The sequence below is a fragment of the Filicampus tigris genome, chromosome 5 (assembly GCF_054856515.1).
Source record: "Filicampus tigris isolate MCC_2025a chromosome 5, RoL_Ftig_1.0, whole genome shotgun sequence".
Taxonomy (NCBI): Eukaryota; Metazoa; Chordata; class Actinopteri; order Syngnathiformes; family Syngnathidae; genus Filicampus; species Filicampus tigris.
In genome coordinates, this window is record NC_141221.1 from 2,268,636 (window position 1) to 2,328,565 (window position 59,930).

The following is a 59,930-nucleotide window of genomic DNA, read 5'->3' on the forward strand; positions in this document are numbered from 1 at the left end:
CACACCTCACTGTCATTACACCGTAACATAAAAACAACAATTAATTAACAATTAATTGGCTTTTGTCAAAAATATATTGACAAATACATCCATACTGAATCTTCACACTTCACTGTAACTTTAAAATACTGTAACCTGTATATATACTGTACAACAAATGTAACTTTCAATCACTATATGTGCGGCACATTAGACACCTTGTTGTGTGTTACGCATTACACACTTAAGTTACAATAACAATGGATGAAAGAGATTTTGCAGTGCAGTTTCTATATGCTACTATGACTAATCTCTCACCCAAACACACACACACATGCACACACACACACACACACACAATGATAGCAAATGGGAGTTGTGGGAATTTGAGAGCAACAAGAATGATGAGTACAATTATAATCATCAAAGAATCTTTCCCTTGAGACTTAAGGTATATAATCCTGATCACCAAGATAGAGCTTTCTCTGTAAACCTACGGTATATAGCTTTGTATTTATTTGGAATTCCTCGCGGATTTATTTTGACGGTTTTTTTTTTTTTTCGTTTTTTTTTTTTTTTTAAGTCTTGTTGCATTTGCTTGTAAAATGACACAGTGACATTCCAGCCTTGTTCTCAGGACCTCACGCTGGCCTTCACTGGGACGAATGCAAAACAGATACTGTACATTTTGGCCCAACCAAATCATACAGCTAGGCGCAGATATACTTGGACTGCGACATGCATGACGCTGTGGGAGAAGGGCGAACGGCAGGGGTTTTATAATTCAAACATTATTTAAAGCTCATTAGCTGGCTAATTTCCTATTCACATCCACTTACTGACTGGGAGTATCTTGTGAGTGGATTGAATTGTTTACAACTGTTTAAGTGTCAACCAAGACAGCGTTTAGCTGCCAACACAACCACCCTCAGTCACCAGACTACGGAGTGGGGACATATTTAAGATTGCATTATAACGCAATACTTTGCAATGTAATGCGTTGTAATGCAATACTATTGCGTTTTATTGCAAAACATTTGCGTTATATACTGCAATACGTTTTCAGTGTTTATTGCTTTGTTTCACAATAATAATAATTATTGCAAAATAACACATTGTTATTTTAGGAGGAGAACGAAAGACCTCTACTTTTGGGTTGTAGTTTTAAGTGTACGGCGGCGCTGGCATGAGCATGAATGACAGTTTGGAGACATTTTCACGCTCTAGAGACGTCCCAGACGAGGACATACTTCACGTGCAAAGGGATAAGACATGTACTAAATGTTAAATTTGTTAACAAAACAAAATTGCTATCCACCTTTTTCTTACGCCCCATACATACTTATCCTGGATTACACGCGCAAGACAGGCTGGACGTGTTTCTGTCAATTGTCAGTAAAATGGGCGTCATGTGGTTTAATCCATGGTGTTACATGATCTGAACCACTAGAGGGCAGACTATTCCTGTGAGTACAATGTTACAGCGGGGAACGCGCATGAAAAGGGGAAAAAAAAGGACTCTACAGTGTTGTTGCAGGCAGTTAAGTAAGTCGGCTCCGGGGTAACGCAGAAGAGAACAATGGTCTTTCTTTTTAAAACGTCCCAACACAACACGTCCGTCGGTACTTGAGTTAGCGACGGACGAAAACCCACTCCCTGCAGTGGACTTTTTCTTCGTTAGCTGTAATAAATGATATATGATATGATCATTTTGCCGCTGCAACATTTCATCTGAAATGTTAATTGAATCTCCAAGATGAAATGAGATAAATAGTCGTTTAAGGTGTGTATTACATGGGTTAATGTAATTCATGAGACACTGTGAGGACCTTTGACCTTATAACCGTAAAACAAGGTTTGAGCAAGCCTCTGGTGAGAGGCTGAGAGAAATGATTGGAGCTTACGTCACATTAATGGATCTGATCTCACCGTGAGGTTGTTATCAGCATGACATACTGGCACACTGCCACTGTGGCACCAAAGAGCTGTATTCTTCTCTCACTGTAATTGGTATGAATACAGGATGGATTATGCAGCCCTGATTACATTGGCAAATAGCAGAATGAGAAAACTGTATAGGTGCTGTTGTGGTAGTGACACACTACCAGACTAATTCACATAGTAAACAACTTAAATGGCCCAATTTGTAGTTCCAGACTGGGAAAAGTACCATTATGGATTGATAAGCGATTGGATTTTCGTGCTGAAGACCAAGAGTCAAGTTCAAGTTGAGTCAAATTCCTAAATTTAATGAAAGCAAAAAAAGCTAGGCATACCCTGTGCAACTCAAGACCATTTTAAGCCTGATTTTGAGTCGGCAACGGATTTTGATTAGCAGCTCCCAAGTGTCCTATGATGAAATGCATCCATTTTTGACATGTCAAAATGTAGTTGTTCTGACAATATAGCTCAGTTACGACTAGATGTCCCAAACTCTGACCTTCTTCTTCTCTCTAAATGCATGAACGTCTTAAAGTGGAAGTCAACCCAAACATATTTTTTTCCAGAATGTGTTCTATGCAGGCCCAATTCTGATTAAGATTGCATTTGTAAAATATGAGAAATCCACCCGTTTTTAGCTAGCTCAGGGGGTGGCCATTTTGTCACTTCTGTCGACTGAAGATGACATCAAAGTTGCTCAAGGCTCAGATAACGAATGGTGTTAAGAATGGTGTTGTATACAGAATTTGTGAGTGTCTCTTTTGAGTAGTAGCCTTTTGATTACCACTTCTAAATGGAGCTGTGTATGTCTCGCTGTAAGAAACACCATGTCATCTAGAAACAGATAGATCTCAAAGTACAAGTTTTGGACAACAACCATTGTTATCATTTTGAGCCTAAAAACGGTTGTTTGAAAGCAGAGGACATGCATGTATGTTAAGTGTTCAGCATATGCAAATGCGGCTAGGTCATAATAACCAAATAATATTGGTGGAACACAGCTCCTTTGTTCCATCCACGCTGCTCCAAAAAGTATTATTTCTTCTCCATCAGTATTACAGCGCCACTACTTTGATGGGTTTCTCAGGAGATGCTGGCTACCTACGATCCAAAAACATGCATGTTATCTTAAGACTAAACTGTCGTCAGGTGTGAGGAGTGTGAATGGTTGTCTGCAGCAGGCTGACGTGATTGACTTGCAACCAGTCCAGGACGTGCCCTGGGAAAGACTCCAGCTCTCCCATGACTCTAAAAAGGACATGCGGTAGAGAATGCATGATTGAATGAAAAACATTTTTCACTGTTGTGGTGGAAATGTACAATGAATTTAAAGCACAATGTTATCTGTCTTTCTGAAGAAAACAGCCAGAAAACCTGCATGGGAACTTGGATGCTGGAGTCAACTTTAGCCCTAGGCTACAAAATACCAACTACATCCACAAAAACATACTTCAGAAAAATAAACCAGTCCACCGTAAAGTAATGAAAAAGGCTTAGCGGTGGACAAATCAAGGATAAATCTGCTGTTAAAATAGTAACTATATAGTGTGATCAGGACTGTGTAAGAGATGAATTCGGGCAGAAGGCAGGCCACCAATCAAACACAGGGAACCATGTCTCATGCCATGCCCGTGTTTGACAAGTGATCGATGGTTAGAATGAATGGCTGGATGCTACAAATTCCGAGCAACAGAAATGTATCATCACTTGGTCATTTGCATTCTTACTGTATTTCATCTTGAAAGACATTTGGAAAATTGATATTTTAGAGGAAGCTCTAGGCCGGGAAACATTGTTGATACCTGTAAGAATAATAATGTTATATAATGATTCATGTGTTATGATGCTTTTGTCTCACGTTTGTATTATGAAGAATAGAGGTTGGTGATTAGCCTTGTTAGCTAATTATGAAGGATAGAGGTTTGATGATTAGCCTTGTTAGCTTTGTTAGCTAATAATGAAGGATAGAGGTTTGATGATTAGCCTTGTTAGCTTTGTAGGTTAGCTTTAGCTTTGCTCCAGCAAAAAGACAATATTGTGTTGAGTGTCTTCTCTCCTCATTGTGAGCATTGTTTACTAATGTCTCACTTGGTATGAACTTGACAATGCCTATAACAAGCTGCCTTAATGTTTGCTTCCATTCACACCATCTACTGTACCTCTTATCACATTTATCTTTTGTTTGTCAACCTGTTCCCTCAGCCACGCAGAAAGGTGTTGACAGAGCCGCTGTTAGACTAACCTCAAAGTGCAGATATAGAGTAAATGTTAGGACAGTAGGCATGTAGTTACATTCAAACTACTTTAGTACAATTACAGTGACATAAAAATGTAATGGACCCAAATGCAATTACCAAAAAACGGTGACAGGTGCAGGCAAGACAAACACACAAAGGCATTATCTATACAAATAACAGGTGCACAAAAACTTGGAAAGAGTGCAACAGGCAGCAAGCATACACTTATGGAAACGACGGGACAGCATATACACAGTACAATCATTCATGAAAAAAAGAATTAATAGAAAGAGGGAGATGAAATCAAGATCTCACCCAAATTTTAAAAAAATGTCTTAAAGGAACTCTTACATGATTCCTTTTTTGAAGATTGATACCTCATTCCTAAGATCGTGCAATTATGAATATGATCAGTTTACACAAGAGGCAGCCCTTTTTGGAGGCTAGACAGTTCTTGCGATTGCATCCTTTGAAATGGTATTATAGTCAGGTTCTCAAAGTGTAAATATCAAGGTCTGAGGAGCACATCTGAAATAAAGAAGAATGGTGATAGTTTCCCTAACTAGCATCATAATCATAATGTAGGTCCGTACTACAAAAAGTGAAGGTATACTTAAAAGGCATTAGTGTCTGAATTCTGAAGTAAAATGCCAGAAATGTCATGTGATAAGATGCAGTGCAAAAGTATACATATGAAAATGCACACTCGTGTTACACGTGACATTCATTTGCTTCAAAAAAAAAAAAAAGATGCCAGCCTTTGGTTTCTACTTGGGGGAAAAAATGTTCATGTTTTTTTTTAACTTCTTGCATTTCTTCATATTCCAAATATACTTACGAAAAGCTTTTTTCCCAACCCAAAAAATGAAATTATTAAAAAAAAAATCTGTGCTATGCCATTATATTGTGTACAAACATTTATCTTTGTTGAACTTGTTCAGGCTGAGCCAATGGCGAATTTTAGCAGGATCAAAATACTGTAGTCCGGTCAGGGTAAATACCTTTTTCTGAGAGTAATTGAAATGAATTCATAGTATTTTTTGATAACATCTCTTCACAATAACATATCCAGACAGAAATGTGATGCTTATAGGATAGGGTTGTGGGAAGAGTTTGGGGACAGCCCTTTTTTGCTCCAGCCTGACTGCGCAGGTGTACAAAGCGAGGTCTGTGATGCTTTGATGAGTTTGGTGCGGGAGAGTTGGAAGCCCTGACATCTGATTGGTTTCACTTTCAGTTTCTTTTCCGCTCTCCAAGAGCAGTGATTAGTGGTTACTTGCCATCGCCCGAGTGCCATCAGATTTTGCAGGCAGGTGAACTATTTGTCACCATGTCAAACCCTCTGATGGTGAACAATGGGTGGTTTAATCCACAAGCTACTTATGCATCATCTGATGCAGGGCAGCTGCCTGTTATATCACACCTGTGAGAGGTGGTACATCCTCACACCACACACGCACATATTTGTTGCTTGAATGTAGCTGGTGAACACACAGGCACAAAAATACTCCGAAGGTCACAAGGAGAGTGCAGATCTCATGTCTCAGGGTCTGTATGATGTTTTGTCTAAATCATCATTGGCTAAATAGGCAGATTGCGTAGATCTGCCAAAAATTCTAATCGGTTCTTACTTGGCCCAGGCCTTCCCCTCTCCCGAAAGTTTCATGAAGACAGGCTTAGCTTTTATTGCTTTTATTATTTTTCATCACCTTAACACTAAGAATTTCAGATTATGTGGTATATTCGGGAAGGGCATCAAGAATGAAATGAAGAGAAAATGTACTTTTGTTGGCAACTGGCAAGCGATGAGGCATTACAAGGAGCTTGCACGTATCACGGTCAAACTTTAGATCCAAATGGGAAATCTGCTCTCAATTTGGTGCACTGCTGTTTGCAATGAGGGCAGAAGGTGCAGGTCGGTCGCAGGGAAGAAAAGGCCCAAAAAGCATTTGAAATATTTTTAGATACCAAACCAACAGGCACTAGGGTTGTTCTCACTACAGTTTGGGCCCACATATAACCAGCATGATGACGGCTTTTATTGTATTTCTTAAATGGAAAGCTAAATGGCTCTGTAAAAGTATCTCCTAAGGGAGGGGTTTGTAGAGGATGCAATACTTTACCAAATAAGGACTGTATCAAAAGGGTGATGAATACGACAAAGAATCTGTTGCCATTAAGTTTTTGCTATTCATCTTCATTTTGTCTCATTGAAACAGGCAAACTGAAAACATAAGACAAGTTCAGTTGTGAATTTCCATTGTAAAATGTCAGTTCTATTTAGAATAACATTAATCATTAAAAGGATTATTTACAAACAAAGAAGGCTGCAGACCAAATGGCATCGCTAAAAGCAAAGTACTAAGTCAAAACTTGACAATTTTATGATGGTGTGAGCAAACAGGAAAAAAGAGAAATGCATTTTCCCATAGGAGGGGTGTTAGAGAAATGTCTATGGGCGCTTAATTTATGTGTGTTGAATACCACACAGACTCACAAATATTATTTAATATCAAAGAACAGTGAGCTTTGGATTGAACTTTGCCGATAACTGAACTGAGACTCCACACGGTTCGTAGAAACTGCAGTGAATTCATAATAATGACTTTTTTAACCCTGCCTGACTTCCCACATCATCTGCTGCCTGTACATGTAAAATTGTATGGATGATTTTCTTCACAGGTACTACAAAAAAATAGAACCATATGTGTTTATCTTTTGTTAAAGGGGGAAATCAACCCCCCAAAAAATCTTTACAAGAATATGTTCTATGCAGGCCCACTAGTCAAAACATGGCATTCTGATTAATATTGTGTTTGTGGACTATAAGCAGCAAAATCCACCCTTTTTGTCAGTCTCAGGAAGCGGCCATTTTGCCACTTGCTGTCCACTGAAAACATCACAGTTGCTCAGGGACGAGATAACGACCAATCATGGCCCAGCTTCAGAAAACAAGTGAGTCGTGATTGGTCGACCTGAGCCCTGAGCAAATGTGATGTCATTTTCAGTCGACAAAAGTGATAAAATGGTCACCCGCGAGATGGTTAAAAACAGGTGGATTTTGCTTCTTAACTCATATTCCACAAACGCAATATTAATGAGAATGCCATGTCTAGACTAGTAAAGGCTCATAGAATATATTATTGCAAAGAATTTTGGCGGGGTGACTTTATCTTTAATGTTTCAACAGAGAGACAGTAACTTGTAGATTACAGTATGGTTGAAAGTATTATATTGATATTTGTCACTACAGCACTAACAGCATTGTAGCTTAATAGCACAATTATTTACGCAAAGGTGTCGCCATGTTAACATTGAGCATGTACATCACTGTGAAGGTATTAGCTGACTATGCCAAAAAAATTGCAAACGAATAATGTTGTGTTTCAAAGCCTCCCAAAACAGAAAGAAATTAGATGAGCCTGCAGAAAGTTATCTCACAATGCTTTTAAATGTGTTGCAGTTACGGTTATAAACATAAAACACTTGTAAATTAAACATATGGATACAACACAATCAGCAAGTCATTCGTTTAATGAAAAGAGGAGGTTACTAATACACTCGTGAAACATCGTGCGTGTAAACAAAAATATTCATTCAAACGACAGCGAATGGATTCATGTATTTATGGCTAATGCTTTTGAAGTTGCCATTAGTCGGTAAACAGGGACCTCTAGAGGAATAACTTTCATATTACACGTAACAATTTAACAGTGAAAGGCAGTTCAGTACGGTACAATGGAGAACGTGCGATGCGCGTGTCAACGTCAATGTAAGCGTTAGAATACCACTGCTTTAGCTTTATTTATCACATAAGAAACTTTATGATCATTTGTTTGTATCCTTCTTGGTTACATACTACAATCAATTTCTCTATAGAACAACCTGATTTGTTGTCTTTTGATCAGACCTGAAATTTTCGGCTCTTCTCCAGGTGTCAATTGTGTTTTATGTTAATTTATTGGCTTGATTTGTTTATATATATTTTTCATTTATATCTTATATAATATTTATATCTATATTTATTTAATACTTGTGTATTACGGCCTTTTATTGTCTTTATTTATTGTCTACTGTTTGTAAATTGCTTTGTTACTGCTCTAGCTGTTATGAAATGCACTATATAAATAAAATTGTATTGTATATGATCAAGGATGATACAATAACTGTGTTAACTGCTAACGACTACAATTTACATACACCCATGCAGATTAACACCGAGACTCACTGCTCAGCCAATGTTCAAACTTATGTCCTTTTGCTCTTTCATCCGAAATATTCCTTCGAGTGCTTGCGCTTTCATCGATTTATATCACACTTGATAATCACCATAATAAAGAGATACATTATATAAATCCAATCCAGTTATACGCCCCCCCCACCACCACCACAAACGCATTTATTCAGCATAACTAGATAGATGGATAGATAGATAGATAGATAGATTTATAATTATATGTTAATATGTATGATAGTGACTGATTGTGACAGACAGTACATTTACACTTAAAACTTTAAAATAAGAACATTTTGTGAATATGATTTAAATACTGTTGCATATAATCTCCCCAAACTGGACAAAGAAAATACTTATATTATTGATTAAAAATCAGTTTGTGGGTGACTTCCAAAATCGAATTGTTTTATTTTGAAAGGGATGGTTTTACTGTTGTTCCGGTCAGGGGCGGGGCTGGGACAAAAGCTGTCTGACATCGTCGCTAACATTGACCAATCACAGTGAGAGAAATGATACCGACTCATCCAGCCAGCTCCTGTTTGTAGCTCCGTTAGCTTTGTTTAATAAGTTATTTGATAAAGCTCGACGGCGTTATATTGAACTGACAGCTCAAGACACGGTATTTGCTTGCGATACAGAAAGGAGGGAAGCGAATTATTTTAGCGTGATGTGATATCCTAGATTTTGAGGTTTATGCGGGCATGTGTGATAATAAGCCGCTTTGGGTAGGGAGCTACCTGGCTGCCGGTCTATGAAACTGTCATCGCACCTAGCTGGTTAGCTTAGCCGCATAGGTGCGCTAGCGACCGCTCCTCCGGACTGGCAGTGCAGTCATCCAGTTGTCGCTTCTCGGTGTTCAGAGTTGATGACCAGTATTTGACTTCTTGACAATAAAACGCTACTTAAGATTTAAGGTCTGGTACTGCTCTCTATTCGGACCATGCGTTAGCCAGGCAACGCTGTCTTGTATTTTTGGGGATACTTTGAAGTCCGGTCCAATTTGTCAGCTAGCTTTCAGCTAGCTGCTGTCATTCAGTCAAAGACAGCTACCTCATTAGCCACCAGCTCTACCAGGAACTGACTGTTCGTAACTAACGACAGACTTTCTTTGGTGCTTTTATACACTTGGGTGTCGAAATTGTCGCTTTGGAAAACACCTGTAGGGAATGAAGAAATTTTTCGACTCACGCCGGGAGCTGGTGAGCTCGGGGCCTGGTCCGGGTGCCAGCGGAGGCGGCGCTGGTTCCAGCGGCGGAGGCAGCTTCATCGGCCGGGTCTTTACCCTTGGACGACATCAAGTAACCATCGAAGAGATCGTGGCTGAAGGTGAATGAAAAAAAATGTGCTTTCGCTTTGGTTCAGTTGCTGGCACTTAAGTCACATAGCCCCCCGAGGTATTTGATTTAATTTCCAAAGTGGCGAAAATCAGGATTAATTTGCTAATCCCTTGTGCCCCACGGCAGTGTATGTTCTTAGTCAAATGTTGAATTCGTGATTCATTCATTCCTTTTTGGAGGTGGGGGTTAGAGCAGCGGTATAAGAACGTGATAATTCACTCGAGGTAATGAGAAATGTAATGTAATCACGGTTCTTAAACTGTTTTTTTGTTCTTAAATATGTGTGATTTATCAACATTTTTTGTGCGAGGTTAATCTGTTTTTATTCCTCTTTGCATATACATAAGTGTCTTTCTAGTCAATATAATGCGCTACTGAATTTCTAGGTTGCACGTTTTACCTCAAGGCTGGGAGTAACTTGGTACAAAAGTATTATACGGGCTGTGACGTGCTGAGTCATTGGTAATTGTAAGCATAAACATTGGGCTCTTCGTTTTCATGCTTGCACAATCATGCTTGTGGTTTTTCTGCATAGCAGTCCATATAGTTAAAATAATATTGTTGACTCTTAGTGATGATTATGACATTCATTTCTGAAGATAATGTCCTGATGTTTGACTAAACAGTTAAACAGGGTTTGTTTGTGTTTTCCATTATCCCAATGAGAGTCAGCTTCATTGTGTTAGCCAAGAGGGCTTGTTACTGAATAATAGATTTAAAAAGACTGATTAATTTATCAGTGTTCTGGCAGGACTCCAGCTGTCTGGCCACTTTATGAATGGTGTGGTCATCTGGCCGCAAACCGTAATACAAAGATAAACCCAAATAATGTCATCAAACCTGCAGCTGCTAGAATTAACTCTGACGCAATTAACGAAAAAATGGAGGATAGTAAAATAACAGTTCTACTTTTTGGTTCTTCACCAGATCACATTTTCTGTTCATGATTTATTGGGAGGAATTTGACACTGACAGCTGTTAAAGGCCTGTTTATACATGCAGTTGTAGTGCGCTGCCTTTAGCTTTATAGACTATTTTAGCAGTATGCATGCAAAGATTATGCAGTGAGACTTGCTTGCTTTACATGTTGAAATAGTAGTATTTTTCCTTTTTCTTTTTTTTTCTTTTTGACAATTTGTCTCTCTTTGGACACACCGTGTGTTGCTTATGTCTTATGATGGTTTGCACAACACAGGGCTCCAATGATTTACTCCCTCATCTGTGAAGCAAAATCATCCACTCAGCTCAAATTCTGTAAAGAAAACACTCGAGGCCCCAAGCTCATCTTTCTTCAGTCGACAGGACAATGCCGCTTGTATCTTGTTTCATCATCACAGTGTAACCTTGCGGTAAAGTAGTTGTAAAGATGTGGAACATACTATAAAGCCATTTCCGTCACGCCGATGACAAATGGGACCAAATATTGCCCTTTTCATGGCTATGCCCAAAGGGTGCATTTGCGTTTTGTGAGCATTTTGTTGTGGACGTATGCATAAGCCAATGGAGAATAATCCTGACAGTTGGTTACGTCATTGGGCAGTGGCTATTTGTAGCTGTACTTAGTTATTCTTTTGGCACTGTCTCCCGTCTGAGAGAGTAGACCACAGTGAAATGGTGCTCAAGAAGCCTGCTAATCCTTCTAATTTCTTACAGCCATCTCAGATTAGACAGCCGGTCTTAAAATGTCTCAACTCTCAGAGAACACACACGCAAGATGTGGATCTTGGTCTCATGCAGATAACAGAATTATCAAAGATTATATCCTTTTTTTTTTTTCTGCAACAAAATAATAGTAGAAAAAGAGATGAAGAGGGATGAAACGGTATGACATTTTAGAGACCAAAATGATCATTTATCGGTACTTTTACAGTATTACAAGATGTTTCTTTGAGTCTTAATACAATAAATGCACTTTACCAAGGCTTGCTGATCCATCGTTCTCATGTTGTGACTTGTAAATAAGTCTGCAAAAATAGCAGTAAATCGCTTGCGATTTAATTAATAGCGCTTGTGAACAGTCATAGAATTACGTTTACCGTTAGATGAATACTTAACAATGAAAAACATTCATTGTTGCTTAATATGGTCCAAATGTGCTGTGATCTACCCATCTGTGGTGAACAGTATTTGATCTCCCATCATTCCATTTCTTTGCAGGAGGTTTTGCCATTGTTTTTTTGGTGCGAACGAATCAGGGTCAACGGTGTGCTCTAAAGCGGATGTATGTTAACAATGAGCATGATTTACAAATCTGCAAACTGGAGATACAGATTATGGTGAGTAAAAAAACAAAAAATAAGCACAAATGTAAGACTGTCTTTTTCTTTGGCTGTCCATAAAGTCGCAGTATAGCTGTGTTCTCACTTATTGTATTTTTAACTTTTTCGTTACAGCATGTGCTCAATAAAAAGACCAGATGTACGTCATGGCAATTTAGAACAAAGCTCAGTGGAGAACAATAAAATGATCTGTATAAACGCACATTGGAGAACAATAAAATGATTTACAGGCAGTAATGGGGAGAGGTGTAGTTAGTGGTCATGTGTTTCGTAAATTCTTGTAAACATGTTATATTGGCAATTTGTCATTCAAGCAGAATTACGGTAATGCCGTTTCCAGGACACACTGCTCAAATGTTAGTAAAAAAATAAACAGTTCTTGCAATCACACAGTTTGTGTTTGACTGGCAGCGTGTGCTATTCATTTTCCAGAATCTTTACAGATAAAGCAAGACATATAAACGTGGATGTATTTCTCTCAATATCTTAACGTTGTAAAGGTAACTGTTTTTTCACTGTTTCCCTGTCTGTGTTTATTGATATAGCGGGACCTCGTAGGCCACAAAAACATAGTTGGCTTCCTGGATTCCAGCATAGCTGCAGTAGGAGCTGGTGATGTGTGGGAGGTCCTAATCTTAATGGACTTCTGTCGAGGTAAATTTGCCTATCGTGTTTGTTCTGTCGCTGTTATATAAAAATATTTAATTTTTTTTTTTTTTTGTCGCTGCCAAGTGATAAAATTTGGGAGGTGAAATTGTGGTTGGAAAATTTCCCAACTTCACAATAAAAGAGGATTTACCCTACTAGGGGCCAATTTAGTAACAAAAACAAATGGAGTCACCATTTCAGTACTGGTTTTAGCCTGAAATAGCATATAAAATAAAGAAATGAACAATTTGGTTTCATAGGAAGATATAACCTCATCTTAAGGCACTGTGTTACCTTGGCACTAGCTGTTGTTTCAGCAAATGACATTTATTTTGTAGGTGGACAGGTGGTCAACCTGATGAACCAGCGCTTACAGACCGGCTTCACGGAGGCAGAGGTGCTGCAGGTCTTTTGTGATACGTGTGAAGCTGTTGCTCGTCTACACCAGTGCAAGACTCCAATCATTCATAGAGACCTCAAGGCAAGCTAAAAGATTCAAAAGTTAACTTGTATGGCGTTTTTGTGTAATAGCATTGGAATGAATTGATTTTTGTCCTCCCTGTGTAGGTGGAAAATATTCTTCTGCACGACCAGGGACATTATGTGCTGTGTGACTTTGGAAGTGCTACAAACCACTTCCAAAACCCACAGGCAGAAGGTGTACCTGTTGTTGAGGAGGAAATCAAAAAGTTGGTTTTCTATGCCCTTTGCCTTTACACTTGCTGTGAATTGTGTAGATCAGGGGTGCCCAACTCTGGTCCTCAAGAGCACCTATCCATCCTATTTTAGATGTCTCCCCCCCCCAACACCTGATTCAAATGATCAACTCATCAGCAAGCTCTGAGAAGCCTGATAATGATCCTCCTATAACAGGCTGGATAGGTGCTCTCGAGGACCCGACTTTGGAGCCCCACGTGTAAATGTATTTAGAAAATGATATGTGTGTGTGTGTGGCACCAGGTACACCACTTTATCATACCGCGCTCCGGAGATGGTCAACCTCTATGGTGGTAAAGTCATCACAACAAAGGCAGATATATGGGTGAGGTGTTTGGATCTCATGATATCAGTTATAAGTGTAAACAGCAGAGCGACATTAATTTGTGCTTTTGCAATTGTGTGCACAGGCTATGGGATGTCTTCTCTATAAACTATGCTACTTCACGCTTCCTTTTGGGGAGAGCCAAGTTGCTATCTGTGATGGCAGTTTCACTATTCCCGACAATTCACGCTACTCCCACGATATGCACTGTCTCATCAGTAAGCAGCATTCGTCTTACTCTACCTCTTACCTCTACTGTCTTACCCTAGTTGTTCTGTATGCCGTATTGAGTTTCAGTATGTATAAATTCTGTCTCTGTCTATTGCCTACAATAACATACCTTATACTTAGTTAATGTATAGTGTATATACATAGTACATGCAATAGCAATAGCCACTGTAATCACTTGCAAAGGCTGAAAAGTCCTTGGTGTATCCAAGCAATACCTATTCAGGTCAAACTGAACGTCCAAAACCTTAAAAATATGTATGTGTGCAGTTGCTGTACAAGTGTGAAGTGGAGTATCTATGTTACTGAAAGCTGAAAATTCCCTGTGTGGATTTTTCAGGATATATACTGGAACCCGACCCCGACAAGAGGCCAGACATCTATCAAGTATCTTACTTTGCCTTTAAACTGAATGGACGAGAGTGCCCTGTTCCAAATTTACATGTAAGTTCAGAGTGACTGAAATAAATGAGATTCTGACTTGGACCACCACTTCCTTTATGTCAGCACATTGTGGTTCCCAGACTAATAAAAACTGCTGACTGTTTTATATTGCTTCACATTTTATGTTGGATACCGAAAGACACTAGAAAAGTTCTTTGGTGTTGTGCAGTTTTGACTTGATCTATTGTACAATATTGTAGCCATCTTTTGTTCTGAGTGCACTGATTAGACACTGATTTCTCCTCCATTTAGAATTCATCCATTCCTGCAAAACTTCCTGAGCCTATCAAAGCCAGTGAAGCAGTGGTCAAAAAAAGTCAAACCAAAGCCAGGTGAGAGACGAGCCAGAGCGTTCTTCATGTTTTCCCCATTAAAAATGAATTTCTACATTACAATGCACTTTTCTCCTTCCCTCGCTTCAGGATCACAGACCCCATTCCAACCACTGAAACCTCAATAGCACCTCGACAAAGGCCTAAGGCTGGCCAGACGCAACCACAGCCTATATCAGGCATTCTTCCCATACAAGCAGGTCTGACCCCACGCAAGCGGCCCAATGTTGCTGCTGCAGCGCCCCAGGCCATAGGTACTAGCTCTTTGATCCCTCTACACATCACAGTAAAAACTCTGGCCTGTTTTTATTTGGGGATAAGTAAACTTCCAACATTAGACTAATCGTAGCGATCTATGGTTGATTCAAAGAATGTGTTGTTTCTTTCTGCAGGTGCCCTCCAGACTCCTCAACAGGCTCCTGCTGCGACGCAGGCTTCCGTGCGGCCAATGCAGACCACCACCATTCAGCCTCAGGTCACGCCGCAACCTCAGCAGCTCCTCGTGAAACAGCAGCAGCCTTCCGCTTTCTCACACCTACAGAATAGCCAGCAGGTAGGCATCCCAGCGAGAGAACCCGAAAGGAACTGCAGTCAGGCTGTATTGTACGATTAAAAGCTTTGGTGTCCATCAAAATAAAAGCACTCGTAATTCTTCACTTTTGAACAATAGTTCACGTTTCCACTGAATTTCAAGCAGTAGTCTACAGTATTAATGACATCATATCTATTAAGACATGAGAACTGAAAACACAATCCCACAGTTTCTTGGGAAGAACAGTTGACCATCTTGGCCTCTGCCCCATGCCTGTTGACATCTGCGGGTAGAAGTATCGAAAGTATTCTATGAGCACATATAAATTGAAGGACAAATACTGTATGTGGTCCGTATTCCTGTGTGGGATCATCTGGACTGGCACAAGAGTTTAGACCACCAAGTCCAGCATACCGTCACTGTGACACCCACTGTGCTGCAGTGCAAAGCTAAGCCTGATTTTCCTGCTCTCACACTGCACCGGCAGCAGCAGCATGAGGTCCAGGAAAGCCCAGCTCTCCGTCTGGTCCCCATCCCCGAGTGCTCCGTCATTGGGCCAGCTGCTGACCCAGATGTGGTAACTTCCTGCTAATAATGCTGTCTGCTGCTGATTTGATTGAACATGGCAGTTAATCGCCCTTTCTTCCTTTATTGCTCTCTCTATCGAAAATCAGCGCACTTACTCTGATTGGCCTCTAAAATGGACAATCTTTGGTCCGTCATGTCTAATTTCAACCATCTCAGTCTTCTTTCAAGGGTTGTCTCAGCGTTCATTATCTGTTGTTTGGCTTTCAGTGGCAGGAGGTGTCAGACGGATGTGATCTTTCATGGTCTTTATTTTTTCTGATTCCTGATTCACTCATCCTTGATTATTCGATTGTGGGAATTCGTTTATTTGTTTACCATTGTGTGGATATTTGTCACGCTCACATCCCTTATTGTGTCCCCCAACCACCCACACACAGGCAAATGGAAAGGGGCACAAAGTCGGCTCCCTCACGCCCCCATCGTCACCGAAGATGGCGGCCAAGAGCGGTCATAGACGCATCCTGAGCGACGTCACTCACAGTGCCATCTTCGGGGTCCCCATCAGCAAGTCCACCCAGCTACTGCAGGCAGCCGCAGCTGAGGCCAGCCTCAACAAGTCCAAGTGAGCAGAATGAGCTCCCCTCAGTCATGTGAGGAGTGACTTATCCTTTCATGGCAGCGCAATAGAAAGTCCTTTCAGTTGACACGACCACGACGGAGTGAAAGCCAACCTTTTACATCCGACAGAGTCTTGCCGAAGAATCGCTGTGTTCTCACATTTTGTTCGCGCACACAAATCAGTCCAAAGTAATAACGAGCGTGGTGAAATCCAACCGCTTTCTTCCCGATCCGTAGATCAGCCAGCACGACTCCTTCTGGCTCCCCATGCTCGTCCCAGCAGACTGTATATCACCCAGCTGATGCGGACACCCACTCTGCCCATCTTAAAACCAACACTCAGCCCAGTTGGAACCCCTTTGGTGACGATAACTTCTCAAAGCTAACTGCTGAGGAGCTGCTTAACAAAGACTTTGCAAAACTAGCTGAAAGTAAGTGCAATATTGTACGTACTCTACGTTAACACACAGACAAGCGCGAGAGAGTTGTTAAGTACAAAAAAATATTTTTGGGTGGAGCACAGCTGCTGCACCAGAGGAGAAGTCCAGGGGTGACTGTCTGATTCACGGGCTCAATTCATTTGGAGGTAAGAGTTTGTTTGACTCTTGTTTTTTCATCCATTTACCTCTTTTTGTCCACTGTTTAAGCTTGAAATGAAAGGTCTTGTAATATTCGGGGCGCAGAATCATTTCTTGTACTTTAAGGAAGTTTGCCAACATCAAAATTGCAACTGCTGGTTTCAGAAGCCAACCTTTGTTGACATATGTTAGCAGCCGCACAGTGGCTCCTTGTCAGTTGCCATGAATAGAGTCTCTGGTCTACAGCTAGAACGAATCTCGTTTGCAGATCCGCGCTTTTACGCTCGCTCAGTACAGCAAAAACAAACACGCCTTTGTTAATTGGATTTCCTTACTGCTGGAGGACTGTGTTCACAAACCAGTGAGCCTAGGAAGTCAATCACTCAGTCTTTTATGTCCACTTTTTCCTTCAGTTCTATTGGAAACAAACGCCTCTATTCTCTTTCGTGTAGTGCTCTCTATTTAAATGTTTTTTTTTTGGTTTTTTTTGTAGTGATATTGACGCTATAGCATAACCAGGGTGCGTTTTTTTATCTCGAGTGAAGCTGTCTGAGAGGCATGTGATGTGTTGGATCAAAGCAATTTGTTTTTTGCTGCGGTCAAACAATTGACACTGAATATAATACATTTACATCTCTCTAACAGTGTCAGTCAAAACAGATGTTTATTATCTTTGCAACGACGTGTAGTGGATCTAATCCGATGTGTGCAATGTACCAAATGTTGGGGCCAAGCTGCGCAGCAATGTTTTTTGTTCGATCAACCCTATTTTATTTCATTGCGTTTCTCACTAACTCTGATGTTAGCTTTAGCTTTTCAACAATGCTCTTTCCTTTAGAGAAGGGGGTAAAGGGCCACATCTGCTGTGCCATTTTCTGAGCCAACACATTCTTTCTCTAAGAATCCCCCCCCCCACCACCACCAATTTTTACCATTGTGGTTTCCCGTAAGTATGGGCTGCTATGAGTGCTGTGAGAGTATTGTTTTATGCATGGGACACATTTAACTATACTATACCTGTAATCAGATCAAGTTGTTTCTATTAAGAGTTGAGGCTACGTGTGCTTTGGGAAGCTGTGGTGTTGTCCGCTCAGCTGACTGGAATGAATTGTCAGGTTCAGCAGGGGCCCTCTCTGCTCGGTGTTGTTTGTTCAGCTGAACGCTTTTACTGATGAACTTTCAGGGTTGGCTTTGCCCGCTTGGTCTCATACCATTGGCAAAAGTCTTGACCGGGAGTGTGTTGCTGCATTCACCGGAATTACGTTACTAACACATTAGACGGGGTCATGAAGCCTTTGATAAATACAGAAGGCATGTATTGGAATGAAATACCACCAACTCTGTTTTTGGTCAGATGGAACACTGCTTCTGCTTGAACCGCTAACATTGCTTGAATGTCTACATTTACTGTTTCGTATTTGACCTATTTGTAAACTCCTACTGTTGCCCTTGTCTGTCCCTTGTCATGTCCCTCAATCGTCTCTCTCCATCACTTGGACCAGTGTTTCCCAACCTTTATTGAACCAGGGCACATATTTCACATGGGGGAAAAAATCTCACGGCACACCGCTTTAATTATTTGTTGTTGTTAATGAATAATTTTTCGTCCAAATAAGCGATATTGGATAAATTCCCACGGCACACTAATGTGCCACGGCACACTGGTTGGGAAATCGCTGACTTGGACAACTTGATTGATCATGGGCAGAAGTCTTGGGAAGCCTTTCTTCTGCACCTTGACCTATTAACCCTGGCTGAGCCTCTGAGCACAAATGCTTGTACCGGCGCCATCCATGTTTTTCTTCCCTGCCTAACTAAAAAATAGTTTCCACGTTGCATCTATTTTTGTTGCCTTTCCGTTATCCGCGAAGATGCCTTAGCAAAGGAAACGCTATTGTTCTCCTGTCCTGCATTCACCTGTTGCGTTTTGTAGCAAAGACAGAGGTTTGTGCGCGCGCGTGCGTGTGTAGATTCACTGATTCCTGGGTTGGTTGCCGCCTCAATCTCAGCAGCACTTGGGCTAGTCAGAGCTCACCCATGCCAGCTTAGCGTTGTGGGTCTCAGTATAGGAGAGTCGTCAGCATAGAATGTTGTTATATTTCACTTCTTTGTTATGGTCACACTTTGATTGTGTTCCTTGGATTGGAAGTACTAATGCAATACAGTATAACCTCTCAGATCAATTTGTTTCAGCAGGCTGCCCATAGGATTTGGAAAATGGAACTTGAATTCACCGCTTTTAGGGTCAAATTGTTGTCATTTTAAAACTTGTATTGACGTGTAGCTAATGTTTATGAAGTGTCATTCCTAAAATTCGTATTAGTCACTTTAACATTACGAAGACATCCACATTTTTTTTCACATCAACTCACGTTCTGACATTAACTGTTAACGTAGGTATTAATAGGAGTTCACCAGTGTTACGTAAAATAGCAAAATGTGAAGTGGAATGCAGTGAAAAGGCGGCCACAACCATTTTTGTCTTAGGAAAGTACTACTTTGAGAACTGTTCAGACAGCTAAACCATTTTCAACACTAACAAATGCATGCTAGATTCGATTGTCACCCTTGTCCAATGCATTCTGCTGCTCAAACTTTTCACCACACTCTTATACTTTGAGCCCTTCTCATTATGAGTTTGCATTCTTGTTGTGACTCAGACTCTTTAACTGGGAAGGACCCTCTGCTGGGCTGCCATCTTCTATCTCATACTCCTCCTCATGGAAACCAGACTGTTTCTGCTCCTTCCTCCTATCGCCCCTCTGCTTCTCTTGGCTCTTCAGCCTGCCTGGAGGAGCTGCAGCCTGCCCAGACAGCAGCTGGTAAGCCCTTCCACATTTGCAGCACTTCTTGGTCAGCTTTTGTATCTGTAAAAACAAAATAATGTTTTATTGTACTCATTCTAACCTAACACACGAGATTGATAACTAAAGCTGATGCATCAAGACACATCCAAACAACAATCTGTATCAATCGTTGCTTCTCCCCCTTTTCATGCGGGAATCAAAAAATGGAAAAGTGACATTTGATTAGTCGCCACAATTAGCCAGGACCATGACCGCGATGCAGCAGAAAAAAAAAACCCTGCTTGAAGCGTTACTGTAATCGGCGTCATCATTACGTATGACACAGAAAATGTGCTTCCACCGCTCTTTGTCTGTCCAACTCTTTATTAATGTAAATTATTAATCATTCCGTAAAGACACCCAATTAAATATTAAAATCAAATTCATTCCTCTGGCCGTTTTTTTCCATTATGTGATTTTGGTAGGACCTTCGAATTGAAATATCAAAAATCTGTTATTGTTTTTTTTGGAGGGAGTGTAGATTGAAAAGCAAATACCATAATAATGAAGTCACTTTTTGATTTGCATTTATTTTTAAATATAAATAGAAAGAACAAATGATAGACCGATTGACACAGTCTCTTTCACATACTGTATGAAAGAACCCAAAGCCACCTTGCAATTCCATATTTATATCCTGCCCAATTTTTTTTAATTTCCCTGCCCTTCCTTTTATTCATCGCCTTGTGCTACGGTGGAATTAACTGCTTTCCCCTCACATCTGCCTTTCCTTCACGTCCTCTACTTTCGCCGCAGACTCTTCTTTCCTCATGTCTCAAGGAGAGAAAGGGAATAATGACGAGTTTGACCCTATTCCCGTGCTCATCTCCAAAACCTCAAACCAAGGTAAGAAGAACAGAATCCTGAGATGAGCACCCGCACCTACTGTCAGCCGGACCGATTCTGAGCCCCTCTCCCCAAACAAGCCCCCTTCCTCTCTGACTTGTGATGTGGAAAATCTTGCCAGTCAAGCTCTCACATTAGAACATGTGATACTCCACCCTGCAGGGGTTGGCTTCTGTCGTTATTATCTTGAAAGTCCCCCCCCCCTCCCCATAGACTGTTAGACTGGTGCTCCCTTACTCACGCCTGTGTTGATGCAGCCATATTAATTTAAGATTATCCCAGCTCACTCTCTGCTTCTTTCTCTTTTCCTGCCCCCGTTCATGCACCCCTCTGCTCTGACCATCCCCCATCCTCATCCACTCTCCATATTTCTTTTCTTCATCCAATCTCGTTTCATATGACCTATTGTTTGGCTCGCCATCTCCCTCGCCTCTCCCATGTACATTTCTGCGTCTCGTCTCTCTCTCTCTTTCTTTCTCTGACATGTTTCAGGTGGTCACTCGCGCAACAACAGTGGCAGTTCAGAATCCAGCCTGCCCAACTTGACTCGCTCCCTTCTACTGGTGGACCAACTCATCGACCTCTAGAGGGTTGGGAGAGGTCAAAGGGGCACTGTGCAACCCTTACGTTGGGCCAGGGGAGGAGGGTTAGAGATGTGGATGACGTAGCATCTTACGAAATGAAAGAGAGGACTCGGCTTAGATCTGTTCACCATAACCCTGATAGGCTGTTTTCATAAAGCTCTGCTAACATTCCCATCAATGCTTAAGCATATCTTCTGCCACTAACATGGCTACACCATGGCCTTCCTCATGCTTTTCCCCCATAATCGCTCATTTAACGTGCAGCCATGGTGGTCTACTTTCATTTCATGAGAAACCGCTCTATGACAGCTGCTTTGCCCTTTACCCTTTGTGTGTGTGTGTGTTGGTTGAGGGTTGAAGCTTTATTTGGAACCACTCTACCAAAAAAGAATGACAAGGTTTCACACAATTTTTCTCAAAACGCGCACAATAACTGGGAAAACATGCACCCGGATTGACCTGTTGAGTTTATTTTTAGAGCAATGATGGCAAAATGTCTTTCCTGGCAGGTTTTGCAAATGGCTTTTGGGTTGTTGCGCGGTTGCTTTCATACACTGGCTTGTCAACATACACACATAGTAAGCAGAGCTGGGCATCGTCTCTCCGTCTATAACTTTTGGGCGGTATTTCCGGCCGACCCCCGTCGGTCCCGGTCCGTCCCCCGTCGGCGACGGCCAATTGGCGTCGAGAACATAATTTTCACGTCACACGTAGGCGCTGCTCAAACATACACGCTGCTAAATAAAGAAGAAGATCAAATCAAAATAACAGACACGCACAGCGTGGTGTTTGGTGAAATAAAAACAAAATGGGGCACATGTCATTGTATCTGTGGGACCGATTGGTAGGTATACAACACTTTTTTTTTTTTTTCCTTTGTTTGGCTGCGTGTCAGGAGTGGGGCACCTGCATGCGACGTGGTACCGCTGTTGTCGACGCCGTTTGGCTGACTCGGACCGACCGGGCGGGTCTGAAATATATACGGGAACTCAGACGGACTAAAGTATAGACGAATACCCAGCTCTGATAATAAGTGAAAAATTCCCCCCAATTCCATTGAAGCTGGGAAGTTGGATGAAATAAAAACAAAACGATGATTTGCAAATCCTTTTCAATCTCGATTGAATTGAATACAAAGACAAGAAATGAAATCAGTTTGTTAGGTCAGTGGTCAACAGATTAGAGGATCTCCCTGCTAAAAAAAAATAATAAAATCAAACAAAAAAAACAGCAGGCTTGCCTTGAATTTCTGTTCAAGTTCATCCAAAAAAATGTATGGTGGGGTTGAGTCTCCTACACCAAACTCAACCAAGCATGCATTTATGGATTGACCCTATTTTATGCACTGAGTTATCAGGGAACAGAAGGGACATTCCCCTTGCAAAGTTGGAAGCATACAAGATGCCTCACAGCTGAATTTGAAAACTGGCCCGTGCAGTCAGCTGTGGCTTACAATGCCAGCCAAATTCAGGCCCTCCTTTCCCCTCCCACATGCAAAAAAAAATATAAAAGACAAACATACGTACCTGCAATTGAGTGTCTATTCTTAAGACGTAAAAATACAACAATAGGGAAGGCAAAGTGGAAGAATAACAAAGTCATAATACTGTCATGATGTGCATTTGTTTTAAATTACTGTCAAGTCATATCCTTGTCAAACTAAAAAGAAAGACACCTCTGCTCTCAGTGAAAATGTTGACGTGTGATGACTCAGTAGTGCTCTAGAGCGAATGTATAAATGTGAGATATGTAAATTGTAAAGGGACATAAAGGTTTGTGTATAAATGCTAAGATGTTGACCTTTTCCCTTGTCTTTTTTCTCTATTGTATCACATTGCTTAAAGACATCACAGTGGATCAATGTCTCAAATCCTCCTTTTGTTTTGTTTTTATTTTTAAGGACGCACAAAAGCATCTATTTGATGGATTAAATGGACATTAGCTCCAAATTATAGTGACCACTAGTAGTAACGTTGTTGTCCGTCATAGACACAGTGTGTCACTTTTGGCACAGACACTGAAGCGTATTTGTCTCAAGAGTACTTGAAGGCAAAAATAGCGCTTGCGTAATCGTGTGGTTTCAGTCGTGGGGAAGATAAATAACAAATCAGGTAGCTTTTCCCTCTTAACTCCCTGGCGAGAGCCGCCTTTTAACAGCCGCTGTCGACGCTGCCGAGGTAAGACTGACCCGTGTGTTCCTCTGTGCTCGTCTTGTCGAACTGCGCCCGCCTCTGCTGCCAAGGCCCCGCTCCTTGTTTCCACTGACTCCCTTGCTCACATCCATTTGAAATGTGGAGAGCAAGTTATGGAAACAAGGCTGATCCATGTTGTGATGATGAATGTTGCAGAGTGTGCGTTATTGTGTCATGATGCTTCCTCGCGTAGTGCTTATCCTATGTACGTGTGACCTCAAGTTTGATTGTCAGTCAATATAAATGGAATGATGGATAAAGTTTGTTTCTCCTTTTCTGCTGTCCGATACAGATGTGCAGCTGGACAGGAATGGCTACTCGGCGCTCGGCCAAGAAGGGCGCGACGGCGAAACTGTTGGAGAGTCTGCGGCAAATGACGGATGTGTTCACTCCAGTGATGAAGACCAGGAAAAAGAAACCTGTCGCAAAGAGCAGGAGGATTTCGGGGATGCCACCGAAGGGCGCACTTCGGCCCTCGACCCGAGCGGCTCCAGACCGCTGCTGCTCGACTCCGAGGAGGACGAAGAACACGGAACTCAGCCGGGCCTCCGCTCGACACCAGCGTCCTGTGTGGCATCATCTGCCATGACCTTCCATCCACCTGCGACCGCCACCGTTGACCAGAATCATTCCCTGCTTGATCCCGAGCCAGCTAGTGCAGACGTCTTCTCAAAAGCTCCTTTCCGCCTCACGCAGCAAGAAGCGGGCGACGTTTTTGCCAACGCGCCGTTTCCGAGCGGCCCGTTGGCAGCCCAGCAGCAGCTGGACGTGTTCTCCCAGGCGCCGTTTGCGAAAAGGAAGGAGGCCGCACCACCTCACTACCCTCACGGGGCAGCTGTGATCCCCGAACAAGGCGTGCTGGGACAGATTGCACCGCATCCGTTCCGCCCGCAAGCGTTAGCCAAATATTCCCGCCACTTTGAGGGAACGGTGACCCCGCAGCACGAGGGCCCTTTTAATGTGAACAATCAAATTGGTGTACACGCTGTCGACCCTTTTGTCTGTGCACCATTTCACGTCAAAGCCCCACAAGAAAAGCCCTGACGACACACGCGCCGCAGCTGGACTGCAGCCCTGCGCCAAACTTCTTAAGCAACATGATGCAAGTCTTTTACTTTGAAACAACCGCTTCAAAGTTTTAGGGGTGATGAAGCAAAGACTTGCATTGGGGGATATGGCGGCTCGAGCAAAGGAAAGCACGCACACGCGCATGCGATGGATGCAAACCGCAACCTTTTCCTGAACCGCCCAAGTATTTTTGTGCCTAAACCTGAGCAGACATTAGCAGCACTGACACGTATGAAATGCTTATGTTTGAAAATGAAAGCTGTTCACATTGGCACAATAACAGCAACTACTCTACATAATTGTCATTTAGGGTTGTTAGACCGTATGGGACCGCTGCTTCGTGGAAAACCAAAATGTCCATTTTTGTTACGTACGTTTACATTCCTTTTCCCCCCAATCACAGATTATTCTTTAAACGGTGCAAGTGTCTTGCAATTACCATTTATGTCAGCAGAGTTGTTGCTTTAATCATCTCAAATTAGGTCTCGCTGGAATTTCTGAACTTCCTTTTCCTGTTCTTGGCCCTTTTGGTACGGCCTTCTACAAAAAGACAGCAGGGTGGTCAAGCATGTGTTTTCTTGCCTACCTCACATTTGCCTCGTTTGTCTTTTTCTATGTTTGAATATACAAGCTGATCATGTTTGGCTGCATCTTTTGTATCTTTCCAGTTTCAAGCCACCGACCCATCTCCGCTGAAAACGGAAAATACTGTATGAGTCATTGCATGTGTTATAATTAAGGACTTTAGTGCGTACATGTAGGAATAGACTCCATTGTATGTACTATTATTCAAACATTGGACACTATTCAATACATTTGATTTGTACATTAAGCGATTGTTGCTCCAAATAAAACCTACTGCAAGTGTAGTTTATTGCACATTCAACACCAAGTAAAATATCTGCGATACTGTATACATTATGCACAACAACTCCCATTCACCATCACTGTAGGCGACTATCAGAAAAGCAATTTTTTGGACAGGGGAGTCCGTGCGCGTCCACAACGATCATTGATCCAAATCGATCCAAAAGGCTGCTTGATTTATTATATGTCCACTATGGTCCATTAGTGGGTTCGATACGTTCCAAAGTGATCAATCATGCATGTGATTATTCGAGCGAGCGTGCGGTCAGCAAAAAGTAGGGCTTCCCCGTTCACCCTCTAGTTTAAGAAACCCAAGTGAAGTTACGCCAAGTGAACAGATGATTTTACCACCTGTGATGACGTACCACACCCACACCACGTGACAAGCATCCCATTTACCAATTGATCAGACAACACCTTGATCAATACAGTGATGTCCACTTATTTACAATATGTGACACAGCGCTGGTACCTACAATCAAATAGGTAGGCCTGTAATGTCCAAGTAAGCGCTGTAGATTTTACAAGTGACTTCCGCAATGAATGTGTTTCTCTTGTCATTGAAATACTGTATCAAGAGCACTTACTGGTCAGGGAGTTGGTGAACTAGCGTCAAGATCGGTGGCCTAGCTATTACATTGTTAAGAATGTGTTCTGTCATATGCAGCACTTTGGTTTTCAGCATGATCTTTTATGTAACATCTAAACCACCTGAACCCAAAGTTGAATGAATGTTTATCTGTTGTAATATAAAATGTTGTGTTTGAACATGGAAAGTGTATTTTGGTGCGTGGTTGAAGCTCACTTGCGCAGGTTTCAATGACTTTCTGTTAAGACGAAAAGTGTTCGAATTAAATCACGGCCTACCTTTGTTGACCTGAAAATTAAATTAATGAAAATCAAACTTTTCCATGTATTTGTTCATTTTGAAACATTTGGATGCTGAGATTGAACTAAACTGGAGAAATATGACAGCACAGGATATCATAGCAAATTCCAGAACCAAATGTATCCCATTACTGCAATTTAACAAAGATCTGACTAATCTGATTTATGTTACGTTTGCGGGTTCCAACGCGCGATTGAACCACTGTCTTAAAAATGGATACAATGGTTTTGAATTGTTGGAGAAATTATAGCGTTCACACGCAATTTAAAAGAAGGCAATTATTTTTCAAAGATTGCCAACATATAGTGTATTGGGGAGGGGGATCACTAGATGGCGGTAGTCACCGTACACGGCGGATATTACTCGCCACTAGAAGTCGACGAAGACAAGTCACCAGTTCACCACTGACTTTGTTGTTCTGGTCTCTCACGTTACTCTACTATCCTCTCAAAATATCGCTTGGACAGCATGTTCGAACGTATTTCCTAACGTATTTTGTACTGCATGACCGTATAAAGAGATCTTTGTTCGGTGTTTCGGAACAGCGTTTCACGTGTGTGTCTTGCTAGCTTGTAACGCAACATTCTTGATTCTGCTATTCGTCGCCCCCTCTTAATTTAGTACAGCAAACCCCTGAAGGGAAAAGCCGAAAGGGAAACAACAAAGTACTCTCCCTCGCAGTGGATAAATGCTTTTATGTTCATGGGAATACTGTAGGTAAAACCTGTATTGCTTTTGCTTGAGCCTAATGGCAACCCAGAGAGCGCTTCCTCAGAGCAAAGAAAGTCTGCTGCAAAATTACAACAAGAGGCTGAAAGATGACATCAGGTCCATCCTGGACAACTTCACCGAGATCATCAAAACTGCCAAGGTATGTGTATGTTTGTGTAGAGGTCCACTTTCCTTGTTTGTCGTCCTTGCTCCGACTTTCCAAAGTACTCTTTGGCGACGAGAAATCTTCAGTTTCGCTTAATTGGTCCAAAAATGATTTACTTAAAATAATGTATATTTGTTCGTCTACTGAAGTGTCTCTCTCCTATTATTTGAGGCAAAACACTCATTTTACATTAGAAGGGGACACCACGAAACCAAATAATGACGATCTCGTCTCAATGATGTGATTAGTGTGAAATGTAGGCGCTGATAAATACACACAGAAAGCATAACTAATTCTGAATAATGCCCATTTGTTGTAACTTCTGCCTACATTATCAATATGTGCTTTTTGTGACATTTGGTGGGTGGGTTTGAGATTTTTTTTCAAATGGATAACAAAGGTCGGTAAACACTGCTGCAAAAAAATCATTAAGTACACTACAGGTATATACTATGCTTACACGTTGAAAGGACAATACAGAGCACATTAAGAAATGATAACTGCATGTGTAAAAAGGAATACAATACATTTTAATATAAAAAAAACACGGATCCTTCTCTTTTTATGAAATGAGTGCAACATTTTTTTTTCTTCACGAATACGTTCTATGCAAGCCCACTACTTGAAACAAGGCATTCTGATTAATAATGCTTTTGTGGAATAAGAGTCAATCCACCCGTATTTAGCCATCTCTGGGGGTGGCCATTTTGTCAGTTCAATTGACTGAAAATGACATCACAACTGCTCAGGGCTCAGGTAACGACCAATCACGGCTGACCTGTCTTCTGAAGCTGAGACGTGATTGGTCGTTACCTGAGCCCTTGAGCAGTTGTGATGTCATTTTCAGTCGACAGAAGTGACAAAATGGCCGCCCCCAGGGATGGCTAAAAAGAGATGGATTTTGCTGCTTAACTCAAATTCCACAAACGCAATGTTGATCAGAATGCTGTGTTTCAACAAGTGGGTCTGCCGGGAACATATTTTTGGGAAAAAATATTTTTGGGTTGTAAGGGCTGTGCTATAATATAAGAACACTAATGCCATTTGTTGGTTCATTCTGGCAATCTGTGGATAAGCTGTTTAAATGCTGCTCGTTTTCCTGCATGCTTTTGACATTCATATTCATTAGATGCCATGTCAATTGAGTGTGACATAGCGACAAGCAAAGTATTGCTTGCCATGATGTCTGATAACCGAAAGCTTAGCTTCACTTTTCCATTGTGGCGTTGCATGAATAAAGCAGCTACGTTCGTAGTATCCCACGATCAAACTCCCACAAGAAACGCGAGGCGAAACATCGTTCCACCTTTGGTGTGAAGGTAGCGTTACGCCATCGGGCAAACTAGTTCATTTGTGACCACGAAGCGGCAGATGTTGTTACTAGCACAAACCGGGGAGCTCCTGTAATTTTTTTTTTTTTTTTATTACCACTAGTCAATGAGCCACTTTTGGACCCCAGGAAAACCAGTTGGGAATCACTGCTCCAAAAGTTGTCTTTTTTTTTTTTTCTTCCTCAGATAGAAGATGAGACCCAAGTGTCCAGAGCAACTCAAGCAGAGCAAGACCATTATGAGATGCACGTACGAGCAGCTAATATTGTAAGTTTAAACACGTGACAATTATGCTGAATGTCTATCTATGGATTTGAAAAGAATTAAACGCTCGCTGGGTTTACATAAAGTTTAATGGTCATGTCTTAAGATCTCTTGAAATTCATTTACCTCAGTTTAGCAGACTATTGGAGTCTTCACCGTTACTAGAGACAATTGTCCGTTAAATTGAAGTACTTTAATTTTCGTGGCCTAAAAACAAAATTATTGTTTTGGACTGTGTTTCGTGGCCATGAATCTGTCGGTGTTTACATTTTCAAATGATTGCTTCGCCGTCATTCCTTGAAAATCAAAATGGCCCATCACTGAGTAATTTTTACAGCAGGTCCGTGAGCTACTCACGTGGTCCTTGGGGGGGTACCACGTTGGTGACCCCTTATCTAAAGCAAGCACTTTTAATTTGCTCCTTAGTAAAAGTGTGCAATGCCAGGAGTTTAGAAAGTTACAGTAGATACTTGGACATTTCCAGTCATTCACACAAAGGAGCTTGAGTACTTGGCGAGTGCACATGACTTCTACACAGGAAAGCTGGAACAGCGATTTGACTCCGAACCTCAGACGTGTGACACAGACGTGCTAAGCGCTGCTGAAACGTGTGCGGGTCCATCAGGTTCGCGCGGGCGAGTCCTTGATGAAGCTGGTGTCGGATCTGAAGCAGTTCCTCATCCTGAACGACTTCCCCTCGGTCAACGACGCCATTAGCCTGCAGAACCAGCAGCTGCGCTCGCTGCAGGAAGAGTGTGACAAGAAGCTGACCTCACTGCGCGACGAGATCGCCATTGACCTGTACGAACTTGAAGAAGAATATTACTCCTCCAGGTACAAGTAGACTCTTACTCGCCACCCACCATCCCACCACTGTCCTGCGCTCCCACCCTCACCATTCTCCACCAAGCCCCAGAAGCCATCGTCATCATCATCATCATCCAGTACTAGCTGTGTGTGAGTGGTGTATACCGGAGGTGGGCATTCCGTCAGACAGACAGACCGGTCCGTCCGCCCGTTACTGACACGCCCGTTTTTCTGACGATTAACAAATGGCGGGACACCTTTTAAAAAGCCAAACTGACGAATGACGGAAGTGGGTTTTCATCCGTCTTGGCAATCGTCATCCGTCATTGACAGACCATGAGTTCGCCCTTTTTTGGCGGTTTTTTTTGGGGGGGGGGGGGGGGCGACTGACGAACCACCAACGGACTTCTGACGGACTAACGATTACAATTCAGTTCATGAAAAATGACGGGCGGGTACCCTGGCCACTGACGGATGACGAATAAAGGACCAACAAAATTTAGTCAAATGCCCACCTCTGGTGGAAACACACCATGTGTAAGTATAATGCCCTCCCCCAAAATAATCGAGTGCCTTCCATTTTGCTGCTGTATGAAGTGAGAATATGGTTGATCTTTAAGAAGATATTCAGCAGAACGTCAGCAGGGTGATAGCAGCTCTTCAAATATAAGATAAAAGCATGTTTCAGTATTTGGTGCCTTTTGTTTGCCGTCAAGCATGACGGGCGTAGATTAACCGCGTTTCGCAACCTGTGTAACCTGGCCAGAGCCAGATTGATACATGAATCACTCAAAGAAGTTCCCCACAGTATCAATCTGGGATTGTCCATTGTGATCTGCTCAAGAAAGGGCGGGGACATTCAGTACAATACTTTGCGCTGATTGGGCAACTTGTGTACGCCTATCAAACGTTAGTTTTGACCAATCCCGGCAACGGATGAAAATGTCGTCACCGGCACGTGCCTTGTTTTGACCATCTGAGTCCTCTTATCTCCATGATTGGCACAGATGGCATCATGGTGTTGAGTGATAGTTGTCGTTTTTGCAATGCGGATAAAGGGCGTCTTAACTAACATGTCGTTGATTTTTTTTTTTTTTTTTTTTTTTTAAATCAAGCCGATTGTCGACCGAGAGACGTTTTCGTAACAGTCACACAACCCGCCCCCAAACACACCCGTAACTTTTTGATTGGGGTGCCGCTGGGAGGAAATCAGCGGGCTCGGGACAAAATGGATTGTCAGGGTTTTGTGAACTCACAAATAGCACAAGAATCAGGTGTGTTGCAACTGATCAGGGAGAGATGGAAAACTTGCAGGATAGTGGCCCTTGAGGAACAGGATTGAAGACCCCTCTTGTAGCGTTATCATGTTGTGTTCAGATGCTTCTTCTATATCCAGTATTTACCAGAGATGGGAATTCCGTCCCATGGACAGAACGGACGGATGTCCATTTTGGGGACAGAGGACGAGGACATGTGATGCCCCCTGCCGGCCGGGCTGCATAGTCTGGTAACCAACGGTGGTTGTGTTGGCAGCTAAATGCTATCTTAGTTGATACTTCAACAGATGTAAACAATTCAATCCACTCGCGATACTCCCAGCCGGTGTGTGAATGTGGATCGGAAATTAGCCAGCCAATGAGCTTTAAATAATGTTTATGAAACCTCTCCCATTGGCCTCTCCCACGGCGTCATGCTTGGACCTTTTTTTTTTTTTTTTTTTTTTTTAGGCTGTTGAAATGTAAGGATGTGAGCGCTTTAAAAGGACGGAGGACGACTATTTTATAAATAAGGACGGAGGGACGTTGACGGAAGCGTGCCCAGGTCGCGGACGGAGGACGGACCGGAAAAATAGGGTAAAGTGGCCCATCTCTGGTACTTACTGTTGCCTTTCAATAAAAGATGTCATACTCAGTTATTCAAATCACCTTTCTTACCCAGTCTGGTGTGCTACTTTGTGGCTGGCTCATACGGTACATTGAGGAATAATTCTGTAAGTGTACCTAATTCAGTGTCTGGCTTGGACCATGTTAGGCTATTCTAATGCTTATGTGACTAATTCATCAAATGGTTATAGATTGGACTGTGTTGCCACAACAGTATGCTATTCATTCAAGGTGGGAATCTAAATTGACTAGTGGGAGAGACATTTTGTTATGTGAATGCATTTTAGTCCAAATATTGGTTTCCATGGTGTGACTCAAGCTGTAAAAAAAAAAAAATTTAAAAAAGTGTCAATCTCACATGGTTGAACGAGTGCCAGTTGTGCGGAAAGATAATGATTAAGAAATAAATAGAGAGAAACAATTGAATAGTTTGTCCTGTTTTTCGACAAGAAAGCAATCAGAGGTGTGTGTGTGTGTTTTTTTTGGCTGGGTGTGGACCCGTGTCACTTTCTGCATTTGCTCAGCTATGCTCTCCATCATCAACTAATCATCTTGACAACTGTTGATCAGCATTCGCTGCAAATTCTTTGGCAGCTGTTGCCTTCATCGATATTCCAGTTTCTGGCGCTTGTTGCTTAATCTCCACGCTTGTCTGACTGAGCTTTGGTGGGCGTACGAATGCGCTTGTTCTCACTTGGCACTCTTGTCTGCTCCTCTCCTGCTCCGCTGTGCCTCTGCTCCGCTGATTCTTTGCCTCCCGCTGGCCTTCCGCACCTCAAAGCTACAATCAGTGGGACAGTGCGGACCTGCCCTTGTGCGAAGCGTATCGGCGGCGGGACAGTTGGGCCTCCCCGGGCAGCAGCCGCAGCTCCAGCCAAGGGGAACAAGTGGAGACGGAGGGACCCCCGCAGCAAGAGGTCAACCCACAACATCACCTCAACGGACACGCAGGTGCCGCGCCCATCGAGAAACCGTAAACTTGGAAGTACTTTGAATCATTTAATTGTTTACCTGCGGAAAGAACCTTACTTCCATGGGATTGAGAAAATTGTCATGAAATACATTCCACTGAGTTTAATCTGAGTGTGTTCACACTACAAAGCTATTCAATTTCCAGTTACGGTACTTGATTTCTTTACAGATCAGCATTAAAAAATAGGTCTACGTGGAAGTGAAAATTAAATATTTCATTCCCGATGTCATCTACCAAAAGAGTACATGTGCAAATTTCCATTATTTGCATGCTAGACTGGGCTTGTTTCATTTATAGCATTATTAATTTGTAACATGTCGTTGCTGTTAATCTAGAGCATGATGCTAATAAAGAACATAAATGGTGGTGCGTGTTTTGTTTTTTTAATAAAAGCAAATGTCGACAATGGAACTTGAAATATGTACATTATTTACAAAGCAGATCATGGTAGCCACCATTGAGGTAGGAAAGTTCCACCTCAGAAGATATTTCCTACCATATGATAGTCACCAGCAGCCAATTTGTTTTTAAAACTTTGTCAGAAACGTACAAAAGCAGGAAGGAATAAATCTCGTCACCCGTTTGTAAGCAATACTCTTCTTTCCTACATGTCGAGGAACTTTACTTTCATGTGACCATTCAGTATCTTGACATTTACCCTTAGTTCCCATCCACATCTGTTTAATATGCCGCCTTTTGTTAAATCTCATACAGTGTAGATATTTTTAGTCCACCCCAATTTGTATACACCCATTAGATTTAATAATTCCATGTCTTTCTAGAGCTACCTTGTCTATCTGCTCATAATGCGCTGGGCAGCCTTTTCATTTGTCCATTTGATGGGTCGGAGGCTTCACTCGCAGCAGACGGCCGCCATCAAAACATCAATATCGTCGATTCATCTTCTTGAACTTTTCGTAATGGTAGTCATCACTTGCTTTTTCGTTATTTGGTCGTTTGCGGAAGTTAGGTGGCTCTGATGCTGTGGAGTAACAAGGTTGAATGAGAGATAGGTTGCAAATACCTGAAGGGAAGGAAAAAAAAAAGTGAGGTGGGACACTTACTCTCTGTCCCAGGTTTCTCAGTGTCCCCCACACGCAGCGGTCTTGCTTTGGGTTCCTCTCTATCTCGTCTGTGGTGCCTCTGAGCTGCGTTGGCATCCTCATGATAGACTGCAGGAAGAAGACATCGGCACGGTAAGGAGACATTTCACCATTAAACCAGAGTTACATGATGTTCAAACCTACAGCGGTTGTGTTGGACATAGTTGACAGCAATGTTGGTCGGTACAAATGATGTCCCGTTGTCTTTTTTCTTGTTCCTTTGTTCCGCAAGCAGTTTGGCTTTGGCTTCCTCTGTCTGGATGATGTTCTTTATCTTTGCGCTGAACATAAATAAAATATTGTTGGTTTTTTTCCCTCAAGTATTTTAGTTGAGCATTTTGAGCGTCTACATACTCAATACCAAGGTCGACTTCAGGGATTCCACTCAGCATCTGATTGGACAACATCTCCTCTGTCTTCTTGGCAGAGTTGACCCGGATGTTCTCGGGTAGCTCATACAGGTGGTCCTCTGCGTTTTTCACCTTGACTTTTTGTTCCTCCGCTTCCACAAGGCCCTTCTTTCTTCTCAGCTCTGTTTCAATGTATTTCATCCTGACGGGACACGCATGTGTCAAATGTGTTCAAGAGCAGGCTGACCACATTACATACAGTACACACAGCACACTACTTGGGAAGTGCTATATGGGTTGACGACTGCAGCCACCCCTAGCCTCCAAAAGGCATAACGTCTGAAAAATATGAAATAGACATCAACAGCCTCTTCATAGGCTGGAAACCTCATTCAAATGAATGGGAGCCATCCGGCTCTCACAGGCAATGGATTAGCGACATCTATAAAATCCAAAATATTGGTGCAATTGTTCAAATATTTTCCGAATATTAAGTGGGTATGCATATACATGTGCATTGGTGAGGATCGATCACGGGTTTAGTACATTACGTGATTTTTTTCCCCTTATACACATGAAGCAAAACTGGTTTACAACGTCCATAAAATCAAAAATATTGCAACCATCCATCCATCCATCCATTATCTGTACCGCTTCTCCTCACAAGGGTCGCGGGGCGTGCTGGAGCCTATCCCAGCTGTCTTTGGGCAGTAGGCGGGGGACACCCTGAACTGGTTGCCAGCCAATCGCAGGGCACACAGAGACAAACATCTGCACTCACAATCACACCTAGGGGCAATTTAGAGTATCCAATCAACTTACCATGCATGTTTTTGGAATGTGGGAGGAAACCGGAGTGCCCGGAGAAAACCCACGCAGGCACGGGGAGAACATGCAAACTCCACACAGGGAGGCCGGAGCCGGGATCGAACCCACGACCTCTGAACTGTGAGGCGGACGTGCTAACCAGTCGGCCACCGTGCCGCCATATTGCAACCATCATTTTAATATTTTCAGAGTATGAAGTAGGCATGTGTACAGTACCCATTACTTACAACGTCCATAAAATGCATAACCCTGTCACAGATGACTAATACATACATGTCAGCATCTTCATCTCTTCTGTTTGTCTCCGCCGAAAAGGAGGTACCAAGGTTAAGGTCTGTATCGTCCTCTGTCCTATATACAAAACAAACGCAATACATAAAAGACAAGGCCAAAGTGTTACATATGAAAAACGACACAATCCCCATATTTTTGGGTTTACTTACATGTCTCGATTCCGATCCTTGACTTTCTTCATGTCGACAACTCCTCCAGTTTTGAGCTTAAAGGGATCATTCTGTAAAATGAGTAGATGTGTTATTCACAGCACTATACAGCAAATACACACGCGTGCAAGACGCAAAACGCATGTTGTTCAAATAAAGTCAACGTTAAGTTTCGGAGAGTACTCACATCAATCTCAACCTCTGGTGGCAATTTTTCTCCAACCAATAAGGCAGTTACGCTGTGGAAACAATCATGGTTATTGGCTTGATAATAAATGATATTTAACCAATTTCTTTTGTGTAGCTTCAGCTGTTACCTGACTCCGTTCTGTCGTCGCCGCAAACTCTGCAGCTCTTTGGCCTCTTCTACTTTACATCTAAACAAAAGAAGAGCAACAAGAACATTAACATACACATTCTATTGGGTAAAAAAAAAAGACCGTAAATCCATTCATTATGTTTAGATTATTGTTTACTGCGGCGCAATTAAGTTAGCTCTGGTAGCTAGCAAGACGTTAGCTCCGGGTCCCTCATATAATAGTTCACTTGTTACCTGACTTCTTGAGTCGTTTCATCCTCTTCCACATCCGAAGAGTCTCTTCTCCTCCTAAAGTTTTTTCCAGAGGGCATTTTAATATGCAACTTAAAAGTTACCTTCACTTCGGAACGAGAATGCTGTGTATAACGTAAAAAAAAAACGTTCCCAGCAGTTTGAAGGGGACACGTCTAAATGGCGCACAACAACAAAACGAGTCAGATACTTCCGGTCTCTTCAGTTATCAAAACAAACATGGCGACTTACAGGCAGGTCGGCAGTATGCTGGCTAATTCCGCAAGACTTTTGCGTCCGTAAGTTAATTTCCCCCTCAAACAGGACGTTTTCGTTGATGTTAAAAATGATTGCAAAACACCAACGTCATTAGAAGAGTGGCTGAGATTACTATCTACTTGTAACCTAATTTAAATGCGACATACTGGTTACGTGATGTCACAGCTTTATTAATGACAGGAAATTTACGGGCCTCTGTATAGGCTTTCGTCAATCACTATATTATTTGATTATTTATATTTACCAAATTTTGCAATGAAAAAGGCGTACAATTGTTTTAAACCGTAAGCGTGAACTTTGGTAACTTTGGGCTGTGAACGCGAGAGACGTGGGCTCTGATTGGTTTGGGAAAAATTATTCTAAAGCGCTAAAATGTGTTTATTTAAACAGATGTTGTGACAAATATGATGTCATACGGCGTCAGATAACCCCTCCCTTCAATGTGCTTGCCATGTGCCTGTAAGGTTTATAAAAATAACCAGGAGGGTTTGGAAATGTTACCAGATAAGGTTATCCCTCAATCTTATTTTTTCTTATCCTAATACGAAACTTTCTTCCTCCTTGTTTATTCCAGCGGGCTGGATAACTTGTGGCACCATGCTGGCTCTCACAGGTCAGTCTTTGCTTGAAACATATATACCTGGTTTGGGGGAGGAGATACCATTCCGTCTGTGACGTGTGCTGTGTGGGTCACCTCGAATACATTACACACAATTAGAACAGTAAGCACACGTGGCGATTTTACTCTCACATTTTAAAACCGATTGTAGATGTTAACATTAGGTGCAGAGGCGGGCATCGGTCACTAAATTCCCGTCTGTATCGCCGGCCGACCGACGTGGTTTGGGATTATGTTTCATACAGATTATGTACAGTACATGAACTGTTATTTTTCCCTCTCTTACCAATTCTCCTTTGTGTTGCTAGCAGTGGATGCCAGAGTGCTGGTTTTCACTGGCTTTCACACAACACAGTAGTCAGAAGCAGATGGCCTCAGCAATGGGTTCTCCCAGGTCTGTATCACGACTTTATGGATGTCTTTACTGCTTTTTGTAATGGTAGTGATGGTGTTTTATTTATTGTGCAATGTGTCTTCACAGGGAGGAGCATGTTTGTGCAGACACAGGACACACCAAACCCAAACAGCCTCAAATTTCTGCCCGGACGTATAGTTCTTGAATCGGGAACTATGGATTTTCCCAGCCCTCGCGAGGCATACACCTCACCGTTAGCCAGGTATATCGTTACTTAAAGACAGTTTAACATAGATATTCATAGATAGCACAGTGGACGACTGGTTAGCACGTCCGTCCGCCTTACAGTACAGAGGTTCAGGGTTCAAATCCGGGCTCTGACCTTCCTGTGTGGAGTTTGCATGTTCTCCCCGTGCCCTTCGTGGGTTTTCTCCGGGTACTGCGGTTTCCTCCCACATTCCAAAAACGTGCATGGTAGGTTAATGGAACACACTAAAGTCAATTGTCCCTAGGTGTGATTGTGAGTGTGAATGTTTGTTTGTCTCTGTTTGCCCTGTGATTGGCTGGCAACCGGTTCAGGGTGTACCCCGCCTGCTGCCGGATAATGGATGGATGGATTTTGATATCATATGACATAGTAGGAAATAAGACTACATTAACATTAGAAAGTTTGATCTCTATGATCGAATGCTGTCAGTTTTGGCTATGCAGGTCAACCTCTGATTTTCTTTCGAATTTTTTTTTTTTTTTTTTTTCCAGGGCCAAACTGTTGCAATGATAAAGCCTTTATTGAATGTGCAGATATTTATGGTAACATTCTTAATTGTCCTGGAAGTGTGTTAAAAAAAAAAAAACACTACTTTGCTTCTCATTACACACAGTGTATTTTAAAATTCTTTACTGTCATACAAATGGCAAAAGAAGTTACCCGCTGGGGCAGAATGTAGAGATTCCATTGTAATATTTAGTCATGCCCAGCTTTACTTTGGCGCCTAATTGTGTGTTGTGATACAGACCCTTTGACTTGGAAATAACAAATGTAATGGGTTGAATTTGATGTTATTTTAAGGGTCCACTGGACATTAGATGGCTTTTGTGTATGTAGATATTGATAAATGTGAACGTTTTCTATCTTCCTTAATTGTTATTTTTAAGACGTGAAACCAAAAACTAAAAAGTATCGTTCTGTATTGTCTGTAGACAGCTATTCAGGATTGATGGCGTCAAGAGTGTCTTCCTGGGCCCTGATTTTATCACCATAACCAGGGTACAGCAGACCAAGTTGATGCCAAACACAATGCAACCGACTAGTTTTTAACATTCGTATGTCCCCATGTAGGCTCATGAAAATATTGAATGGAAAGTAATGAAACCTGATGTATTTGCGGCCATTATGGACTTTTTCACCTCCGGGCTTCCTGTCGTCAACGAGGATGCCAAACCTAGTGAAGACACAGGTAAAATGAAACCAGCTATGCCGGACAATATGCATCTGGACCCCTCTGTTGAAGGACTCGTACGTGACGACTTTTTTGCCGTTGCCAGCACCGTCAGATGACGATGATGAGGTAGTTGCAATGATCAAAGAACTGTTGGACACTCGAATAAGGTAGCTGTCGTTATTGAAAACGCTTTGAAGGTATCAGCAGCCATCCCTTGCTATCAAAGCATTTTGTCTTTTTCCTACATTTTGCTCAGACCCACTGTGCAGGAAGACGGAGGAGATGTTGTGTACCGTGGCTTTGAGGATGGCGTGGTGAAACTGAAGTTACAGGGATCCTGCACCAGTTGTCCCAGCTCCGTTGTCACTTTGAAGAACGGAATCCAAAACATGCTGCAGTTTTATGTCCCCGAGGTTGAATCGGTAGAGCAGGTTGGTTTTGATTCCAAAACACATTTTTATTGTATGATTTTCTTGATGCAACACATCCTAGTCATTCATGTTAATCATGTGCAGTAATCGGCTAAAGAGAGGGTGTTGCTGTTACAAACATTGCGTCTGGAAGTCCTTTAAATATTTGATATTTTACAAATTTAGAAATGACACGTCACTTAGCTGGTAGGGAAGGATCCCAAGCCGCTGTGCAAGGTTGAGAAGCTAAGCGGTGTTCTGCTAGTGGACTTTGTGCTCGGCATAGATTGCCCAAAACAAACAAAGGGTGTCCACTTGTGCACTTGACACCATGACACCCTTGGCCGCAATTCAATGATCGACTTTGTGGTTGTATCATCGGAATTGTGGCTCTATGTCTTGGACTATTGGGCGAAGAGGGGGGCGCAGCCGTCAACCGATCACCACTTGGTAAGGTGTTGGCTCCGATGGTGGGGGAAGATGCCGGTCCGACTTGGCAGACCCAAATGCGTTTGGTGGGAATGTCTGGCAGAGTCCCGTGTCAGAAGGAGTTTGAACTCCTACCTCCGGCAGAACTTCGCCCACATGCCGGGGGAGGCGGGGGACATTGAATCAGAGTGGGCCATGTTCCGTGCCTCCATTGTCAAGGTGGCCGAACGGAGTTTTGGTCAGTGCCTATCGTAGCAGCAACCCCAGGACCTGTTTCTGGACATCAGCTGTGAGCGACGCCTTCAAGCTGAAGAAGGAGTCCTATCGGGCCTTTTTGGCCTGTGGAACTCAGGAGGCAGCTGATGGGTACCAGCTAGCCAAGTGGAACGTAGCATTGGTAGTCGCCCAGGCAAGGCACTGTATGGAATATGTACTGCTATTTAACAATCTCACAGAAAGGAGAGATGATATGAATGATATGAAGAATAAGATAAAGCATTGCTTGTGGCCATTTTCAAAAAGTCCTTTTTCCCCCCCGCAGGTGAAGGATGAGGAGGAAGCTGCTCAAGGTTGACTGACGTTCAGCGAGGACAAGCGCACATTCCTCACTGCACTGGCCAATACGGAGCATCCATGTGGCTAGTGTACAGCTCCTCACAGTGCTCATCACCCCTTGCGTTGATCATGAAATCACATGATTCGGATTGTGTACAATATATTCAACAGTATTTCAACATAAAGCAATTTGAACTTATTTTTAGCTCAGTAGCCATTTCATGTGTAAGACAATAATGAACGTTCTCAAGTTGCCACTCCAAATGGCTTTCCTTGTTTAAACGCACAATATTTATATGAATAAAGTTTACCCATAAACTTTACATTGTGTGTTCCTGTGTCTTTTTATTTTGTGAAGAGAGAAATGAAGAATCGTGCAATTTTAAGATACTTTATAACTATAGTGCGGATTGTAATGTTCCGTTGTAGAAATTGCGAAGAGAGGGGCGTTGATTTATTTGGCAAAGGGATAATAAAGGCCTGTCTTTGTGCTTCTGATGTTGACGCACACGCGGAACGGATCCGCATCCGTTTGCCACGTCAGGGCAGCCTACGTTGAAAGGTACGGCCTGATTTACAGATCATACTGGCCAATCACGACAGATGCGGAAGTAGCCCCTTGGTTCTAATTTGTCCCCCAAAAAAATCTGAAAGGCGGAGGGTACTTGACAGGCGTTCCCAGCTTCCTCAGTGACAGAAACGGGCAACCGATCAAGTCATGTGTGGTGAGTGCTGGATGAATTTATATATTTAACCCATTTAGTACAGACGGTGCGTTTGTCTGAAACTCGGATGACAGTGGCAATCCATATGACATTAAAAAGCTTATTCTTCTCGGAGCCTGTTTGGATTAGCTAGAGGTGGCTAACCAAGCTTGCTAATTGAATGAGAAACAATGATGCCGTGTGCCCGCTATAAATATTAAATCACCAATACTGGACTCGCATTCTCCATGCGGCATTTATTTGCAAGGTTTGAGTGTAAAAACTAAATTTACTGGAAGAAAGGAATTCACGACATGCTGTGTTACAAGCTAGCTACAACGCTAAGTAGCTAATTGACGCCATTCGTAGTGATGCTACACTCATTGTTTTAACTTTCAATCTGCCCTTCATTAAATCAACTGTACAGCGGTTTAGTCATTCTTGTGAGCATGAGTCAACTTTGCCTATCGACCAAACAAAGAAGGAGCCTGCAATGCCAATAACGAGAGACGTGACACGCATCGTGTTGGTTGTTTTAGTTTTGGGAAAGAGAAGTTTGCTGTGTCCAGCTGTCATCGTCACATATTGTTTTCCTTTGTCTCAATGAATGTTCGCTGATGTTGTAAATGTTTCCCATTGGTGTCTTCACGAGCTCTGATCCAAATTAAATATTAGGTGATACTTTAAGGTTATAACAGGAAGGTACAGGTACGCTAAGAGCTGAACGGTATTGCCTTAAAATAAACATCTGAGCAGCACCACCACCACCACCACCACCACACACACACACAAATCTGCTTTGCTATTTGAATAATTTTGAAGCGACTTAAAATTCTCCTAATATCAACAAGATTTGAAGGTTTTTCCCCCTGCACATTTTTCACCTAGGTTTAACTTTCATCAGTTTAAACAAAAATAATAGAAATTTATTTCCTCCACTCCGTCCCAATTTCGTAATGAGATTTTTTTTTTCTTTTTTCTTTTTTTAAGTCGTTGTATTGTCTGTTGGTATTTTTCTGGTTTGAAATACTGTTGTTCATATTAGAGTGTAAGCGTCCCATGAGTTTACCTCCTCCACCTTTTGGGGGAAAAAAAAGGGAAAAAAAACAACCTCACTGCATCACCTGCGCTTCTGAATGAAGGCTCTGTTGAATTTGGCTGCCCTCTGTTACTTCTTCATCAGTGCTTAGCTGTTTGACCAAATGTACACTGCGCTTACTATCACTGGACACGTTGGTGAAGTCAAATATTTGCTGAAAGAGTGCTCGATCCTCTAGTTTAAAAAAAAAACATTCTGTGTTTCATGTTTTATTGCAGTGCACAAGTAAAGATCATTTTCAGGTAGCTCTAAAGTGCAACTTCCCACATGAAATGTCATTCTGACAAGACTAGAAAGTTTTTTTGTTTGTACAGTGGTTACCTTCTCTATGCACTTGTATGACAGTCAGACATGTTAAAATGTTGTTTTAAAACATTGTCTGTACAGTTGATGCACGTTTTCTATGGTGACAGTCTAACCATGTAACTCCCTGTTTGCCTTCCATGATTTCCTATTGGGAAAAAACAAACAATAAAACCTTAGCTATCAATCTGCGAAATAGAGCGGATTGGGTTTGACGTGGAAGGTTCTCTGCTTTGTCTTGTTTTGTGAGGGTTTTCACTCCGTATTTTGTCTGCGTATAACTCACACGCTAACTATACGGACACACCCCACACACACACACACTCCGCTTCTTGACATGTCTTTGTCTCTAAACAGGTTACAAAACTCAGTAACACTCGCAAGACTGGTTCGTGTATCCTGAAATATGTCAGCAACTGGCGTGCTTTTTGTTTTTACAGCAAAACGTATTGGTGGAAGAATGTGGCGATATTATGATTGTAGAGTCCTGCCCGTCCAACTTTTGTTGCCTTTCATTATTTTGCTCTAAGAAACGAAACGACAGATGAACAATGAGCAGATTCTTTGGAGCCTTTATCAGATGTGCAGTATGCTAAAAATAAATGTGTAGAAAGATACGAGGCACTTTTGCGAAACTGCACTAAAGTAGAACTTGCTTAACATCACTGATCAGTGTCACCAATGTTAACGCTTATCCTCTCCCCTCCAGGAATCTTCGCCTATCTCAACTACCATGTACCGAGGACTCGCCGTGAGGTCCTTGAAATCCTCCTCAAAGGCCTGCGCCGTCTGGAATACCGAGGCTATGACTCTGCCGGTGAGACGGATGAGAAAACGGTTATCGTCTACGCACTCTGCTTTGTTTATTCTCGGCTATCTCCTCGCTGTCGACCCAGACGACAGATACCTTGATTATATCACGTAGCCGCTGCTATTCACAGACACCGCACACTGAAAACATGATTGACCTTCCCTAGTTATAGTAGAACGTGAACACACCTGAGGTTTTTAAATCTCTATCTTTTATACAGTAGGGGTGAGGTGATAAATCATCCATTTTCTACACCAGTTGTCATCCTTAGCGTGACGTGAGCCTGTCCCAGATGACTTTTTTTTGTTTGTTTGTTTGTATGTTTTTTTTAACACCAAGCCCTTGTATTAAAAAATAAACAGGTCTCCCTTACAAGCAAGTCGTTATATATGTCCCAATTATCTCCAAAGTTAACGCTTTATCTGTGACAGCCCTAATTTTTCCTTTTTTTAAGAGTGGCAGTCTTGCCGTAAACTCCACCACGGTTCTGTGGACTTTTACCCCAGTGTGAAAAATCATCTCACTGTTATTAAAAAAAAAAAAAAAAAATCCTCCCTGACAGTGATGATCAAAATTAGATTAATTTATATAATTAATTATTCTTTGTAAATTGAATATCAGTAGACCCTCTAGCTGTATTTACAGGTGGCCCCACTATTCTAAATGTTTAACTTGTAAATATTAATGTGGTGTTTAGTGTTCATGTCTCTTTTTATTTATTTATTTTTTTTATTTCAGGTGTGGGCATTGATGGCGGTAATGGCAAGGAGTGGGAGACCAATGCCAAGACCATTCAATTGATTAAGCAGCGTGGAAAAGTGAAGGCTCTTGATGAGGAAATACACAGTAAGCTAAAAGTGGTTTTTTTTTTCCTCACATGACAACAAAAGAACTTCTCTCGAACGGGCCACTGTTTTAATTCAGGGTGTTAACGTAGTTTGTTTTGTTTGTTTAGAACAGCAAGATCTGGACCTCGAGGTGGAGTTGGATGTTCACCTCGGCATTGCTCACACCCGCTGGGCCACCCACGGAGAACCGAGCCCACTCAATAGCCACCCGCACAGATCGGACAAGAACAATGGTCAGTAATTCGGTCGTCGTAGGAAAATTATGGGCATTTCAAGTACTGACTGGTTTTCTGAACCCCACCCGCCCATGCCCCTTCAATAAAGTAAAACACACTTTAGAGTGTCCTTTTATTGTTTGCAGCCTAATGCTACGTTCACACCAAACGCGGATGAAGCGTTTCGCTGCGCTTCATTTGCTCGCGTTTGACCGCGGGAAATTTGAAACCTAAATGCTGTAGCCGCTCATTTGTGAAAACAATGTTGTTGTTGTTGTGTTTTTAAAAAAAAAAAAAATTTTTTTTACTTAAAGCTTAACGAAAAGTCAACCCAAACATATTTTTCTCTAGAATATGTTCTATGCAAGCCCACTAGTTGAAACAAGGCATTCTGATATACATTGCGTTTGTGGGATAAGAGTTAAGCAGCAAAATGCACCCACTTTTAGCCATCTCAGGGGGCGGCCATTTTGTCACTTCTGTCGACTGAAGATGACATTGAAGTGGCTCAGGGCTCAGATAACGAACAATCACGGCTCACCTGGTAAAGTTCAAGAACTGGGGAAAAAAAAAAAAAAGCTGCCGAGTGAACAGGACGCTGTGTGTGACGCAGTATGCCCGACGCTGATTGGCTGCCGCGAGGAGAAATGGCAAAAAAATGCATTTGTTTTATACGCGGAAATTGGTCGGATTTTCGCTGCTTCAAACGCATCATTTGCGCGGTCCCGCACGCAACCGCGCCCGCCCGCACGAACTACATTGACTTTAATTGAAACGCGCCGCCATAAACGCTCCCGACGCAGTTGCTGTGAATGCAGCATTAGGCACATAATAATCGATCAGGCTCTCTCAATCTCATGCCACACTTGTGAGGTTAATGGATGATCTCAGAAAATGAGAAGTACTTACTAACCCACATTTGTCAGCAATATTTTATGGAAAATGGCTTTTTGTGTACATAGAAAAAGTGGTAGATGTTTGCGTTCGCCTCGTGGAAAAATGGGAGCAAACACATTTGCCATACTTTTATGTAGTATCTGGTACAGTCCAATACGTTCTTTTTTTAATTGTTTTTCTAATACAATTAAGCCACACTTGAATGATTTTGGAAAGAGCAAGTCGAGTGAGTCATTGGGTCACGTCGTCTCGGGGTTCATTGTTTTTCTTTATGCTCTGCAGAGTTCATTGTTATTCACAATGGAATTATTACAAACTACAAAGATCTGAGGAAATTCCTGGTGAGCAGAACAATTTCTTCTTCATTCATCTTTATTTGCCTTGCATATGACCCTGACAGCAATGTAATCTTTACTCCCACCCCGCCAGATGAGCAAAGGCTATGAGTTTGAGTCCGAGACCGACACAGAGTCCATTGCCAAGCTGGTGAAGTACATGTACGACAACCGGGAGAGTGATGACATCAGTTTTGCCACTCTGGTGGAAAGGGTGACACAGCAACTGGTAAGGACACACACACACACACACACAGACAAATGATTAGTGATTATCAAATGAAATGTGGTTCACTGTACTTCTCAGGAAGGCGCTTTTGCCCTGGTCTTTAAGAGTGTTCATTATCCTGCCGAGGCAGTTGTCACAAGGTAAACAGTCGCTGTTTATTTACATTGTCTGTTGCTATCCGTATCTTTTTTTTTTTTTTCTTTTTTAACCTTTGTATCTACACAGTGCGCTCCAGCTAATTGTCTTAACTGCTTGATTAATGTGCAGAAGGGGAAGTCCTCTGCTGATTGCTGTGCGAAGTGACCACAAGCTCTCAACAGACCATATTCCTGTGGTCTACCGCTCATGTAAGTGCCATTTCGAGCCGCGTTTGTCTCCAATAACTTCAGTTGGATTTAGACCCGTTAGTTCATTTTTTCAGCTGGCAAAGAGAAGAAGAGCTGCAGTTCCCTCCCCAGAGTCGACCAGGACACCTGCCTGTTCCCTGTGGATGAGAAAGCCGTCGAATATTACTTTGCCTCTGACGCAAGGTAAGCGCATCCCCATGTCCATGCGGCCGTTCTTTTCAACTCAAAAGTAGCATCTGGCCACGCTTCTGTAGCGCGAATCGACGTTGTGTTTGTGACCACAGTGCAGTTATAGAGCACACAAATCGGGTGATCTTCCTCGAGGATGATGACGTGGCCGCTGTGAGCGAGGGAAGGCTGTCCATCCACAGGATAAAACGCCGTGCCGGAGACTACCCCGCCCGTGCTATTCAGACCCTTCAGATGGAGCTTGAGCAAATCATGAAAGGTGAGTTGAGGCTCCCCAAATCGTTGGGTTTTGCTCCGGATATTTCCTTCCACTTGACTTCCGTAAGAGGCTGATAGAGTGCCCTGTAATTAGTTGAGGAACGTGTTGCTATTGCATATTCAAAGTCAAAATATGATGATTGTGAAGCTGAATGGAGTGATAATTGTGCCTTGATGCATACATGCATGGTACCCTCAAAGTTCATAAGCCTTCAGATCAGGTTAGTGATGCCTGAAATATCAACAATCAGTTTGAGATTACGTCCATTTTATAAGGTGCATGCATTCTACATTTTAATTCGTTTTTGAGGGGGGGAATGAAATGATGCTTTACAACAAACTTGTAGTGGCTCTGTGTATTTAATGTAAACTTTAAAACACATTTTTCATTATTATTATTATTATTATCATTTTTTATTTATTTTTTTTTAAATGAGGAACCAAGGCGTCAGACAGATTTCCATTTTTGTGTAACGTCTAACCGCTTCTGTTTGCGTATCTGCACCACGGGCCAGCCGGTGTTCGCCGGTGTCCGTTTCCCGGCAGTGCCGACGCTGTCCAGCAGAGAGCAGAAATTAGCCGCTGTTTGGCTGGACTCGAACATTCCTTTGCGGTCCAATCATTTCTCAGCCGCTTGCCTGTTTCTGGAAGCGATCTGCCGAATAACCTAATTCGCATGACCCAAATTTCTTGCAGAGTGAAAGCGAAAAACACACACATTTCACTGTTGCAGTTTATTAGGGATGGAAAAACATGAACTCCCTCATGTCCCGTCTTTGTTTTGCTTGATGGAAAATGGTTGTTTTACCCGTTGTGTCAACCATGTGTTTTGGATAGTGTGACCCCTTACAAGAACTGAAACACAATATTTTTACTGGTCCTCAGCAGCTTAAGTGTGTCAACCATAAGTTCTCATGTAGGCGAGCGCTTTATTCAAAGCCCATCGTAGTGTTTTGAGGCTGCAGTTTTTGTCAGTATTGCGAATGTTTTTTTTTTTTTTTTTATCTTATCCTTCCACCACAGGCAATTTCAGCTCCTTCATGCAAAAGGAAATCTTTGAGCAGCCTGAGTCTGTGGTCAACACCATGAGAGGAAGAGTCAACTTTGATGACAACACAGGTGAGATATCTTGCCGCAGGTCAGCATCTTGCACTAAAATGCAAACAGATTTTTTGGGGGGGGGGGGTTACTGTACTGCTTTGTACGGCATTGACCCCATACTGTTGACAGTAAAGTAGGCTGGCCATCAACAAAAAGTTAAGGGGCATCTCAACATTTTAAGAACACAACAGTATGCACATATGCTAAAATAGGTGTGAAGTTTGAAAAAATGTGTGAGTCGCAAATTGGTGTGGGTTGACTGTATGAGGGATCACGATCCATGTGTAAACATAACACATGAAGACCATGACTTTGCGAACGACCGACTTCTCCCAGCACTCTCACGGACTGCGTTTTAATGATGTGGAAAGAGGCGAGGCCCGATGATGGGTTGGATGTTTGGTTTGTTCCCAGTGACCTTGGGTGGACTGAAGGACCACATCAAAGAGATCCAGAGATGTCGACGCCTGATCCTTATTGCATGCGGCACCAGCTACCATGCCGGCGTCGCGGTGAGTTGACGCGAAACAGTTGTAGTGTAAATTGTTATCATTCAACCCATTGAGCCGGCATGCGCACGACTTGTTTTTGACAGGATGATGCCTGCCTGGTAGTGATTTGACTGATTTGTTGCTCCCGCAGACCCGTCAGGTCCTGGAGGAGCTAACGGAGCTGCCCGTGATGGTGGAGCTGGCCAGCGATTTCCTGGACCGGAACACACCCGTCTTCCGAGACGACGTTTGCTTCTTTATTAGCCAGTCGGGTGAGGGCTGAACTAGTGCACGGGTCCTTGTTTGATCCTCACTTTCCATGTCAGGGAGCCAGACTGTGAACTGCTTAGTAATCTGTTTATCTTCTTTTGTGTGATCTCCATCATGGGCTTTCTTTGCCGTTTGCTCAATTACAGCCGTGCATGCGTCATTTTCTACCAAACTAACAATCTGAATCGCAACCTTTACGTTGATTTTCTGCTGAAGTATATTTTCCCTTATGCGTCATCCCTCAGGGGAGACTGCTGACAGCCTGATGGCCCTGCGCTACTGCAAGGAAAGAGGGGCTCTGACTGTGGGCGTCACCAACACAGTGGGCAGCTCCATCTCCCGGGAGACTGACTGTGGAGTCCACATCAATGCCGGACCTGAGATTGGAGTGGCCAGCACTAAGGTGAGGCAGCAGAGCTTTGGTGCGCTCTGCACCTTTAGCAGAGTGCCAAACATTTTTTTCACGCAAGTCAATGCAAACTTTTTTTTTTTTTTTTTCCAAGAATATGTTCCATGCAAGCCCACTAGTTGAAACAGAACATTCTGATGAATATTGCGTTTGTGGAATAAGTGTTAATGCACTCGTTTTTAGCCATCTCTGGGGGCGGCCATTTTGTCTTCTGTCGACCGAAAATGACATCGCAACCGCTCACAACAACCAATCACGGCTCGGATTCAGAAAACAGGTCGGCCGTGATTGGTTGTTGTGAGCAGTTGTGATGTCATTTTCGGTCGACAGAAGACAAAATGGCCGCCCCCACAGATGGCCAAAAAGGAGCGCATTTTGCTGCTTAACCTATATTCCACAAACGCAAAATTAATCAGAATGCCGTGTTTCAACTAGTGGGCCTGTTGGGAACAGTTTGATAGTTTTATTTTATTTTTTTAAATCATCAAAAAACATCAACTGTACAGACAATGTATAAACATTTCAACATTAACTATCATAAAAGTAAGTTTTCCACGACAGTCGACACTCCCCCGTGGATTCTTTTGCTTTAAATGAAAAGTTTCAATCAAAGGAAACATACTTTGAAACTGTATCCAGGTATCATAATAAAAGGTAGCTGAAGTTTTTCGGTCCAAAGACACTAAGGATAACGAACCACGGAAGACGTAACATTTATTTGTAGCACTCGGGATGAAATTACTTGGCTTTGGGGCTGCCGTTCTGTTTCGTGCAAACGAGCCGTCGCTCGCCGTGCCTAATGCGACTTCACATTTTGGCAACATTCAGAACGGCTCGCTCGCTCATTTTTGGAAATGGGCAGCTAACAGAAGATTTACTTTGATGTTCAATTTCACGTTTGCACTCAGTATATTATGTGCACAAAACCTTAAAAGTCCATTGACCGTAAAATGTTCAATCTTAAACTGTCTGCTCAAATGTGGAGAATAATAATTTAGTCTGTCAATCACCTGTACTTAAATGTGACATTCGTTGTAAGTTATGGAACTGCAATTCATTACTTAGGCTGAATTCACACTGCAGGGCATAATGACCAAATTATATTTTTCCTCAAACCAGATCTTTTTTCACTTTACATAAATAAAAATGATGGCCAGGACCAGACTGGAAATACAACGCCCGTTTGGGGAAAATTCCCCCAATTTACGATGGCTACCACGTCCCTGTATAATCAGTTATTTTAAAAATCAGTCATGTAGTTTTAGTAATGCCCTTAGATAACTGTATGTGCTTTTAAGGTTGCATCCGATTGGTCAAAGTCAGATTAAAGCGTACCATTCCATATGAAACTCATTTCACGTCTTTGCAATATGCATATTGCACGTGCCATTATTGCGATGACAACATTTCCTTTCAATATATTGTGCAGCCCAAAATGACATCATATCAATGAAGCAAAACACCCGGCAACAGTGGACGAAACCCAGATGATAATGCAGCGAGCGCCTCCTCTTGTTGCTCGCTCCTACGTGCTGTTTGCAACGCGTGTGCAAGCCGGACGTCACGCCAAGGGCCAGTAGTTCAAAACTTACAGGACTAAATTTGTGATAGTTTCCTATCGGACCTCGTTAGGTTGTGCAGGTGGGCCTAATTATGAGGCCAGTGAGTGTAATGTATCCACAATGGCACGCAACTAATAATATCCGAGCTTATTTGTTGAAAGTGCGAGTGAGAGTGACGCAGGCCCTGTCCTGTCCTGGCCGGCCAGGCCTTGCAACTTGGCCCAACCACTTGAGTGGTGCGCTGCTCCAGAGCCTGCAAGCACGCCTCAGAGACGCCATCATTTACTGCTTGGCTGCCTGGGCCACACAGGCGGCCGGCCCAAACAGAGCAGCGCGACTTGGCTCCCCAAATCACCAGACTACACGTGTGTCATGTCGTCCCGCAACGGCAATTTAGCGCACTCATTTGTGTGATGCGATGTGCGGCAAATTCATAAGCACGAGATGCAACATTCCCCATTGATCATATTCATAAACATTTTTGTTGTGGATGTTAATTGCTGAAAGCTGGGACCTAATTTGGCAGGTCAACTGACGGTGAGATTTTAGTTTGCTGCTTATAAGCGTGGTCATCGTTCTTGGATCAAGGTCAGCCTGTTGCACATGAATCACACTTTGTGCACCACCGGGTCACATTTTTGGGCAGCACATTGGGTTCGAGACGTGAGGGACTGCAGTTAAAGGGCGTGTCAAACCAAACATTTTTCAACCATGGCTAACCTGTTTTCTGAAGCTGACCCGCGATTGGTTGTTACCTGAGCAGCTGTGATGTCATTTTCAGTCGACAACAAGTGACAAAATGGCCGCCCCTCAAATGGCTAAAAGGGGTGGATTTTGCGTCTTAACTCATATTCCATAAACGCAATATTAATCCGATTGCCTTGTTTCAACTAGTGGGCATACATATTGAAAACAAATGTTTGGGTTGACCTTCTCTTTTTAAAAAAAAAAAAAAAAAAAAAAAAAATTGTAAAGGTTTTCACAATTATGATGTTGGCAGTGAACTCCAGCGGATCTTAGGTAGTAACAAATAGTCTTCAGGTGACCATTCTCACCTCTCAACGTGCACCGAGATGAAGCGACAAACAGCACATCGCTGATGACAGCAGTCGTCAGGTTGCCGAAATCCTTTGTGACGCGATGCTCTGCCAAGTTTCAAGCGTTTGTTCAAGGATGAGCGCTGCTCGTTTTGACTGAGCGCCGCCTTTGCCTGCACTCACCTCGCCTTGCATTTCTCATCTGTCGTGCATTATTAGATGGGAGACAAATTTCATTATCAGAACGACAGAAAAGAGATCGTCTCAGAAAAGGATCGTATAACTTCTTGGTGTATTTTTTTTTTTATTTTTTAGGGTCAATTTCAAAACTTAAATCACGCAAAACAACATCCAGTTGGAGATTTTTGATAGCTTTGATGGCTTTTGTGTGTCTGTAGACACTCAAGACTCGCACTCACGAGCCTCACCACTTGATGGATTTTGTTTATTTATGTTTTCATGTGCGCAGGCCTACACGAGCCAGTTTGTGGCCCTGGTCATGTTTGCTCTGATGATGTGCGCTGACAGGATTTCCATGCAGCCCAGACGGCGGCAGATCATCCAGGGCTTGAAGGTGCTTCCGGGTAAGTCCAAGGTTTTTAGGCGGCAATTTAACAGATTGCAACACACTGGAAATGTTCCAAAATGTAATTGACTCAACTGGGCAACTGAACTCGCACCCACCCGCCAGAAAATTAACCCCCGAAAACACACTCGCTACAACACTGTCCTCCCATTCCGGGTTTCGATACGGCATTCTGATTTATTGTGTTTGTGGAATATGAGTTAAAGATGAAATCAACGCAAACATTTTTTTTTTTTTCAAGAATATGTTTTATGCAAGTCCACTAGTTGAAACGGGGCATTCTGAGAAATATTGCGTTTGTGGAATAAGAGTTAATCCATCCGTTTTTAGCCATCTTGCGGCCATTTTGTCTTGTGTCGACTGAAAATGACATCGCAACTGCTCGCATTGACCAATCGCGGCTCAAATTCAGAAAACGGGTCCGCCGTGGTTGGTCGTTGTGAGCAGTTGCGATGTCATTTTCAGTCGACACAAGACAAAATGGCCGCCCCCAGAGATGGCTAAAAACGAGTGCCTTTTTGCTGCTTAATTTATATTCCACAAACGCAATATTAATCAGAACGCCTTGTTTCAACTAGCGGGCCTGCTGGGAATATATTCTTGAAAAAAAATGTTTGGGTTGACCTCCGCTTTTTAAGCAGCAAAATCCACCCCATTTATTTATTTATTTTATTTATTTTTTTAGCCATCTCATTTACATGAGAGGTAGAAATCGTTATGACGTGTTGCCGTTGTACATCGCTGTAATGTACAACCACAACCGTGTTGTAATACGAATACCTTATGCGGTGGTCATCGAGTTTGTAGAACCAGAAAAGCAACTGACAATGAAGATCATGGCGAAAAAAGGGACTAAGCAAGCGTGCGCATCTTCATTGCGGGCCTTCGCGTGCCCTTTTTTGGATCGAAAGCGGACGATGGCGTGCCCTGAGCAGTCAAGTTACCAGCATCAGACTAGTCTGGCCGGCCACTCGGCTGCTCATATTCAAACATTCCGATGTGCGTTTTGCACCGCATGTTTCTGACTTTTCAAATCCTAATTTGTTTCCCTCCTGTGTGTATCAGACCTGATCAAGGAGGTCCTCAGTTTGGATGATGAGATCCAGAATCTGGCAACAGAGCTGTACCAGCAGAAGAGTGTACTGATCATGGGCAGAGGCTACCATTATGCTACCTCCTTGGAAGGAGCCCTGGTGAGAAAACGCAGACGACCTTTCCCGACCAGCCTCATGTCGCCTTTTTTAAAAAAAAAAAATTTTTTTTATTTGTTGTTTTTTTTGTTCTCATCCCTTTATAAGCTCTTTCGATGTGTAATGAATGAGTCCAATGTCTCTGGAGGAGTACATGGAAAATGCCCAAATAGGCTTTTTTGTATTTGCAACCGTGCCTTTTTTTTTGCTCCTCCTAACTACGTAATGAAGTTATTGCTACACGACGTAAGCGTGTAACTTTGTGAACTGTTCCTACCCAGAAAATCAAGGAGATCACGTACATGCACTCCGAGGGCATCCTGGCTGGGGAGCTGAAGCATGGCCCTCTGGCTCTTGTGGACAACCTCATGCCAGTCATCATGATCATCATGAAAGACCACACGTACGTCAAATGCCAGAACGCCCTGCAGCAAGTCGTCGCCCGCCAGGTAGGACGCACTCTACCAAGCAGTCCATTTTTTTTTTTTTAACGCCAAAGAATATCAGGCATATCAAGTATTTTCATAACAAGTGTCGTTTTTTTTGTGTTTTTTTTCCTTTTCGTTTTTGTTAATAATCCTTAGTGCTTTACACTACAGTAGAACAACTTCATAAAAGCAGAATTTTTGAAAACCAGTTTGAAAGTGTGCCTAATTACTACCTCATTTGCATGGTGGTTTTGTCCAATAGAAACCACCGGCACTATAGCACATTGGTTTTTTTTTGTTTCTTTTTGGATGGAAAATGTGCACTTTTATTGCTTTTGGGACGAATTGGAAAAATAAATGCAATTCAGTGTCCTGTGGCTCACCTCTTGTTGTGACATGACATCACTATTGGACAACTGGAGCACATGATGTTATCAGAGGTGTGACGCTGGAACAGATTTTTTTCGATCCACTCCTACCAGAGATATGATGATTTTTTTTGTTGTTGTTCTTGTTGTTGTTGTTATTTTCCTTTTTGCTTTGACAGGGCCGCCCAATCGTGATCTGCGACAGGGACGATTACGAGAGCATCAGCAACTCGTGCCGCACCATCAAAGTGCCTCACTGCGTGGACTGCCTGCAGGGCATCCTGAGCGTCATCCCCCTGCAGCTGCTCTCCTTCCATCTGGCCGTGCTCCGAGGCTTCGACGTAAGTGCTTCGGGCTTTGCCTGCGCCGACATCTGCAACGCGTTTGGCCTTCTGCGCGGCCACCAACCACAACCCTGTCATTCTATTGCATCAATTTGGACCGCGGTCGTGATTGGACAGTTGCACGTGACTCGCCAGCAAAGGGACACAGAATGATCTGTATTAACGTTCAGGATCTTGACAACATGAATGACAGTGGACCCTCTGAACTCGACTAGTTTGGTCATCCAAAATGTTAAGGGATTGTTTTTTTTTTTTTTTTTTGAGTATATAAACTGGATTCAGGGAGTTTGCATTATGCTAGTCTAGTCCTTCATTCACAAGCTTGGCTCAGTTTCTACTCAGTGACAGGGGCGGAGCCATGGGTGGGCCTGGGTGTGCACAGGCCCACCCAGTGAGATTCATAAAAAAAAAAAAACTTTTACATTTTTAGTCAATTCTGAAATTATTTGTGTGGCTCCGCCCCTGCTCAGTGATGGTGTGAATGGTTGTCCACCTGACTATGGGCCCGGTCCAGGGTGAAGTCTGCCGCCTTTTACTCAGTCACCCAAGATGGGTTCCAGCAGGGTAGGTGATCAAGTGACTTTAATGTTTAGTAAGGCTAGTTTCGCACCGCAGGGAAATGCGACACAGGTCGGATCGTTTTTTTTTTTCCCCCCCCGTATGCGATCTCTATCAGATTTTTAATCATGACAGTCAGAAACGCTCAATTCCAATTTGTTTCAAATCCGGACCCGGCTCGCTTTCATATGCGGTCCCAGATCGGATACGTATACGATTTTTTTTTTTTTTTTTTTTTTGGGGCAATGCGACCGCAGTCTGCACGGCCATGTCGCATATATCCGTCCGTGACGTCATTATGCGATCCGCACAGGTGGACACACAAATGGCTCGATTGTCCGCAAAGTTGTTTTGAGTAACGGCATTGGCTTTATATTTAACTTTCCAGCTGAAACACGAATCATAGAGTGGACCTTTGCGGTGACAGTATAGCCACGCAGATGGCAATGGTGTGACCTCATCTTTAGTGACTTTTGTCTCCATGAAGTGAGATCGAAAAGCCTCTCCTCATATCCCCCCCAAATACTCTATTTCTCGATTCTCCCGAATCGCTTCTCTGTCGGTGTGAGATAATGAAAAAAATATAGTTCCGTGTGGCCCCTACACTCTGGGCCAGAGTTACTTCCACAAAATATTACATTGCCAATGACGTCGTGTCTTCTTATGCGTATGCGGGTCACTTTTGGGACGCCTTTGTTCGCACACTAGACGTACAGAGGTCACATTTAAGTTCCATTACTGTTGGAAAACAGTTTTGAAATGATTTATCTTGGTCTTTTTTTTTTTTTTTATAATATGACGCACACCTGCTATGTGAAGAGGGGTGTCTAGACTTTTAGCGTCTCACCGAGGGACGCCCGTTTTGCTGACGATTGATAAGTGGCGAAACACTTTTTAGAAATGACTGACGAATGAACGCCTGTTTTTTTTTTGGGGGGGGGGGGGGACTGACTGACTGACTGACGATTACAATTCCATTTGTCACGAAAAATCACGGATGATGAACCAGCAACATTTCGTCAAATATCCACCTGCGCTTTTATGTCCATCGTACCCGCCACTTAACTATGCTTGTTACTCGGTGTACATGACAGTACAGTGGTTGAAAGTTTCATTTTGTAATCATTGTTTTCATGTTTACTTTGGGGGGGGGGGGGGGGGGGGGGAAACAGTCGTTAGACTATTGAGCTGCTCATTTAGTATAGATAATCGTATAGATACGGCTTATCATATTGCATCTGTGTCACAAAAATGAAAGTTAGTGAATTCCAAAACGATTTGAGTTTTATTTGTGACTGTGAATTTGACTTCAACTAAAGCTGGATTGCGCTGTCTGCCCTTAGGTGGACTGTCCACGCAACCTGGCTAAGTCGGTGACGGTGGAGTGAACGGGCCCACTCGTCACCCTGCATCAGGCTGGAGGACGCGCGGACGCCACGTCCGGCTTCGTGCGTCCTCTGTCGTGCATTTTTACTTATATCTGGCTGTTTCATCTCTCTGTATCTCCCTGTTGGACTCCTTAGTGTCATTGTAGACTGGTGGCGGTCTGGGCTGGCACTCAACGTTTATCCTCCTTCCTCTGGCTCGATGCGCCAGCAGCAATGAAAAGGCGCTGCCTTGCTCTGCAGCAAACCGGTCACTTTAGTTCATTTCACTGATAGCATCTTGGCGCCGACGTTACTGACCAATGGATACTTTGAACAACATTTTGCCTCCTTTCCCCCAAGTGTTTTCACTCGTTACTTTGTTGGTGTCTTTCTTTCTGTTTGGCAGCTAATCGTTTAAAGTGTCAAATTATTTCGGGCCACAGCAGTCAAAAATGCTGCCACTATGACGCTGTTGGATTTATGTGCGCACCTCTTCTTCATGGTCAAATTGTCTTGTTACGTTCTTTATTTATGCTCTCAGTTTGTTTTTGTTTTTTTAAATCACACAATGGTCATATTTTTTTGTTGACTGAATCTTGTTCGTGAAAGACTTGATACTGTTCTTTATTTCATACTACACAATGAAGTGATACCCTTGAGATGAAGTTACTGCCAGCCCACACCTTTCCATCATGACTACTGCAAATGCAATATCGGGACCATTTGTAGCTATTAATTCTATATATTTTTTTCATTTTCTTATGAGAAATCAGAATTTTGTATTGTTATTCCATGATTTGAAATGTGAATGTTACAGTCTTTTGGAAAAAAAAAAAAAAAAAGTCCTGTCAAACCAAACAGTCTTCTGGTTTGTGCCGCTGGAAAGCAAAATATGTGTATTTGATATGCACGTACTATGGTGTTTTTGTAGCCATATCGCTGCCATCGGGCCAAAACCTTGTACCTCCAAAATAGTCACTTTTCAGGAAACCCCAAAAATGGCACTTTTTTTTTTTTTTTAACCATTAGCATTGCATCATGCCATTTTCAACACTTTGGATTGGTAAATCATGTGTAAAAATAACACCCACACATGTGTGTGTGTGTGTGTGTGTGTGTGTGTGGACTGACCGATAGATTTTTGAAATATGAAATTCATCCAAGTGTGATTTTTATGAGGTTTTGGCCAGGCGCCAGCAATATGAAAAAAAGGCCTTAGATGGCTCACACACAAACTGCCACTGTTATGGCAGCGTGTCACACTGTTGATGTATTAGAAGCTGACAAGGAGAGAGAATGATGTAATTCTGATTCATACGCATTTGTGGAGGAGCAGAAGCTGCTACTGTTACCATTTTTTTTTTTAGATTTTTTTTTGTGTTTGCTTTCGACATTCATCCCGCTTCTGCAGTCAAGCCTTAATCACAGTTTGTGCATGCATCCGGAACATTGAGCTTTGGTTTGTATGCAAGTTTGGAAAGTCCATGTTATTAGTGAGCAAAAGTCTATTCTTTAAAGTGATGTTACCAATATTAGTGGGACACTATTGAGCATCCCAGCTGATGTAATAAAGTGTCAACTAGTTGTCTTTGTGAGCTTATTTGTTGAGAAGGTGCAACGCATTTGGATAGAAGACTGACAATGAATACTTGACAGATTTATTCCAATAAAGACTTTTTGGATGTCTAAGCTTTGATGTTGATGTACGTTCTCTATAGTGATTTGCGACCGAGGGTTAAATATTCAGTGTTGTATATGAGCAGTGGATATTACATAAACACGACAAGTTAGGGATTGAAATTTCAGGATAAACATAAATGCACTATAACCTTTGCATCTGAGCTTGATTTGACCTTTCAACTTATCTTTGAATAGTGAATATCCTCATTTAGTCAGTCTTGCCCAAAAAAGAAAACTACCAAATTGGTATTTTAAATATATGAAACATTTGGAGAATTCACCTCACTAAGAAAAAAAATATTGTCCAAACTGGTCAAGGCAGGCTTTATTTACACTGCACGTTTCATGCACAGGGTAACTCAAATGCGCGTCACATAATTGAAATGACATTTATAAAACATTTACAAACCAAAGAGTGAAAGACATTTAAAAGCAAATTAAAGGAATGAAACCATGCTAAAATTACGAACACTTTACAGTGCAAGAACGTTTTCAAATGCTTTGAAAGATCATAAAAGTATGTGTACTATTAAAAACGTATAAAAATAAGTTACATTAAAACATGCATGCTAGGTTAATTGGACACTCTAAATTGCCCTTAGTTGTGATTGTGAGTGTGTATGTTTGTTTGTCTCTGTGTGCCCTGCGATCGGCCGGCAACCGGTTCAGGGGTACCCGCCTACTGCTCCAAGATGGCCGGGATGGGCCGACTCCAGCGCGCCAACGATCCTTGCGAGGATTAAGCGGATTGGATAGTGGATTGTGTGGATCGTAACAACTTTCTGGACTTGTGGATAAACACGGACAATAGGCCAAAGTCAGTCATCTCGGTGCCGAATACGCAAAGAGAGCCAAGTGATGACCTAATGCCCAATGAGCTCACGTATACTATGAGACTGCCAAGGCACCGGTGAGTGTTAAACAATGTAAATGAGCGATCCCCGCCCCACCTCCCCCCACAAATACTGGTTAATATTGGTTGGGTCTGTGCATTATAGAAGGTGACCCTATATGTCAGGATCAAAGAGAAACTCGTTTAAAGCCGTAAAAAAAAAAACACATGCGGGTAGCAGATGTTTCCAGAAGAGGTTGCCGATGAGGTCAGTGCGAGGGGTCTGATGAGGTTGATATGTTGTAGTCTTCACAAGCGCCACATCTCAGTCCACTTGAGCACCCAAGACACATGTTTCACGGACAGCACCAGCCGCGCAGAAGAACTCTGTCGCGAAAACGTTATCTTGTTCATTTTCCTTACAGAAAGCAGAGTTGGCCAAAACATACTACACATTAAAAAAGGTGGTGTTGTTTTTGAAGTTTTGATCCCGCAGATTGCATTGCAGATTGGATTTGGGTGAGCGGAAGAGTTTAAGATGGTAGCCATTTTACTGAACTGAAACTGAAGTAAACGTAATGTAACATTCTTAGAAAAGGAAAAAGCGGTAGCCGGATGACTGGATGACAAAGGGATCAGGGTTCAAATCCCCGCCTACAAAAATGGGCGGGTTGCTTCAGGAAGGGCATCTGGTGTGAAAACCGGGCCAAATGTATCATGCTGCTGCTTCTTTTTCTTAGATAAGGTTGGTTAAAAAAAAATTTTAAACTTTTTTTTTGAACCATAGCTATATCGATAACCTGATAACCCATTTCTTGTTAGATTTAACTGGTCAATGTGGGTACATGTTGGGTCAAATCCTCAAATAAATAACCCTGCATTGGCATGAGTTCTGGGTTAGCTTTTGACATAGTATGATGCCGGTGAGATTCAACTTCTTCACTTAAGTCACAGTAAAAAGAAAAAAAAAAAAAAAAAAAGAAACGTAATGAAACATTTGAACTTCATTACTTCCTACCACTAACATGTACTGTATGCGGCGATTCTTTGCAGCCGCTCATGTCGTCACCCGCAAAGCCTATCAATCGAAGTGACTTTCTTCATGTGAGACGTGGCCTCGGCTCGTCATCCCGGCACCCGCGCCGCAAACCCCGCCAGGAGCCATTAGCACTGTTTCGCCTTTCCTAAGGCCCGTCCATATTTCCAGAGGATTAGCCGGGCTCTGCTATTTTCCGTGATGGCTCATGCACATGTGTGCATAATGCAGCATGTGAACATCTGGAGCTGGTTAGCTATACTGGTGAAGTTCGATTTTTTTTTCTTTCCCTCCCCACTTCACAGTCTACATTGCGTGGGCTGCACTGAAAAGTGTCAGCGTGTGAACCCGGTGATCCCAGTCACCGTGTCACTGTGCACACAACAATCTCAATAGTTCGTTTTGTCACAGCCATTAAGAGTTCACTAGAATGGAAACCATATGAAAGTAACAACATAGAGGGTGGTTAAAAAAAAATAAACATAAAAAAGAAAATTGGACATAATGGCTTCAAAATTACAGGGGAAAAAAACATCCAGAAATGCAAAGTTAATTTGAAAGTATTCAAATGCTTAGTTTGCTTTTTTTTTTTCATTTTTATATAACATTCGGATTGGCACCGTGCAGCAACAGTCTGGCAAGATTAATGTCACATTGTCACCATCACAATAACATTTGTTACACCC

The 59,930-nt window shown here is 42.4% G+C and overlaps 5 protein-coding genes across 10 annotated transcripts; 4 read left to right on the forward strand and 1 right to left on the reverse strand.

Annotated features, from left to right (window-relative positions):
- Positions 1–8,880: 8,880 nt before the first annotated feature.
- On the forward strand, positions 8,881–25,365 carry aak1a (AP2 associated kinase 1a). 4 transcript variants are annotated; one of them, XM_086032206.1, is made up of 18 exons: positions 8,881–9,720; positions 11,889–12,007; positions 12,556–12,664; positions 12,997–13,139; positions 13,226–13,347; positions 13,619–13,700; positions 13,786–13,918; positions 14,269–14,372; positions 14,625–14,704; positions 14,795–14,958; positions 15,097–15,257; positions 15,724–15,813; positions 16,202–16,386; positions 16,620–16,813; positions 16,906–16,968; positions 19,621–19,782; positions 20,563–20,652; positions 23,721–25,365. In XM_086032206.1, the coding sequence occupies exons 1-18, from the start codon at positions 9,561–9,563 to the stop codon at positions 24,470–24,472; spliced, it is 2,913 nt and encodes a 970-aa protein (XP_085888332.1). In that variant the 5' UTR covers positions 8,881–9,560; the 3' UTR covers positions 24,473–25,365. The 4 variants fall into 4 exon arrangements, with proteins under 4 accessions (XP_085888332.1, XP_085888334.1, XP_085888333.1 ...); XM_086032208.1 differs by lacking the exon at positions 20,563–20,652 and having other exon boundaries at positions 9,558–9,720; XM_086032207.1 differs by lacking the exon at positions 15,724–15,813 and having other exon boundaries at positions 9,558–9,720.
- Positions 25,366–26,575: 1,210 nt separating this feature from the next.
- med22 (mediator complex subunit 22) lies at positions 26,576–32,753 on the forward strand. Of its 2 annotated transcripts, none has more exons than XM_086030580.1 (4): positions 26,576–27,123; positions 28,647–28,727; positions 29,350–29,558; positions 32,196–32,753. In XM_086030580.1, the coding sequence occupies exons 1-4, from the start codon at positions 27,001–27,003 to the stop codon at positions 32,389–32,391; spliced, it is 609 nt and encodes a 202-aa protein (XP_085886706.1). In that variant the 5' UTR covers positions 26,576–27,000; the 3' UTR covers positions 32,392–32,753. The 2 variants fall into 2 exon arrangements, with proteins under 2 accessions (XP_085886706.1, XP_085886707.1); XM_086030581.1 differs by having other exon boundaries at positions 31,939–32,347.
- A 1-nt stretch (position 32,754) lies between these two features.
- On the reverse strand, positions 32,755–35,854 carry c5h9orf78 (chromosome 5 C9orf78 homolog). Its single transcript, XM_086030577.1, has 9 exons — positions 35,665–35,854; positions 35,429–35,488; positions 35,299–35,350; positions 35,112–35,182; positions 34,942–35,019; positions 33,845–34,042; positions 33,635–33,771; positions 33,452–33,559; positions 32,755–33,369 (listed from the first exon to the last, which is right to left on the reverse strand). Exons 1-9 carry the CDS (start codon positions 35,739–35,741, stop codon positions 33,272–33,274), a joined length of 879 nt encoding a protein of 292 aa, XP_085886703.1. The 5' UTR covers positions 35,742–35,854; the 3' UTR covers positions 32,755–33,271.
- nfu1 (NFU1 iron-sulfur cluster scaffold homolog (S. cerevisiae)) lies at positions 35,575–40,073 on the forward strand. 2 transcript variants are annotated; one of them, XM_086030578.1, is made up of 9 exons: positions 35,575–35,960; positions 36,515–36,553; positions 36,868–36,953; positions 37,041–37,176; positions 38,115–38,181; positions 38,254–38,371; positions 38,460–38,523; positions 38,613–38,787; positions 39,737–40,073. In XM_086030578.1, exons 1-9 carry the CDS (start codon positions 35,842–35,844, stop codon positions 39,767–39,769), a joined length of 837 nt encoding a protein of 278 aa, XP_085886704.1. In that variant the 5' UTR covers positions 35,575–35,841; the 3' UTR covers positions 39,770–40,073. The 2 variants fall into 2 exon arrangements, with proteins under 2 accessions (XP_085886704.1, XP_085886705.1); XM_086030579.1 differs by having other exon boundaries at positions 35,594–35,960; positions 36,871–36,953.
- Positions 40,074–40,343: 270 nt separating this feature from the next.
- Positions 40,344–57,385, forward strand: LOC147146846 (glutamine--fructose-6-phosphate aminotransferase [isomerizing] 1). Its single transcript, XM_086030846.1, has 19 exons — positions 40,344–40,475; positions 42,566–42,673; positions 43,406–43,513; positions 43,623–43,748; positions 44,910–44,968; positions 45,057–45,191; positions 45,270–45,331; positions 45,459–45,538; positions 45,613–45,721; positions 45,823–45,986; positions 47,009–47,104; positions 47,501–47,598; positions 47,729–47,849; positions 48,093–48,250; positions 51,325–51,439; positions 52,507–52,634; positions 52,913–53,080; positions 53,607–53,768; positions 55,673–57,385. The coding sequence occupies exons 1-19, from the start codon at positions 40,469–40,471 to the stop codon at positions 55,715–55,717; spliced, it is 2,049 nt and encodes a 682-aa protein (XP_085886972.1). The 5' UTR covers positions 40,344–40,468; the 3' UTR covers positions 55,718–57,385.
- The last annotated feature ends 2,545 nt before the right edge of the window (positions 57,386–59,930 follow it).

Bases quoted from the DNA above. Each gene is read 5' to 3' on its own strand.
- aak1a (XM_086032206.1), top strand. From the start codon at position 9,561: ATGAAGAAATTTTTCGACTCACGCCGGGAGCTGGTGAGCTCGGGGCCT. The intron at 13,701-13,785 runs GTGAGGTGTTTG...TTGTGTGCACAG, and splicing joins CAACAAAGGCAGATATATGG to GCTATGGGATGTCTTCTCTA. The intron at 19,783-20,562 runs GTAAGCCCTTCC...CTTTCGCCGCAG, and splicing joins GCCTGCCCAGACAGCAGCTG to ACTCTTCTTTCCTCATGTCT.
- med22 (XM_086030580.1), top strand. From the start codon at position 27,001: ATGGCAACCCAGAGAGCGCTTCCTCAGAGCAAAGAAAGTCTGCTGCAA. The intron at 27,124-28,646 runs GTATGTGTATGT...TTTCTTCCTCAG, and splicing joins AGATCATCAAAACTGCCAAG to ATAGAAGATGAGACCCAAGT. The intron at 29,559-32,195 runs GTACAAGTAGAC...CGCACCTCAAAG, and splicing joins GAAGAATATTACTCCTCCAG to CTACAATCAGTGGGACAGTG.
- c5h9orf78 (XM_086030577.1), bottom strand. From the start codon at position 35,741: ATGCCCTCTGGAAAAAACTTTAGGAGGAGAAGAGACTCTTCGGATGTG. The intron at 35,351-35,428 runs GTAACAGCTGAA...TTGTTTCCACAG, and splicing joins CGACGACAGAACGGAGTCAG to CGTAACTGCCTTATTGGTTG. The intron at 35,183-35,298 runs GTGAGTACTCTC...CTCATTTTACAG, and splicing joins CACCAGAGGTTGAGATTGAT to AATGATCCCTTTAAGCTCAA.
- nfu1 (XM_086030578.1), top strand. From the start codon at position 35,842: ATGGCGCACAACAACAAAACGAGTCAGATACTTCCGGTCTCTTCAGTT. The intron at 35,961-36,514 runs GTAAGTTAATTT...TGTTTATTCCAG, and splicing joins TCCGCAAGACTTTTGCGTCC to CGGGCTGGATAACTTGTGGC. The intron at 37,177-38,114 runs GTATATCGTTAC...TATTGTCTGTAG, and splicing joins TACACCTCACCGTTAGCCAG to ACAGCTATTCAGGATTGATG.
- LOC147146846 (XM_086030846.1), top strand. The intron at 45,539-45,612 runs GTAAGTGCCATT...TCATTTTTTCAG, and splicing joins TCCTGTGGTCTACCGCTCAT to CTGGCAAAGAGAAGAAGAGC. The intron at 47,850-48,092 runs GTGAGGGCTGAA...GTCATCCCTCAG, and splicing joins CTTCTTTATTAGCCAGTCGG to GGGAGACTGCTGACAGCCTG.